The sequence below is a fragment of the Thermobia domestica genome, chromosome 9, assembly GCF_964235325.1.
Source record: "Thermobia domestica chromosome 9, izTheDome1.hap1.1, whole genome shotgun sequence".
NCBI classification, from domain to species: domain Eukaryota; kingdom Metazoa; phylum Arthropoda; class Insecta; order Zygentoma; family Lepismatidae; genus Thermobia; species Thermobia domestica.
This window is the reverse complement of record NC_137462.1, coordinates 166,553,592-166,625,680: the sequence shown is the minus strand read 5'-3', so window position 1 is coordinate 166,625,680 and position 72,089 is coordinate 166,553,592. Positions and strand designations below refer to the sequence as shown.

At 35.7% G+C, this 72,089-nt stretch overlaps 2 protein-coding genes across 2 annotated transcripts; both read left to right on the top strand.

Moving 5' to 3' along the window:
- Positions 1 to 18,289: 18,289 nt before the first annotated feature.
- On the top strand, positions 18,290 to 46,502 carry LOC145695176 (26S proteasome regulatory subunit 6B). Its single transcript, XM_081772139.1, has 8 exons — positions 18,290 to 18,447; positions 28,839 to 28,928; positions 32,424 to 32,610; positions 34,368 to 34,514; positions 37,173 to 37,376; positions 40,627 to 40,871; positions 42,160 to 42,384; positions 45,923 to 46,502. Exons 1-8 carry the CDS (start codon positions 18,415 to 18,417, stop codon positions 46,034 to 46,036), a joined length of 1,245 nt encoding a protein of 414 aa, XP_081628265.1. The 5' UTR covers positions 18,290 to 18,414; the 3' UTR covers positions 46,037 to 46,502.
- An 18,891-nt stretch (positions 46,503 to 65,393) lies between these two features.
- Positions 65,394 to 66,308, top strand: LOC145661076 (zinc finger MYM-type protein 1-like). The gene has a single exon (XM_081726518.1). The coding sequence runs from the start codon at positions 65,394 to 65,396 to the stop codon at positions 66,306 to 66,308; it is 915 nt and encodes a 304-aa protein (XP_081582644.1).
- Positions 66,309 to 72,089: the final 5,781 nt, after the last annotated feature.

Below are 72,089 nucleotides of genomic sequence, written 5' to 3'. Positions count from 1 at the left end.
ATAGAAAAGAAGTTAGTCGCCACGAATGGTGAACACGTGATTACCTTACGGGTATGAAAATACTTTAAATACGGACTATAGCAGGAAATATATAGACAAATCATGCATTCCTTTGAGAAAGAGGAACCCTGCGAAGTTAACACAAGCATTATCTGATGTTGAAACAGAAATATACGAATCATAGTCAGATGAAGAATATGATTTTGATGGAATAGAACCACCAGTGCTAACAGCTTCACCAACCCCGCCGTCATCTCCAGTTGAGTTATCAAGAACATCACGATTTTGAGGTTTAGATTGTTGTAATAGTCAAATAGTGGACCGTGAATGTATAAAGAAGGCTATTGAAAAATGGGATTTCAACGATACATTAATATGCGACGGTTGTAGAGAAGGATGTTATCAAGATTTTGCTCATAATTGTATGAATGTTGCCCCAAAGTCATTGGGAACCCGTCCCTGGAGTATTATAGCAAGTCCTAGTGTTGAGCAAAATGTGTTTTACCTGTAAACAAACACGCATATTATTGGAATATAAACAAGAGAAAAATTCTGTGAAACGTATGCGGAATTATTAAGTGATAACAGACTATCTTCCGGAATTACTGGACATTTTCATAAGAAAAGGGAGACGGAAATCGGACATTCCAGATTGAAAAAAATGTATTCGAATAGTGTTAGTGTTTCATGTGTGTTATGTAATGGTGAAAACACTAAAGTGAATTGTGTATTAAAAACTATAAAAGTATACTTACTTAATAATAATCCAATTGAATGCATGGAATGCAAGTTAAATCTTCCTTATGATTGTACCCATTTCGTAATACTGGAACATTTGCAGCGAAGTGCTTATCTCTTGATAAAAAATCTTAGTTAACTCTCTGGTGTGTTTGAACAAGAACATAGTGAAATCTCATTTATATGGTTTATACGTAAAACTTGTGATATTTTTAAAAATACAGAATTTGTTGGACAAATTATACCATTTTTCATTCATCACACAAATGAAATTTCACCATGCGTAAAGGTTTTACTCAAGGCTTTAAAATGTCTGATACAAATTTATCATTCGTGAGTTTTGTTTAACTGCATGCGCTGATACAGTAAATTTCCATTGCTTGCTAAAATCACTAATATAATATAATTTGTTATCAGTAGGTTGTCAAAAACAAATTGACTGGTTAACATTAAATTTACACGGTTTGAAATGGAATAGCAAAACTGGATATACTGTATCATGCATACTGAACCTTCTATATCAATTATGTCCAAAGAATTCAACCTTTTATTGTAAAGGTTTAGAGAAATCTCTTTGGATTTAAAGAATATTTGCAATAGATGTTATCGATTTAGAAACAAAACATTGTCTTTCATTAAATGGATTATGTGGAAACACATTTAATGAATATTGTTCTTTTCACACAAATATTGTAAAGAAATCAGGATGTGCATATTGTAATGCACAACAGTTCAATTATTGGTGGAAATATGAAAGATCAACAGCATTAACTAATGCATTATCAAGAGTGAATTGTTTTTTCTTAGGAATTGTAAATAAAATGCAGGAATGTAAGTTTTAAAAAATTATTGAAAAATTTAAAATATGTGTATATGAAAAAAAATTAAAAATTGTAAACATTTAATAATTTTTTCTTTTTAAATAAATGTTTACATGTTTATTAACGATATCGTCATTTTTCAAATTTTCCTTGTTAAACATTTTAAAACACTTTATAAATGAATGAGTGCGAATAATATGACGCAAAAAAATAAAACAAAATATCCGCACAACACAGGACTATCGTGTTGATATTGATGATTATTCGTAAAATATATTTTAGTATTTTTTGATAAAAAGTTTTCTATTTCCTTGGGAATGTCCATAGCAAGACTATCAAAGTAATATCCATGTTTTTCTCATCGATGTACACTGCAACCCAATGTGATCCACTTGAATCAGATGTATCGAGATTAATCACAAGTGCAGCAGGAGGGTCTACCGTTACAGGAAGTCTGTCAATATGGTAAATGCCAGAAACACCAGTCACTTTATCAGTTATTAACACTTTTAACTATTCGTCACTATACATGATGATTATTATATCTATGTAACTATCACTGTTATTCACATGTAACACGTAGTCATACACTATCACATATTCACTATACAGTAATGCTTCATGAACAATACACCTATATTGTCCGAAACGATGCTTATTATGTGCACACTTACGAACGTGAAAACTTAAAGCAGTATACTTTGGACAGTTTATTTCTTCTAAATTTGTAACATTTCTTTGGAGAATTTCTTGAAGAAAACACTTTCTAGTTATTCAGTATGTGTATATGGTTGTAGTATTTGAACAATATGTCTGAAGTATTTCTTTAAGATGTGAATATTCTACATCGCCTTCGTGCCAGGTCTCCCCTAGATACTTGTTTGTAGTTTGATCGGCTCAGCTAACTTATTTAAAGGAAATGGTGGTTTAAAAATCCAGTTTTGAACAAAGGGAACGTCAGAATTTACAATGGCTAACTCCTTTACAATAAACTCATCATCATTATCGTGATAGGCACAGAAGTGTACAGTAACCCTCATCGTACTCAACTAAATAAATTAGAATGTGTTACCAGTGTAAATATTTCTATCTTTGTCTACTTGTGCTAAGGAATCAAATCCTGCATACACAATGCATGTAACAGGTTCAGTTAAAGTTTCTAAAAATGATACTTTTAAATTTACAGGGGAATCGCGTACTACACCCCATGTGTTGTCATCTAAAGTTAATGTTGGAGATAGAATAAAAGCATACAGAGCATATACGTTTAGGAATTCATCAAGAGTAACAGTATGTGAATAATTTTGATAATATATACCAGTACTTGAAATCAAAATATAGTAACTTAGAAGGTATGAATAGTTATTAAAATCAGGGGCGAGGGGTTGGGAGGAAATGATTTTGAGCCGACTTGTAATTGCAGTTTGTTAACGTTAAAGTTTCGAAATTCATAGGAATTAAGATATGATTTCCCATTCAAGGCTGTGTTGGAGATGAAACCAATAACCAGGCCTTTAGGAACATTACCCAAGAAGAGATTATCAATGTTGTAAGACTACTTATGCAGGTATAGTACAAGATCTTGTCTCCACTGTTGTCAGAGGTAACTTGGCCGTTTCCGAAACCATTCGCGTATTTAATTGCATAGCTAGATCTTCAGCTACATTAATGAACGTACATGAAGAATAATTTCCTCAAGTGCAACTTTATAACTTGTATTTTCAGGAGACATTAAGCAAAAAATTATCTTTGGTACGGTGTAATTTTACACGTAAACTTACTTTTTTGGGAAACATACGATCTAAACTTACAATATCAGTATCAAGACGTCCATACATATCAAAAGATTTACTATTTTTCACCTTATTAGAACGTTTATGAAAACCAGCATTTGTATTATCTAATTGTTTAAAATGTTTTGCAGTATCTTTATGCCATATGGCACATGCTAAATGCGTTTCAGAAATATCATAAGAATAATTCAATAATGTGTCAATGTATGCACGATAAGGATAAAATCACGATGAAGAACTAATTAATCATTTAATGAAATATCAATTTAACTAAATAACGAATGTAAAAAAATATTTACTGGTGCAACGGTATCATCTTGAGTTAAAGTTGTACCATCAACTTTTGTAATTTTAGAACGTACAAAAAGATATAGATATGCAAGATGAATAAATTCCCCTGTCTCTCCAGGAATAACAAATTCAATAGGTCCTTCTGAGGTTAATGTAGAAATGGGACGATATTAAGCATTTGTAGTTGCTTCAATAGCTGTTTGTGTCACTGATATAGAAAGGAAATCAAATTCATTGGTACAACATTCAGAACTATTTGAATTTAGGAGAGCCATTATGAAAAGACATCGTTTGTATGTCTACATTTTGTTGGTGGTCCAAACTTTACAATTGCAGGAGCCTTCCTCTTGCGTGACCGTGTCTTGCCGCTACCAGTTAGCAACTGTCCGACTTTATTAACGGGTTTTGTCTTTAAAGTATTACCAGCTTCTACACGCGCACGCACAGATTCTTTAAATGGACGATTTTTTAATACATCAGCCGAAAATTGTATACCGGTTTGTAATGCCTGACGCCCTACAGTTTTTGCACCTTGTTAGGGAATGGTAAAGCAAAACAAAATAATCCTTTAAAGAAATTGCCTATCCCATGTCTCCTTTGAGATACAGATCCTGAAAAATGTGGTATATGCACGTCCACGATGATAAGTAACACGTCTTGTTCTCATCGTTATTATTATTATTTAGCAGATACAGGAGAGCGTTTACAATGTAGTGCTACGGTCAGTGTCCCAGAAGGAAATTGCAAATTTCGCCCTGCATGATCTTTTAATAGTTTTTCGATTGTGTTAAAACAAAATTTCGCGAATGGCATATCATGAATATCTTGAACTTTTGACTTTTCCGTATTTAATATCAGAGATTGTTGCTATACGTAATAATGGTGCTTTTGTATCACCGGAAATTGATATTGTATAATATCAGTGTAAATAAAAGTTTGATGTGGATATCTGATATCTATGTATGGTTGTTTGAATCCACGAGATTCTTTAAGAAGATTTGATTTTCAGCAAAACCTAATTGTAAAGCTAATGTAGGCGACAATGTAACTGATTCTACACGTTCATCACATTCAAAACGTACATTTGCAAAACTAAATCTTATAAAACTTGATATTGCGTTTAATTCTTCTAGTAAATGATGAATAGATAAATGATATCCAACAATAATTTTACTTTTCATAGGAACTGCATTTTTAAATTTGTACCATTTAATATTTTCACCTTCGGTAACATTATTACATGTTAATGGAATATGTACTTCACTTAATCCCACATTGCAATCGGATTCTGATAAACGAATATTATTTTTTAATTGATTAATAAAATGTTTTGGACTATTTGAGGATATACATCTGCACTAGCATTTGAAACTAATGTAATGTAAAAACTTCATCAATACTTTCAGAAATTATTTTCGTTTAAAGTGAAGTGTTAGGTTTAAAGTTCCAAAACTAAGTGGTAATTTTAACCCGTGACAATCTTTTAAGTTTACTTCTATCATATCAAAATCTTTCTTTTCAACTTTAACATAATGCGGTGTGTGAAACACAAAAGATTTTACATGAACGTATTGTACATTATATACACTAAGTTTTCGAACTAATGGTCCTATATTTTGTTGTTGTTTTACAATATCAACGCACACATTAATTGTATTGGGAATATTATAATCTAAATCACATGGAAATTTTCCACGTGTTAATATTAAATCAGCGTTTCTAACTTTTGTATATCACATTTTAATATCAAGTGTATTTTCATTAATAAATCCAAAAATATGTTATAACCCTGGTGCAATATCAATCATACATTAATCTAATTTTAAAGAATATTTAATAACAATTTGATTTTTATTTTGTAAATAGTGTAGCATACGAACATTTTCAGGAATCAACTGTAGAATACATTCAATCGATGAATAATATTCCCGGTGTTATTTGAACATGATGACGTTCCATAATTATAGAACTCCACGGAATATTAATTTGTGTTAATGCAACACCCTATTCCCCATCACTTAAATCAATAGGTTGTGCTAATTTAACTTGAAATGATGATGTAGTATTATTACCAAAATGTTTGCTACTTGCATCTGGAGGAATAGTAACGTAAAAGTCGAGTGTAAAGTTCGAATTCATTTTGCAGACTGAATAGAATCTGATCTAATCTACGAATTCATACTTGATGGATATCCCAGAACTTTTACATACATCCACCCGTTTTTACGTTTCAATACTTTTTCAATTCGATATGTTTTCTTTGAATTTATTATTACTCTTTTAATACTTCTGGATAAAATTTCCTTTAATTTCTTTACCATTCCAATCTTTAAATTTATAAGTGACAGGATTTGATTTAATACATTTATCTACAATAAGCATTTTTTGTGACCATTTAGGTAAATATTCTTTTTCTAATATATGTTTATAGTTAATAACACGAACATAATCACCAGAACTAAATTTACAACTTACATTCTTTTTATTCATTTTATTTCCGTATAATGTTTCCCACAGTTGATTCACATTGGAATCATTTACTTATGCAGGTGCCATTTTAATACTTGAATGATATGAATGATTATAATTATTTACAATTTAAAAATCTAATACATTAATATAAGGGTAAGTATTCTTCGCAGTAAAATAACGATACAATCTTTCGTTTAATGTACGTATAAACCGTCCTGATAAAGCACATTTAATTTCAGAATGAACACTATAATCATTTATTTCATACTTAAATAATTCTTTTGCATGACGATTATAAAAGTCACCGCCTAAATCTCTTAAACACGGACAACTTGAAATTTAGAAAAAGTTTTGTTATTGCTTTTACCATTTACTCTTTGTTTTTAACGGAACACAATATGCATAACGTGAAAAAATATCAATACAACATAATATATTTTTATAATTATTACTCTTATATTGTGCAATATTTTGCATATCTGCTAAATCTATTTGTAATGTTTCATTTGGTGCACTAACGTATGCACGATGATGATTATACGTATGATTATATTCATTTTTAATATTATAGCCCCATCTATTAGAATAACGAGTAAGTGCTTCAAGTAAAAGTTGCTTAGTTTTGATCGTAGAATCATAATCTGCAATAAAAATTGGGTTTTCCATTTGAAATTTCCGAGTTAGCCCCTGGAGCCGTATGACGGGACTTGTGGGGCACTTGTTTACAGAATTTTATAGGTCCCTAACGCAGTGGCGGCTAATGTTAGTGTTGCAGCGTTGCGCAACGACCAAAGTATTTCAAGAAAAAATATTATTAGCAATAGTAGTAAAGAACAGAAAAAAAGTACTTTTTAATAGTCGCATATATACACTTTAAATAGCATATCTTTTTTACTTCTGTAACTGTCCATTCCGTTAATCCGTTTTAAAAAGCGAAAAATAATCCGTCACAGAGTCTCTAATTTATATTGTGTTGCAGCGAGCATGCAACGACCAGATTCCTTCAGCGCGGCAATTGGAGCAAATGTTAAGTCCCCTATCCCCTATCTCAGAAGTTAAAGGGACTGGTCGTTGCAGTGCTTCTGCAACACAGCACGGTTTCCAGTGAACGAGAAGGTTTTTCGCGCTAAATAAGATTTCTGAATTTCATTTCACTAGCAATTAACAAATGGAATTTGTTTTTATGCAGTCATATTTTTTTAAATTACGGTACTTATACTGAAGCAAATCAATATAATAACAATTAAAAAAAGTGATAGGAGGATTACATACTAAGAAAGAAAATATGTAGTAGAGCAGAAATCAAATGAAAGTAGATCCGCATTTCCAAGTTGATTCTTAGCTTATATCGATAATGAAGGTTTCTTCTACAGTAATTTGTGAATCAAATATTAATAAGTCAATATGCAGAATCCCCCCCTCTGTGGATAGTATTTTAGTATATACATACATTTTTTTTATAAAATAATTATATTTTATACTCTTGATAAAACTGTATAGTGGGGAACGCTACATTGAATTTGGGACTAGTTAGCAATGCTCAGAGGCGTAGCCACGAGGGGGTTCCACCGGGTCCGGACTTCCCAAAAATTTCGAAACTTGACTAACATTTGTAGACTTTTCTAACGAACTCTACTTGTTTAACAGAGAAATGATTGATGTACGCTAAATATTTTATTTTACACCTCACCACTACTCTTTCTTTTCTTATAGAAATAATCGTTCTATCATTTTTTTTCTAAAAAAAAATATAGGTTACAGTAATTAAGAATTACTTATCTTTTCGAGTACAGTAAAAGACAGGTTCGTTATTACGTAGACGTATTGGACCTTCCTCAAATACTTTGGACCCCTCCCAGCTAACATGTTGTTCCAATATCTGGCGGGTTTCAATATCTGGCGGGTTTTGTTTCCAGAACGTTGATAAACATTGTTTCGCCTCATGTGGAAGTATATTGTGTTCACCGTGTATTGTGTAACAACCAAGACGGATGATTTGGAATGTAGTTTTTTCTTTTACGCACATGTGTGTGCGTGTGTGTTGATATATGAATAGGGTTGCCAACTCTGTAAAATAAAAAAAACCGGCACTTCCTCAAAGTTCTCTATGATATAAGTCTCAGCGTGAAGTATCTCTGTTCGGGCCTATCCATGGAAAGGAAATGTACTATCGTGAACAAAAGTGCATTAACACATATATTTTGTATGTCCTTAGAACATTCACTAATAAGCATAATAGATATATTGTGCTATAAATGAGAAACTGAAATTGATCAATTAGCATTGATCAATTTATTGTATTTACCAGTAACTACCATTTCTTTAAAATTATCGAAACAGATGAACAAAAGTATAATAATCTTTACGTGACAATTTTGGATTTGGAAAATGAAATTCACTCTTTAAACATATAGTCTCTATTTCAACTATAGGAAATTGCTTTAAGAAGTCCTTTTCCACTCTTAATAAATGTAATTCCTTGAAAGTAAATTTCAAATTTTCCCTCATACAGTCCCTGTCATCTCTATAAAATTTTCTAAACAGGTGAACAAAATATATTAATCGTTGATAGATGGTTACTTCGAACTAGATACAAATTTGAAGAAAGAAAAAAAAGGTTATAAAGGGGCTGGTGAGAAGTTTATACCCGTTACCGGCTTTAATCAAAATAACAGCAATTTTTCCGACCAGGCCAATTAAAAGCCTGCCATTTTACAGCCCTATGTATGAATATGTGACATTCGCAATTCATATACCAGTATCTCTTTTGTATCAGCTGTTTTGGTTATTAGTTATTAGATTTAATTTTATTGTGTGTGCTTTAATTCCGTACATAACCTACAAATTCTGAATGAATTACGTACCATGACTTCTGTAAATAACTTACAAAAAAATGGACCCGCTTTCAACCGAGGAAAAACTTACAATTAAGGCTTAGACAAAACAAGCAAATTCAATTCAGGAGAGTGTTGAAAAAAACGGTTTAAATTTACAGGACATCTTATGGCAGTAATGTTGTATGCACTAGATACATTTCCACAATTTATTTTCAATTTTCCTAGATAAACTGTGAATAAAGCGTGTTCAATGTACATTTTTGATAACATTATTCTCTGCTACGAACTCTCTTCAGTCTACACTGAAGAGGAATTCGAATCACTTTCAGGGACTGACTTTGCTAGGATGAATTGTTCACAATAACCTAAAAAAATATTTAGTGAATCTACAAAGCTTCTGAAATTAATATTAACTGTACCTATGGCGTCAGTAAAAGAAGAAAAGTTTTTTTTTCACATCAAAAAGAATTGACACTTTCAAGAAATTGAATGTCCCAAGAAAGGTTATCACCATTGGTTATGCTTTCCATCGAAAAAAACCTGACAATAAGAATACTAGAGTTCAACCAGCATATATTAGGCAGATTTGTTCCAATCAAAGAGAGAAGAATGAACTTACTAGTTAAATAAGGTGATTAATCGGATTAAATATTCTGCATTTTTTATTTTTTAAAAACAGAATTTTAATTAATTTAACATGTCACATAGCATTTGCATCTAAAGTTATGCTGATTAGTCAATGAGTCCGCTTTATATCTTCTGTCTCCGATCGTACTGCAACACCCGAAATCACAATCCACCGGCCGCCACTGCCCTGACGTATACATTCTTACCAAACTAGATTTGTTACAGTTTTTGTTATTTCGGAAATATTTCAGGTCGCAAAGTTAGGGGACATATGTAGGATATTCATTTTTTACGATTCCAGCGCCATGTACTAGAATAACGAAAAAGTGCTTCAAGTAAAAGTTGGTTAGTTTTGATCGTAGAATCAGAATCTCCAATAAAAATAGGGAGTTCCTATTTGAAATTTTCAAGTTTGCCCATGGGGCCCTATGATGGGACCCCTGGATGCACTTGTTTACATAATTTTATAGACCCCTGGCATGAGTGCACTCTTGTTTAATCAGATTTGCAAATTTTTTGTCATTTCGGAAATATTTGAGGTCGCAAAGTTAAGTGAAACCCTGTATATATGTATATGTATATATATATATATATATATATATATATATATATATATATATATATATATATATATATATATATATATGTATGTATGTATATGCATGTTTACAGTTAACTTCCAAAACAAATTTTCTCTTAGATATTATTGCCATTAAATGATATTTTAAAATATTTCATTCAGATCATATTCATCATATTTTTAAACATCACATAACATACAAAGTTACAATAACACAGGAAATATGTAAATAACTCTCCTTACAACTAAATGAAAATATTACAACACATGACATATTAAACATTTTATCATTAATGCAGTATTTAATAGTATCATTTGCCGAGATTTGATTTAGAAATTTTCGGCTCATTCAATTTCACAGCTAAACTTTTACAAAGTAATAATTCAGTTATGATACTCTCTGACCACTCCACGGGGTCTGTCCTGCTAAATTTGAAGATACTTACCCTCATTAAAATCATTTATTACCCAACCCTGAAATGACAGTGAAGGACAGAACGTAAGGTTAAAAATTAAAACAATAATGATAGAGATATGAAGAAAATTGCTTACTTCGAGCTTTACATAAATATTTTATCTAAAAAGTGTAGGAGAGAACCTCATCTAAATGCGTTAGCATACAGCTTTGCTGTTTTTTCCATTACTTAGGAAAAGATTATCAACGGCCATCTGGATCTCGCATAGCTGGTCACAGATGCCTGCTCAAATAATTTTAAACATTTTTTTAAACTTTTATACGGTTTAAAAGAATTTTTAACTTTCTAATAATTTTCAAAAATCTTAAACATAGCTGAGATCAAATTTCAAATATACATAGTCCGGCTTCTACTTCCTTTTTATCCTACTCCTACCTTTGGTTTCTCAAGTACCACAGGAATTTTGAATTTCGTTTCCAAATACTTAATTCCCAAATATGATTAACTGTATGGTTTCTGTTACAAATATTTATTTTGATAAATACTGACTTTGCACACGCATATGATTTTTCACCGTCAACAATGACAACACCGCATTGTATACTGGCAGATATTTTAGCTTTCGACTTACCACATTCTTTCGCTATGTTGCAATTTCGCCATATTTTGTAATTTTGTACACTATATATAAATTTCTTTGAAAATTTTTATTACAAAAATGTTTCTGCCTGATTTTGCATAAAACCCTAGATTCACTTTTCTGATTAACCTGGTTTTTCACTTTCCCTGCATAATTACGTGTTGGTAATGCAACATGATGTTTGGACCATCTAGCACAAGTTCGTTTGATTAATTTCTTTGGCTTTCCTGTTCCATTTATTTTGAATTTTTAACGCTTTACTACAACATGGTATTCTCACCTGATTGTTAAAAATTTTACAGGAACTTTCGTAATTTTTAACAACTAATTTGAGTCTGTGGTCTGCATCTGCATTCGCTTTTGATCTTTCGAACAACTTGCACCGCTTATTAAATTTTGACTTTTACTTTCTTTTTTGGTTACCTTTTCCGACTAGTTATATTTACCTTTTCGTTAATACTTGCAACCATGTGATCGCATTTGCGCTGGCATTGACTTTTCTTAAGATTCCTACAAATAAGTTCCGAAATTTTTCAAAGGATTGCAAAATTCTGTGCATTCTTCTTATTTTTCGTCTCAGTTTACGCAACTTTATTTTCCTACAGTGCCTGATTTTATTACGCCATGGCCAATAGTGATACTTCCTAACAAATTTATTCAGTGTGTGTTCTAGCATACCAAAACTATTTTGACAAATTTCAATTTGTTTGCGCCAGATGTTTCACCGACATTATTCTCATTAATGCTACATGTGCCTGAACTGATTTCATCATTCATTACACATACTTGAGTACATGTGAAACAATAAAAAGTTATGCGCTTGATTCTCGTAACACATACATTGATTACTACCAAATTACAACTGTTACCGCCGTTTTACCTATTGTCTATCTGAACTATAACTATGTGCACGAAATACAAACAAACGTCATTACTTGGAATACATGCTAACCTATCTGAATAGTTACATGCTCAGGACGCATTCTAGCTCCATCAAATTCAAAATGTAACTAATGAGTAAAGAGCACAAGTTCCAGCCTCTACTTAATAATATTACGACAATAAGTACAATTGCACGCTTAAAACCTATCAGTGCACCTTTTTCCATCACAACATTTTGACTGACTGAACTTATACTTTTGTCTGACACTAGCTGACTAACCTTTTTTCTAACAGTGCAAGCGCTAACAACGATTGAATCATGTACAACTGCTTGGCACACTTGTTCTACATTTGCACGACTAAAGTGTTCAACTGACTCTTCAATCTTTACTTGAACTATTTTATATTCATCGACGGGCATATTCTCAATCTGCTGATACTTAAAATCGACATGTTTAATTTCACCCTGTTTTACTTTGATGGCTGGCGAATGTACGACTATGGGTCCATTGACTTTACATTGCACTACAACTGTTTTGGCTCTATCTTTACTACCGCCTTTTCAAATACTGTAGCTCAAACCCTAAGTGGAAATAAATATTCGCATTTAACATATTCTGAGTCTGGGGGACATAATTTCTCTTTGGCTATATCTTTTTGTTTACCCTTGTCCCCAATCTGTCTACATTTTTACTATTTAAAATGTCTACAGAACTGTTTTTCTCGCCTAAAATTTTACTTTCATTCATATTGCGTGGGATACTAGTTACTGTCTGACTAGTATTAGCGTGAACTTACTACTATTAGCGTGAGCTTGTAAATGCATTTGATAAATTTACCGGTCTAATCGTTCCTTCGCTGCACGCCCAACTTCAGACTTTTTCAAATATACTTCTAATTTATCTTCAATGTAGTCTAACGAAACAGGTTTTTGCTTATAAATACATTTCCTTTCAATGTTTAGGAAATTTTCAGTCTTACTGATTTCAAACATCTTTGACCTGATTTCAGTTTCGATTTTATTTCTATATGCTACATTTTGATTAAAAATACTTTCCGTGTGCTCGTATAGATTTTCTCCGATAAGTTTCATTGTGAATACATAACGAATTCAGGACATCATCTAATGTAAAAGCATGTTTTTTCCATTTAAACAACTTTTCTACTATTAAGTATTTAATTTCTTTCCTAATTTCTTGCATTTCTCGCAACACCTTCCTGCGGTCACTTACTTTTTCCAAATTTAACATTTTGAACTATTATCAAATTTAAAAACATTTAACTAAAAATTTCAAATTTTTGTACCCAAAATACTATCATGGCAACGAGTCACTTTTATGTCTCATAATCACGTCTCGAAATCATTAATCATCAATTTTAAGATTTACGGTCCGTACATTCTGTCCCTGTTCGGGCGCCATTTCTGTAACGTGATCGGGTTCGATTCTTGTATATCCCTGTTCAGGAAGACATTTTATAACGCGAACGGGTTGGGTTTTTGTGATGGAACGCCATTTCTATAACGTGATAGGTTGGGTTTCACGTTATTTCCTAGTTTCAATAGTGTCTGTTCCTGTTCGGGTCGCTAATTTTATAACGTGATTGATGGTTAGTCAGATATTTAGTCGTTAATTTATAACGTGAATGTGGTTAGCATAAAGCATCAACCATAAAGTCTTATGATTACCTTCGTACCAATCAGCTTAAACTAACATTGTAGCTTGCACTTCAGTTACTTACCGCTCCTAGCCCACTCAAAGTAAATCTATTCCTATTGCATATTGACTTCTGGATTCGAACCACAATTCCAATGGATGATTAATGTTTTCGTTTAGTATAACGCTAGTCATACTTCACAACGACTGTGCATACGGCCCTATAATTGTAATTTAACTTTTCAATATTTTTGCGTAACATCTCATCAAAGAAAACATTAGATGGTCATTAGTAATTAATATTAAAATCGATACTTATAGCATCGTTCGGAACAGTATCCATCACGCACCAAAGCACACACTCACATCCTTTTGCGGGCTTGTTACTGGTGTTTTTCATATTCCTACGCCAGTACAAAACGGTGATTCACATTACATTGTAAGCGAAAATTATCACTACCACTCTATATAGGCATAATCCAGTTTTATGACAGTTTTCCATTTATTCAATAAATTTTCACCACATAAAACTTCTGAATGTCTTGATGACCATTGCCTTTCACGGACTATATCTCGTTATTAGTTACATCACCATTTTGTCTTTGTTCTGGGTTGCAAGACAACTACGCCTACCAGAATCTGGTTGGTGGGTGCTACGAAGAAGAGTGCTGTTGTGCTACAAAGAAGACTGCTGCTGACGAAAATTTTGCGCTGCAACTCAGGAACCTCATTCCACACGAGATGGGACTTTTGGGGATATAGAGAACAATAAGAAGGAAGGGGACCATCCACTTATATAACTAAGATGGATGCATGATCAGAAAAAGATGGGATGCACATGGCAACGTCTGTGATATTCTCCCGAGAAACTTGTGTATATATAATCGATGTAATTGTGAATGTTCTCTGCTGGAGTGGTAGGCCCCTTGGCGTTCTGCATGCCATAACAATCATAATGTTGCATATGTGAAGCTGTGAGATAAGATTTTATATAGCCTTACGAGGCATTGTCTGGAGGTGTATAATGCTGTTTGTAGACGATCAGAGAAAGCTTGAACAAGACCATTCAATAACTCAAATTTACACGTTCAATGGAGTATTGTTCAAGACACTTGAACAAGTGTCTCGAATGCACTTGAAACAACTTTTACACGATCATAGAGGTATTGAGTCATGTTCTATATACTTGTAGATATATGGCAGTCCAAAACAAGTGACTGTAATTATGAAAACAAATGAAAGCGAAACTGCGTATTGATTTAGTTCAGACCTGCCCATGAATAGCTATAACTTTAGCATATCTTTCCTAACTTTCTGCAGGCATTTGTAATTTAATAGATTCTATTAAATCATTTAGAAAACAGGTCAATTGATTGTGCAGGCCATCTAATCTTCAGTAAGTACTTTGTCCCTTTTACAATAAATGCGGGTTAGATTAACTGACGTTAAAAGAATAAAGTGCTGCTTAGGTATAAAATGTTCCCTATACTAAGCTTTTTTTAAAAAAATCTGGTTCTTTAAATGGCGTGTTGATGACAGAATCACACTCAAAAAGAAAAAAAACTATTTCATAAATTGTGTGTATCACGAGGCAATGACTGTCTTTTGATGTTATTTATGCTATGGCTGAAAACAGAAAACCAAATGAAGCAATGATAATATATTTCAGCTACTGGACTTTTCGCTCATACCTGCATCAGACTTTCTTCACAAACCAATCCCATATTTGATACTGGTTAAAAATAATCCGTCAAACGAATAGTAATTTTACTGTTAAAATGTGTGAGTGCTTATGAAGGAGGATTGTCTGAGATACCGTAATAATTTCCACTGTCGGAACATGCTTTTATAAGGTAGGAAAGCAGCATTTTATGTTTAGAAGTTTACCAGTATCAAATCATTACAAGGGCTATAGTTGAGTTCAAATGAGTGAATACGACATCAAGGGTTTGTTGCACTATTCTTATTTATGCATAATTCTTATTCTTATGTTTATTGCACTGTGACCTCCGCCGATGACGCGCCTGCTCCCTGCGGACGTACTCTCGCGTGGACCCCCTTCTATGCTTCTGCCCTGACACTGTTAAATAGCATTCTCGATTTTAGTGTTTTTTTTTTTTTTTCACTTTCTTAAGAGGCATATGTCAGGAAGCACATTTATACCTTACGGAAAAGCACTCCTAAAATTAATCTGCACGCATGAAAGCAACCTCTACTTTAAGAAATAATTTCTGAAATGCTATGTGTGGATTTGATGATAAAATAGTTAGATTACAATCGAATAACATGTAATAATTTTCAGGGTACTTCAGTCTTCTGGCATATTCTTAATCTGTACGCAATTATTTGATATTATCAAAGATTAATAGTACAAAACGTCTTAGTGCATCAAGAAAAGTCATATATATAATTTAATGGATTCTTCTTTCTTAATCTACACGTGGTATTCTTATATATAAAATTCTCAAATTACTACTTATACTTTTCATTGCCCCAAAATTTAACAATAGTTATGGGAATGCAAACACTTTTCTATATAAATCTTATATATTACCAACACAAAATACTAACATATCTTCCGGTGCAAATATTAGCTTTTGTTTGTTATTATATTGCACACTTGGAACATCAAATAATTATGGAAAAGAGTGATAAAAATATATTTATTCAGCAACTGCTGTTCTGTCTTACGACGAGGGAGCGCGGTGGCTCAGTGGTAGAATGTTCACATTCGGTGCTTGGGGTCCCTGGTTTGATCCCAGCTTGCGCCGTGTGGACTTTGTGGTGGACAAACACCGTGCTCGTGGGTTTTCTCGGGGTTCTCCCGTTTCCTCCCACTTTCTTCTTTCCACCATTTCACTCATCTCTCATCATCACTGTCTCCTTTAGCCTAAACGGCATAATCGTGGGACGTAAAACTTAAAGATTTCATTTCATTTTTTCTGTCTTACGACGCCATCATACCTGCACTCAACTCGAGAGCTGTTGGCTATTGAATGCTCTTGAATTGGATTGTTTAGAACAGGACCGAAACGAAATTTCTTGAACGAAACTATTGAATTCAAGACAAAAATGACGTTTTTTTTTTCATCAAATTGTCTTGAATGGTCTTGAACAAGATTCTTGTTCAAGCTTTCTTGGATCGTCTACGAAAAGTATAAATGTGATTTCACCGCATTCCAGTCTTCTGCCATGATAAGTATGTCAGAGAAAGTGGGTAACTACGACATTTAAAAAAATGTTTCCTGAGTAATAGGTTTCGAGTCATTATGATGAATAAAAGTTGATAATTGAGAAATCTGAGTAGCAGAGAATATTCCTACCGGAAGGTAAAGAGACTATATAGTCGATTTGTATATCTTTCTTTTTAAATTAGCAGTCCCTCGTTGATGTTCATTTCGAATAATAATAGCATTATATGCTGCTAAAAAGGAAAACCCGTTAAAGGCAAATTCTTGAAATAGAAAATCAAAATTGGTTAGATAGTATTCCCGCTTCTAGTAACAATCTACCGCAAGTTGGTTTGTGAGTTTCTGCACAGTCGTTTTCATGATATACGTCCGAACGCGTATAGGAGATTGTCGTAAAGGGGACCTGTACTTACAAATGCAACCCTTTAGCCTACAAATTTCTAAGGCACTGTGAAAGAATCTTGTGATGAAACAATTGGATATAATAAGATAGGAGATACAAGGATAATACGTAGTTATTTCCAGGACATACTATGTTGCACGCATTACCAATCTGTACTCTATTATTTAAGCAGGGTAGTAGAAGTTCAGGACTTATAAGGAAACTATTTAAGGCAAGAAAAACTTCTTTTAGTTTGCAGATTTCTCAATCTGCAGGGAACACATATTTTTAAGATAAATTTTATATTAATGTTTTCCATTGATTTTAAAATTTAATATTAAACCCGTATTTTAGTGAAAATCCCCGGGGCGTTTACACTTAGTCGATTTGCGTTCGATTCAGTTGAATTGACGTCATTTTCAACTTAATCGACCGTATAAACGGGACTTCAACTTAATCGCTTTTTGATCGAAGGCGACTAATCGACTGGCAACTGAACTGAAAGACGTTCTATTTTCTGTGGTTCAAATAATTGAACACATCCATCGATCTGATTCGGCCTAGTTGCTTCGATTTAGTGGCAAATGCAGCGAGTCGATTTAGTCGTGCGACTAAATCGACGAAGTGTAAACGCCCAATGAGAGCCACATATTTCGAGAAGTTTCCGGGCCTCATTCCGCGTCGTTCATCACGAAATTTTGCCAATTGCAAATTTTTCCAAGAGACTGAAAGCCTGCAGAATCGTTCTGACGCATGACTTGTGCCATAAAAGACTTTGACTAGTAATAGTTTCCTGCAGTAGTCAGGCTTTTAGTATGACGCTAATGATACATCAAAACGACTCTGAATAAGGCCCTAAATAACCAATTATAAACGCTAAGTGAATTATCAACAATAATTGAAAATTTTATCGTGCGTTGACGCATATTGATACTAAAAGAGGCCCCACCAAGATGCAAGTGATGTTGTGGATTCGAGAGAGAAGCTGCTGAAAAACTAAGAGTGAATCAAGAGTCAAATAGTCAAGCGAAGTGGAACGAAAGTCACTCACATCGGTTACATCGGAAGAAAATAGACAAATTTTGTAACATGGAAGAAATAGGATTACCATGTCAGGAAAAGGTTTGTTTGTTATTTTATCTGTAAACGCATTTTCATTTTCTATAACTAGATAAAGTAGAATTTCTAACAATTATGAAAATTATTTGTACCCTCTGTCAAAAATAGCAGGGTGACAATTGCGAGTATGTCTTCTTTTTATGTACATTTTATCATTTTCCGGCATTTATTCCGAATTTGGACGTCCGATAGTTTTCTACCAAAATCTTAATAAAAGCTATTAAAATTTATAATTTTGAATTTCTACGTTCTTTACACTTTAGGCCTCCTTTCGTTACATCGCGAGGTGAGGGAAAGGTTAGGTTAGGATAAGATCTAGAACAGAGGTACCCTTGAACTTATTACCCGCCAGGTTGATAATATAAATGCTCATTTCTTTACCACAATGCCACTATTTCGTTACTTTGCTCGAAGTAGTTCCCTCCGCTCGCCGAATAGTCCCATGTTTGTAACCGCTTACATATAACAAATAAACAGATTTCTCGTGATCCTTATATATTATCAGGCACACAAAAGATCATAATATCCATATTTTCTTTGTAAATTTTATAAATTTTCCTGGAAACGGGCGTCCAACTTTGGAACATAGCCCAGCACCGCGCTTACGTCGGATGCGTGAGGTTCCCTAGTTCGATCCCTTGCCAAGTATGACCTAAGTTTTTGGTGGACATGATCTCCATAGGGTTTCTTGTGGTAGTCCCGTTGGCAAATCTTTAGTTTAGGCAAGGCAGTGACAGGAACTGATTGCATTAAGTACAAGGGCAATATTGTAGTAACTTAAAGAACCCTTATTACTGCCTTTTTAAGGTCGTACATAGTCTATGAATAATCCCTAGCAACAGAAAGGAACCAATGAGACCTGTGATTAATACTAACAGTGACGGGATATCACTGCCTTGCCCAAAGTAAAGAGTTACCGTCCCGTTTCCTCCAACATTCTCATTCAACCAATTCTTCCATAATCATTTACGTGCCTTAATCATCATCTTCCTTAGCCTAAAGGGCATAAACGTAGGACGTTAGGTTGGAAGATTTTATATTACCGGTATGTTAGAAAGTGTTTCTTACGGGAGGAATTACAGTATTGAGTGCATATTCACCTTACGAAAGCTTAGTTGTTATGAGTATAAATGCACATGAAAAATGTGCCATTAAAATGACTCCGTATTGGTACATTGGTAGGTGGTCATTAAAAAACACGAATGCTATCCGAGTCAGAGTAGAAACTCGGACGGAATAAATGCCGTAATGAAACAAAGGAGCCAGTTCCTCCTATTGAGAGGTGGCACTTGGATGTGTTGTAGTATTGGGTGCAAATTGATTTTAGGAGAGCTGAGTACAAAACATCAACCAAGTTGTGCTAAGTTGCCACTAAAATGCAAGAATGCTATTTAATCAAGTTGAGGCAGTAGTACAGCAGGTAAGGGGCCGAGTAGTTGCTAAGGGGTGCGTCCGTAGCGAGCAGGCGCATCAGCGGCGGTGAGTAAAATACCCATAATATGAGCGCTAGGTTTTGGTAAATGGTCATCACACATAGTGCCAAGATTTATGTAAAGAGCCTAATCAATAAGGTCATTAATTATGCCAATAGACACTAGATTTAATGTAATGGACACTACTTTACTATAGGAAATTCATTTAATTGACTCGTTCAATGAATCTATTCCTTACAAACTGATTCCACGGAACCGTTTCCGGGAAGGTTCTAGAACGCAGGTCTCCCCATATAGGTTAATAGCTAGATTGGTTCTTTTCTGTACCAAAGTTTAATATTTAATTCAAATAATATTGCCGAGCGAGCGTTAGCGAGTGAAGGCGGTTTAAAGCCCCGCAAGGCACGTTGTTTTCTGTCTTTATTACAGTTAAGTGGGAAGGGGAACCTGTGTTATAGAACCTTGCTACAGTTTTCCAACTGTTCCGAAGAACCAGTTCCTAAAGAATAATCTCGAGAACGGTTCTAGAACGCTGTTCTACCGCTCTGATTACGAACCAGATTGGTTACTTTCTACATGCAATTTCATAGGGAAAGGAAACAACCTGCTTCATAATCAATATTGTAGAGCAGCATTCTATATAGCGTTTCACCCTTCGATTACAGTACAGGAGTAAATGGCAATTTTTTTCCTTATGCCCATTGTTGCCAAACATAGCCTGAATTTTAGAAATAGTTCTTTTTACTAGATATGGATAGATTATTGTATTCTCTATCAAATAATCTGTTTTTCCCATATCAAGAAGAATTTTCAAGTATTGAAATAATTTGAAACTGAAGTCTTACTAATGGCAAATTCTAACGTCGCGTTAAATATATCACGTCATAAGTTCGGAACTATAAGAGATACCAAGTTGAAACTTAAATAGGTGTTAACACAATATTTGGTGATAATGTTGGAAAAATTTGCATTCAAAAAAACTTTTCGAATTTTAAAATAATAAGTAAAATGTAAGAGAAAGTGCGTACACTATTGCAATGCAATATGTAAATAGTTGACTAGTGAGAAACTTTTTTATTTTTCAGGTTAAATGGGGGTGCAAAGCGATAAAAGTGTTGAGAAATGATTGAAGTATTTTTTTTAAATGCAGCTCGATATCTTTCTTTATTTAGGTTTTATGACTTTCAGTGTTAAGTGTCAACTTCCCAAAGCGCGCGCATCTGACCAGAAGAAAGGCAGTGACAAATCTTGCCAATGTTATTTTCTTTATGATGTTTGTTTTAAAGTCTGATATAGAGTTTCTTGCTATACCGATGGGTATTCACGGTTGATGTTATGCGAGCACGTATCTACTGCTTAACAGAAACATGATTGCAAAATTGAATCCTGGACCACATCTACGAGAAACATTGCGTCAACTCCACTCAATCTTATGTTTCACGTACTTCCCTCGTTTCCCTTGATATATGTCTAACATTCAGACATATAGTTTTTATTTTCTTTCTTCCAAGAAAGACATTTCAGTCGCGGGTGAATAATAAGTAGTGAACACGAATCAGGGTTTGCCCAAGTGGGCCCAGCCCGAAAAAACCCACCGGGTTTTTTCGGGTTGGACCCATCTGAAAAAACCCACCTGGGTTTTTGAACTTTTTGTTAATATATTATTGATACAACCAAGGTGATCACATTGAAAGTGATTTTTATCAGATTTTGGACTTTCCTTGGGCGGATTGAATGCTTTCACGTTAAGGTATACAACAACATTCAATATAAGACCTTTATAAAGTTCTGAATGCATTGAATGAATAAAAAAACCTTATCTTAGCTTGAGATAATTAAGTAACAATTTAATGTATGGATTATGATTATAGCCTATTTGAAGGAAAAAAAAATACAATTTTATATTTTAGAAAATACTTTCAGTGAATAGGGTGCTCGCCAACTCGGCGACGCCGAGGGACGTTATCCCTCATACGTTTGACGCGTTATGCCGGTACTACCAGTAAACATGTAGTGCATTAGTAAAACTATTAGTATTATTTCTTACCTTTGATGGTAACACAAGTATTCTTCAGTAAAATTTAGTTTTCGAACAACTACAGTTTAGTGCAGTTATTTTTAGGTACTCTTCAAATAAGCATTCTGTAGAATCAACACCAACAAAAGCGTACAAATTCGTCAAATTTAAGAAACTCGATGCTCAAGAGTTCCGAACTACGTACCGCTTACTATTTCAAGTGCTGAATTCGAACTTTCGTACTAGTGGAAGTTTCGATGTACAGTAAAGGGAGCGGCATTTTCGAGGGAGGAGGGAGAAAAACATGTCCCGAAAGAAGTTCTCGGGAAATTCCCCCAATTGAACGGACAAAGCATCGGAACTGAATACTTCAACAATAAAACTATTTATTTTATGCTGGAAGATATTTAATTTCATTTAAGACATTCTGAAACATCCTAACTATATATAAAACTACATGAGCTGACATAAATTATTGAGCACTACAATGATTAAATTTGGCATGATGGTAGCTTTCCGGGACTAACAGACAGAAAAATTGCCAAAAGTGAATATTTTTAATTTTAGGGGGTCTAAAGAGGGGATGAAAAATTTCCCCATGTTATTTAAACGGGCCTTTTTTTGACCTATAATCTCATGTTTTAGATACTTGGAATTGGAATAAAAACTTCAAATTCGGTATGCTTCTACGTTTTCTTAGCAGTACCTAAATAAACCAGTAAAAATTTAAAAATCCAACTTTGGAGTGGTTTTACAGGGAACTGAAAAATCTTTCCCATGTTATTTATATGGAACACCTTTTACACTCCCAAATTATTGAGCACTTCCTGTAGGGCTACAATACAATTTGACATCATTGTAGCTTTTCGGGACAAACCTACAGGAAAATTGCAAAAGTGAATATTTTTAATTTTGAGGGGGTCTAAAGATTGGATGAAGAATTTTCCCATGTTATTTAAATGGGTCTTTTTTTTTTTTAACTTATAATCTCATGTTTTAGGTACTTAGAATTGGAATAAAATCTTGAAATTCAGTATGCTTGTACGTTTTCGTAAGCGTAACCTAAGTGAAACATCAGAAATAAAAATTTCCAACCGTAGAGTGGTTTTCTGGGGAACTGAAAAATCTTTCCCACGTTATTTATATGGGACGTCTACCCCCAAAATGTTTAGGCCCTTCCGGCATGATTAGAATGATGGAATTTGGCATGATTATAGCATTCCAGGACTAACCGAAAGGAAAATAGCCAAAAGTGAATATTTTAAATATTTTAGGGGTCTAAAGGGTGATGATGAAATTCACTTGTTATTTAAATGGGCGTTTTCTTCGGATACAAAATCTCATCTTTTAAATAGTTGAAATAGGAAAAGAAATGATAGAATTGTGGGTTCAAGAGATGCGAGGCCGTAGGCCGAGCAAAGACAGTGTGTAGGGGGCGATGCCCCCGGGTGAGCAGATTCAGGAAATCAGAAGAGCAAGTTCACGAAATTCACTGTGCATGCAAAGGGCGATAGATAAGAAATCCGAGGCTGTATGCCGAGCAAACTCGGGGGTCTGGGGCCAAAAGCTAGTTTATTTTATAAAATATGAATTATTATATCGTTCTTAATGGTCTTAAATTAATTTTCTGGAAAGATCCCTCTTGCAACAAGTCCTCGGGAAATTCCCGTAATTGAACGCACAAGGTATCGAAAGTAAACTTCAATAATAAAAACCATTTATTTTACGCTGTTAAATTAATATATTTGGTCTTCATATTTGGCAAACGTCACTGACGCTTCTGGGATGATTCAATCTGCATTTGTTCGTTCGTCTGCTTGTATCACACATACTACAGGGAATCACTTCCGGTCTTTTAAGTGTAAATTTTCAGAGTTCAAGCACGAGATGCACTAAATTTCCTGTATAGATTTTGGCGGCATACGAACGTAAAATTTCAAAATGGTGACAATTTATTTTTTTCAAAATAGCTGGTATGCACGCTACAAAGCGCAATTTTCGGTCTTTTAAGTCGAAATTTTTAGAGTAGATATATACTCTAAATTAGCTGTATATATTTTGGAGATGATTCAACGTAAAATTTCAAAATGGCGTCCATTTTTTCAAAACAGCAGTGAACAGAAAAACGTTGCAAGTTGTGACAACGATAATCTTGAAATATAAATCACATTTTAACACTTTTACCCCAGAGACATTGAAATATTTTGATAAAACCCAATTAAACCCGAAAATACCCGAAAAAACCCATATGGGCCCAGGTGGGTTGGGCTTTTTCAGAAAAACCCGGTTTTTTTCAAACCCTGACACGAATCAGGATAGTAATTCAGTTAGCAATAACATAAGTCACAAAAATGCAGTTGGCACTCAAAGAAAACCAACTGTTTTTTCAGAAGATCAATTTCCATGCAAGAGGAAAAAGCAGGCCAATATCTGTTAATAATAAAACTCCTCACTCATTGGTGATGAAAAGTTATTAGCTTTTGTAATTGATTCGTTTACAGTTCGCACGTGGTCTCTAATGTCCTTTCGAATGCTGATGATTTTGACAGTAAAAGTTGGTTTCGTTTGTAATTCCATTTTTTTTTTTTTTTTTTTTTTTTACTGTGGATACGCAGCTGAAAATGAAAAAAAAAGAAAACAAATAACTTCATAAGCTCACAAAACAGAATGAAAAGGCTCTTTGTTCTTTTCCCCCTATGTTTCTTTAGGAAGCATGGAAGAAACAAAATATATTTTCGGAGAGTTTGATTATTCTGTGTGGTTTCGTTTCTTCGCCCAACTATCTGTACCTTGTTGGCTGTCACTAAACGTGATTTAAAGTCACAGCTTGTGCTTTTGTTTAGAACAGATATGATAGGGTATCTTTTCATTCTTCTTCTGTTTCCAGTTTGATAATTTGTGTCTGAGGTGTCAGAAGTGAGTATAGAAACCAGGGCGATTCAGTTCCTATTCACCATTACATTTGAGTGATTCCATTTCAAATCGTCCAGGGTGGTCCACACGACTGTCTCAAATTTAGTTTATTTTTTAAAATAAGAAACTACATACAAAATTATCAGACCCATATTTTTTCTTTTTGCTGAAATTTTTTTTTCTTCGATATACAGCCTTCCAAAATGGCTGCCCTCCTCTCGGATTGCTCGAAATACTGAAAAACATATCAAATTAAAAAAAAAAATATTGTAGAGAAACGAGTGTACTTAGTAACATAATCGCAATAGCAGGAAGAGTATAAAGTTGTATGTTTCGGTGGAGGGCCAAAATTCGTCGATTCGTCCAGTAGGAATTGCGCAATTCACTCGCAATGTTGCCAACTTTGGTGATGTTTTTGCTAACTTCAAACTATTTTTTCCTCACGAGCAATATCAACCATCTGCTTCTAGGGTCGAAATATACTCCATAAGGTCTCTTGAAAATGTAGGACTTACGTTTCTGATTATTACATTCCACGTTATAGCGTGATGAAAAGCTGATAATGTCATTAAGACGCCATGTTCTCAAAAACACTACCTTTTAAAAATCTGAATTTTTTACATGTATTGGAGAAGTACCTAGGTATTTAATATCCGCTAACCGTTCATGCGGCTGTAGCCCCAAACATTCGCAATTGATTATTGAAATTTCGATTTTTGTACTTGAAATGTACATTTTTCCTATGGGCATTTAGGTCCTATACACAAGGCGAATTGAAAGGGAGTATGAAAATTTTGAGAGATGAATCCTGACATCAAATCCAGTAGAAAAGTCCCTATAAACATGAGTCGAATTCCGCTTCATTTTCGAGTTACAGGGTTTCCAACTCGGGACAATATAAAATAACATATATATTTCGCGTTAAATCAGAAACTGTGTTAAAGCTTTGATAAAGTTCAGAAAGTTGATTTGTATCAATGTGATGATTTTTACGTGCGTTGCAATTGGGTTGGCAGTGTTGCCAACTTGGTAGAACTTTTATTTGTTCCCAAATGACACTACGTGGATTTTATTTGATATTTGGTATTCATTAACACTTTCAGCCCCAACCCTGTTTGAGTAAATTTCATCCCGGGACCAGACTACAATTTGCTGTGAACACTGTCAGCCAGTGTGTATCTATTTGATACGCGTGGTCCATCAGTAAACCCTCACTGTGTATCAAAAAGATACACATGGGGCTGAAAGTGTTAATAATTGTAATTTATAAGGTCGGCATTTCTTTCTAAATCTATATTAACTAAGAATACATAAGATATACAAGAATAATAAACAAAATAGTAATTACAAATATTAATAGCAACTCCCTAAGAGGGGACTGCAAATGGTACTATGCGCATATGTGCGTGATGTACAAGGAATGGGGAATTTAAGGTAAAATTGAAAAATTTTTCTCCAAAAAATATCTTTTGTTACATTTTGCGCCCTCTAAAGGGGACCCGGCTACAAAAATGAAATGAAATTTTTGAGTTTTACGTTCCACAGTTATGCCGGCTAGGCTAAAGGAGACAGTGAAGATTAGAAATGAATGAAATAGTGGAATGAAGAAAGTGGGAGGAAACGGGAGAATCCCGGGGAAACACGCACACGGTGTTTTCCACCATAAAGCAGGGTTTGAACCCGTGACCGCATGGACCAGAGATGAATGCTCTACCACTGAGCTACAGCGGCCCGGCCCGGCTACAAGTGCCCGAATATAATTTACCTTGAAAAATAACTATGGTCTATACATAATGCATATGCAAAGTTTCGTTCCAGTGTCTAGAATAATTAACGTGGGTTTAAAAAAATCACAATCGTATTAGACAAATGAGATAGGGGAGGCCGGGGTAATAAGAGACAAAAAAAATTCTAGCACTTGTATTGATTTCTTGAGGAACTAGATAAAAATATGTGATTGTACTAAAAAATGAAACCTACTGATGTATTTTTCCAGTTGCTTTTTCATGCCAAAAAAAAAATACGAAACATTCTGCTGAAGTCAGTGTCTCTTATTACCCCTAAGAGGTAATAAGAGACTGGGCTCTCACTGCTCATGCAAATAGAATAGAAAATGAGTAATAGTTTTAAGAAGCATCTTCAGACAATTCTGAACAATTTACTTTTTGCAGATCAGAAATATGTAGATATGTTCCCGAAATATCAAGATTTAAAAAATTAAATTCAATAGTTCGTTCGGAAAATTTAGTTGAGTATTAAATATCAAAAACCATTAAAACAAAGTATAGTTGAGTTTTATGTAATCTAGATACATCATGGACAAAACTCATACTACTAAATAAAAAGGAATGCTGACAAGAAAGATGAATATTAAACCTTTTACGATGTACAGTCGATCGAACCAATGAAAAATGTACCAAAGAGTTTGGAAATGTTATGCTAGCCTATGTAAACTCCAAGGTAACATTTAAAAAACTCATAAATGTAATTTAAACTTTAGTGTAACATAATTATAGCAGGTAGGCTTTATTAATTATCTTAGGCTGGACCATTTAAACATAGGAAAAATGTATAGGCCAAAAGAAAAACTGTTGGCTTATAGGCATGAGTTTAACAAATGTTTAGAATAGTCCTACAAACACCTAGGCGTACCAAAGAAGAGGATATTTAATCTTTCTGTTTTGGTTTCAAAAGTCCTTTTTCACTTTGCTATAAACACAACGAATTTTTGGAGCTATCCTCTGGAAAGGCCCATTTCCATACAGCTTGACAGGTCCATAAAACACAAATTTCGATGTCACTCTTTGAATGTCATAGACAGGCCATTTGAAACCATTTAGTTCTTTTTTCAAATATTTAACCTTACACGGTTCTTCATCTGGGAAAGCAGTATCCCTTCCAGCATACCAGTCAAAATTGTTGTATACAGCGTAATACATTTCTAAGCAAGATTCTGCTCTGGTTGGACTAATTTCTTCTGGCAAACTTCCACCAGTTGATGATGAAATTAGTTTATTCAAAGCATATTCTCCACTGTCACTATCTATGCACAGGCTCTGACTGGATTGCCAGAGTAGGAATTTTCCTATTTACTTTCTATATTCAAAAAAACGAGCAGGTTATACTTGTCACATGCGCTAAATAAGCATAAAGTTGAACTGGGGTAATAAGAAACAGCTGTCTCTTATTACCCCTTCAAAATTTCTAAAAGAGGTGATAAGAGACATGCCCTCATTTGACCTGAAATACAGTGTTTCAGCATTTTTCAAAATTTCACATCAATCTTCATAATCTTAATCACAAAGGCACATAGCAGTCATTTTCACATTTGTAACTCACTTTTCACAATAAAATTTTATTTTAAAACGGTCACGAACTTTCGTGGTAAGTTCAAATTGAAGCTATTTTTGCAAAGCGTGACAACAATATAAAAACTCATATTAGTTCATAAGTACAAGTGGAGTAAGAAAGTAAAGGTATTGACGTTTTCATTACTTATTTTTGTTATAATTTTGATTTGATATTTAGGATAGTTTTTGGCCGTGTCTTATTGCCCCGGTCTTCCCTACTATCGGAGAATCGTATCCAACACTTCGTATATACCACGCATTACACTCAAATTATACCACCCAGTACCATTCGCTTATAAAAATGCATATAACTAGCAGCTAAAACAATACTCACTTCCCTTGTTTGCTCGAAAACTAAATTAAGTTTTCGGGATGTAAGGAGGGGAATGGGGAGAGAAGAGGAGGGAATGTAATGTTCATTTCTTAGTATATACTCATGAACTGTTGACCTACAGTACGTTGTGGGTAATATGCTAAGAAAATTGATGATTTGTACAAAAATTCGAATATGTCAGTATTTTACCAGTAAAGTATTTGGGATTTCAACTTACATTTATTTGTACATTGCGGTTTCAAACATATATAATTTTAGAGATATAAAAACCATTACGTAAATTCAAAATCATTAGTTATACACCATATATATATATATATAAAATTTATGGTATGTTTTCTTTCCAGCAAGAGGAAAATAGTCAAGATGGACGTCATCCTCCAAGTTTTACCTACACAGATGACTTAGATGTTGAAGATTTGTATACAAGATATAAGGTAAATTACTGATTTGTAAAAGGTAATTACTGACACCTCTATCCTGTAATTTTTCTTCTTAACCTTTTTTTTTTTCTCTCTCTTTTTCATTCTCATCTCATTTAGCAAAAGAATTTCCAGTTTACCTTCTGTAGTGTTGTGTAATCATTTATTTACTATTTTCTGATAAGTAATTTAAGTATGAAAGGTCTTGTTTTCACACTATGGTATTCGGGTTAGTTGGTTTTTAATAGCGATTGCAGGGCGCATGTGAAATGCTTTGTCAGTTTTAGGTAATGAGATGAAATATATGAGAACAAAGTTAGATTCATGAGCTGCGAAGAATATCGTTGGATATAATATTGCGTGAAAGATTCGAAGTGAATGATTTTTGAGAAGTGGGAGTTTTGTCCTGTTAGATTTCTTTTTGCATGATTCAGCTGTTTGTAGATAAAGTTAAGGGGATATGTAATGTGATTAACGCCCATGGAACCATTTTATTGTCTGGACGTTTTTAATTAACCTCGCTGCTATTCTTGTTTTAATTCATTGAAACCTTTCAGTACAGGTATGTTTTTCTTCAGTTTAGTCTTAAGGTTAGTGACAATGGTTTACTCTGATATTTTTAGGGAAAATGCTTGGATTTATTTAATAGTCTGAACACAAAAGAAGCACGGTCTCTTTGTTCTTTGTTTTCATTTTCCCGTCAAGTGAACCATGTTGCCAGGATGCAGGATGTTTTTTAATCTTGTAATCAACAAGTACTGACAGAGAGGCTCTCAAAAAGTCACTTGTCTTTCCAATTAATAAGAAGTAAAATATTTTTTAAAGAGTTATAGACATTTGTTCCTATATACGTACGACGAAACAAAAATTTTAGTTATTTTAATATGGAGTCTTGCAACCCTGGTTGTCTGTACTCTGTTCTGGCTTAGTTCTTTCTCACAGAACAGCCCTGTAGGTCCTTGCCTTTATGTAGAATGTAATCACACTTTTAGCACGACTGAATAAAATGTGTTTTCTATCTATCTAGTAGCCGGGGGCGGGAATAAAGGAAATAGACTGGAGCTTCTGAGCTCTGCGCTCTACGATGACGGTGAGAATAAAGACCTGATCGTCATAGAAAAAGACTGACACTGATATTGTTTCAAGCGAGAGAGAACTCCGTAGTAGATTTTCGAAGCATTGCTTGTAACGCTTATATACAAATTATTGTAAAGAAAAAAATACTTTTTAATGCACTTCACAATTTCGGAATTACAACATCTGATATGTATATTTTCATAACCTTTTGCGAGTATTTAGAAAACGAATTAATATTCTTGAACTAGATTTTAAATTAATTTACCTTTGAAATGCTACTGTGAAAACTAACATGCGAAGCCACTGAGAATATGTAAATGTTGCACTTGTAATTCAAATAATTATAAAATACCAGTAAGTGAAAAATAGTCAATTGTCAAGTCAATGTTGAAGTCGGGGAGTTCAGTAAATTCGGTCTCAGCTCGACTTGCGGAATTCCACATATATTTGGGAGCTCCGTTGTGGATATGTGATAACCAAATGTGTCTTCTCGGCATGGGTTACCAGGGTTCGATTCGTGGTAGGACCACATGTGTTTAAAGTTCTACCTTAAACTTAAGTTTACATCTTTGTACTGAAATGAATGCTCGAATGAATTACTCATTTCTTTTAGAAACGATCAAAATCGAATATATACTTGAATTTCAATACATCATGAAAATATTATTTTAGAAGTTAATGAATATTATGAATATAAGAGAAATAAAAGCTAAGTCATTTCATATCATTACTTACTGTTTTATATACGTTTTGAATTATACTGTTAATAAATATGTGTATTAATAGTTATGCTAGAGTCTTGAGGTAGTTTTTAGGAATGGTTTATAGTGGCGTAGAATTGAGTTTCACAAATGGCAAGTGCGTAAATTAAGTGCTTTTTTACTTGGCATGGGAGAGAACTTTTAACGTGAAGGTATTGGACAATGCTAATGGGTTTGATGTGTTCGTTCGTCTCGAAAGCCCTCTTGTGACTAACGCTTGGCTTGGTTGGAATGCTTACCTCAGATATTAATCGAAGTAGTTATTCGAATCCAATAGGTTCCATCTTCTCCGGTCTTAACGCTGAAAAATATATTAAATTTCAATCAATTCAATCGAAACGTCCATTTACGGTTCTTGACATTCACTTTTATGGAGGTTATGGTGTGGCTAGAATTGGTCCACATAAATCTAACAAAAAATTGTTCAATTGTGGGCTGTTCGTATGTCTCAATTACGAAACTCTCATATATTAAGTTTAGTAATAGTAAAGGTTTTAGTGGTTGTAATTCGAGATCGCACACGAGTGTAGTTGAATGCAAGCGAAAGCGGAAACTGGATGTGGAGAAGTTACCAAATAGCTAGTGATAACGATGGAACAATCTCGTATCAAAAGTAAAAATAGAATTACAGCATTCATACTAATCCGATTTCAACTGAAAACTGCTACACATTATTTATCACCAATAACAGAATTTCGTATGAGGAAAGAATTGATTAAGTGTTACCTCAGATGCCATCCTGGTATTTATATGATGTGATTAATTATCGCTAAGTCATGGAAACTGTAAGACAGGACAGCTTGTCAGGATTTATTTCGGAGTTGAAGGTTTATTTTGCGAAAACTCAGTAACTGAAACATATTCCAAGGGAAGGCCAGAATAGTTGTTGCCTTTATCGTGATAGAGATGAATTAGGGATCCGAAATTAGGTCCATCCTCTTCTATATACATCTCGTATTACCTTACACTTATGGATCAGTCCGTTAATATCATATCATTTGTATGAAAGTTTGCGAACTTGGAGGCAAACTTAACTGCGTTAATGACCTCCTCATTATCCGCAAAATTCCCACCCCGCAAATGTTTTTTTCTTATTTGGAGACAGGAAGTAACCGACTGAGCTAGGCTTAATGAATAGGCTGAGTGGAACAAAGATTCGTACCCACATTGGCGCACAAAAGTGAGTATTTCTTCTGTTCAGTATGCCGGTGCATTGTCTTAGCAATACACTTTTCGAGAGCAAAGCCCGTTCGTTTGCTTTGATAGCGTCCCGTAACTTTTGCAGGAAGTTCCTGTGGTAGTAATCTCTTTTTGTAAGTAACAGTCGAGAAGATGACGTCTTTATAATCCCAAAACATGGACAAAATAACTTACTAAATGAATGTTGCAATTTAGTCTTTTTGGGGTTGTGGACGAGGTATGTTTCCATCTTTTTTCAGGGTCAAATAGATACACCCAACATTCATCCATAGTTATTTATCTGTTTACAAAAACATCCTTGTCTTTGTGGTATAAATCCAAAATACTTTGTGCACATTACACACGTTGCCGTTTTTGAAATGTTATAAACAATTTGGGAGTTCATCTTGCTTCCATTTATGTACAGAACGTCGTGTATAAACATTCGTCTCTTCTTTGAAATTTTTCAAAGATGCCTTTCTTATTCTAACAGAAGTTGCAGCGGCAGCTGGAATTCCTGGCTGTTCAAGAAGAATATATTAAAGATGAGCAACGAAATCTTAAGAAGGAGTACCTTCATGCTCAAGAGGAAGTAAAAAGAATTCAAAGTGTTCCTTTGGTAATCGGCCAGTTCTTGGAAGCTGTTGATCAGAATACAGGAATTGTAGGTAGTACAACAGGTGAGTATAAATATAATTAACCTTTTTTCCCATTATACAGAACGCAGTGTATCTTGAATACAATGAGCGTTTGTATTCTTCGGTTTTACTAAATTTAATTTCTTGTACTTGAGATTGATACGTAATTTTTCAAGAGGAGAGAAAGTTGTTAGAGAAATAAGAATAATATAACAATGAAAAGTAAACAAGGATAAAACCGAACAGATGCTACATAATTTTGCTAAGACAAATACAGGGTAGACCATTTATCTCGAAACACCCTTGTAAATTTTAAATTAGTAATAATAATGATAATAATAATAATAATAACTGAATGTTTGCACTATGCAAGCAGAAGGACACTGTTTGACTGCAACACCACCGATACATAATGTTGCCAACCAAACATAAACTTTTTTTCAGGTGACACTACGTTAGGTTATTACAAATTTCAGATTAACATATTAAACGAAAATATGGAATACCACACTTGTTCAATGTTGCAAAGTAATGACGTTACAGTGTGACAAACGTAGTAATCTTTGGAGGCCTCTACAATAGAATAAAGCGAGTGAGATGGACGGAGCAATACATATTCAAAGTATCATAGTGGCGAATACTGTGACCATGATATAAGGTATTTCGAATAAATAGGAGTGAAGTTACAAGGGATTGAAATTTGATTTTTTTTTTTTTTTTTTTTTTTTTATCGAAAGGTTTTATTTTGAAAATAGTCCGTTGCCTTCACTAACATTATTACTGTTTAAAGGCTTCCAAACTTTGGAGGTTTGTGAATGTTTGCGATACTGTAGTATCCTTAGATTGCAAGCCTAAATAATAATTCATGTTTTCGTGTAATATGTAGATTTAAAATTTGTAGTAAGTTATGCCATTTGATAAAATATAAGTTTTTGCTGGGAAGTCAGCATTGTTAAATCTGGTGGTATTGCCGAGTATGTTAAACAAGTTCTTCCTGCCGATATTTACAAGATAAAAACTCTCATTGTTTTTCGTTAACTAGTTTAGAAATTACAAGGACGTTTCAAGATAAATGGTCCACCCTCTATACACGTACTCTTTCTTCATGTGGCATCATTTGATACAAGTTGCTTTCTGCAGTAAGCTTAAACAGTCAATACTGTTATCAGTATTACTATTAATACAGTATTACCAAATATATTTATATAATAATACATTTAAAAATAATAAACAAAACAGTGACATGAAGAGAATGTCGCAGATAGAGCTGTAAGTTAGAAATGTTTTTCAGATGTAGCTTTCGTCTCCTATCTTAGAAAATAACGGAATGTAAATTTTGTTTCAAAAGTATTGTTTATTTTGCAGTTTTTTTTTTTTTTTCTAGCTTCACATGTTTGCACGTAGATGGAAATATCAAAATATTGACGTTAGGTCTTCCAAACTAGCAGTGAAGTAGTCAGTAATTCATAGAAAATATTTTGTTAAATAAACCTGTTTAAGATGCTTCCTACTGATGTGATATCTATAGTTAACTTATTTAGGCCTGATACGTTGTACTTTGAATATTTTTCTATTCTTACTGTTAATTTTTTCGTATGGGTGTGTCCGATAGAAATCAAAAGTGATTGATAACAAGTCTCCAGAAACTAAGCTACTTGCATTACTTTAAGTGAGTACGAATCAAACATAATTGTTCTCAGTATGCTAGTTCTATACTTAGAAAGTAAGAAAAAAGAAGTGTTTGTGTGCTATAATGTTCAGTGAAGAAGTAATTATCGTACTATTTATATTTACTATAGGTTCAAATTACTATGTGCGAATTCTGTCTACCATCGACAGAGAACTACTGAAGCCTTCTGCAAGTGTGGCGTTACATAAACATAGTAATGCACTTGTTGATGTGTTGCCCCCAGAAGCAGATTCGTCTATATCGATGTTGCAAGCTGGTGCGTATTTCATAATTGTCTATAGAACGTAAGAAACATTTATTTATATTGACTAATAGAACTATGGAATGCATTTTACAAAATTAGAAAAGAACTCACCTAATTGTATTCCTAAAAGTAGCAGAAGACTGTCTATATTTCGAATATATGCCTACAGTAAGTGTATCCTTCTACTCAAAATATTAGACAGTCTTCCGCTGCTTCTAGGAATACAATAGGTGGGTTCTTTTCTAGCATTTATTTAAGTTAACTCACGTGGCCATGTTCTTTGGGTAGCCAAACAAGTATTAGTTTCTAAATTTTGGAAAACAACGTTGTTCTCCTTCCCTGGCTTGTATGCATTGATTTGATGGAATTAGCTGACATTTTTCACAGTGGAAACTTTTTGTAAGATTACGTATCCACATGCAAGGTTCTGACGCTTTTTTTTTTTTTCTTTCTTCAGAAATCCACTATTAAAACGAAGCAGCTAGTAATCTAAATATACAATACTTTTATAGCTGCATTTATTGTATTCTATATTCACGAACTAATTAATTAATTACTTACTTTTTCTTTCTTTCTTTTACTCCGTGTAAGCTAAAGGAGATAATAATAAGAATAAAGGAAACAAGTGAGAAGAAACGGAAAACCTCGAGAAAACACCACATGGTTTGTCCATCATAAAACCCATTTGGCGCAAGTCGGAATCAAACCAGGAACCCCACACAACTCCATTCTAGCACTGAGCCACTGCGGCTCCCGATTATCCTCAAGAAATTTCAGTTTCGTAATTTTCTCCCAGGATTTATATAATTTCAAGAGGAGCTAGAACAAAAAATTCTACTCATTACTAGTTCGTATTTTTCAGTTTTATTTTTCGAATATAAAAGTATTTTTATCCCTTCGCTCATATGCGATATTAACACCCTATCCATACGATTAATTTCATCTTCTGACACTAAACTCCTTTTCCTCAGTCGGACTATAGCATCACGTGATCTGGAATTCCAAGAAGGCTTCGGTCTCCTGGACGCTTCAAGCAAAATTTTCTGCCTTTTTTTTCCCCCTTCGTACTACTACTTCTTCCTTTGATGAAGTGTTTAGAAAGACTCCCTTTCTTTACTGTATGTAGTTATGTTTTTAACTATTTTCTGAGCAGATTCATTTTAAGTCCTGGTTCGAAATTCTTTATTTTCCTTATATGTAATGAGCTACTGACAAGAAAGTAAATATAACATGAACACACAACCTTAAAAAAGGCAAAAGTAACATTCACGTCGCCTGTTTGGGACAGGCCAGTCTGATCTACAGGCGGAGATTGATGTGCTCTACACTCCTGCCCTCTTTGGACCACAGGTACCCATTTGACAAGGGGCTAGATGAACCACTAAGCCGAATTTGGACTAGAGTACAAAGAGATAATAAATTCCGTTCTCACTTGGGATTTGTAGTAGACACCTTACCGACTGCACTACTCTTCTAAAGACGGTACAATTGTATAATTTTCCACCATTGATGTCGTATATCGTGATCTCGTTCCTATTCTACATTTCAACCTTACATTTATCCGAGAGGGAATTGCAGCATTCTTAATATATCCTAATGTATCGGTTGTCTTAGAGTTATTCTGATTGTGGCAACATTTGTGGTGGTATACTCTGTAGGAATTTAAGTTTATTAATGTGACGAACTGGCATTTCCCGTCATAGGAAGATTTGCAGTAATAATAGCATAATCATGGATGCCATTTGAGTAACCATAGATGCTATTACCGTAAAATGTAACAGTAGGATAATAAGTTCGATTCTAGTTGGATTTAATGCCTCATAAACATTGGTAAGTTTCTCATGCGGCCTCTGGTTTTCTTTTTTCTGTGATAGTACCAATTGATTCATCACAGTCTCTTTAAACTGTTTTCCTATTTCATGCATTTTTGCAGAAAGGCTTCCTTTTGATTACATTGTTAAGCGTTTCTGGCCCTGGTACGAAAAACCTAACTTTTGAGTCTCGGTGGAACTATATGTCAGGTTCCACGTTGAATTGCAGGTCAGTAAAACAGCCTCGGTGCTAAAAAAGAACCTATCCACGTTATTTCCAGTAAGCGCAAAAGTTCTCTGATTATTTTATTTAAACTAGATTTATGAATCAGATGAATTATTTAGAATTGTCGAAATAATTACGTGTCTAGTTTCTGTATAAGTATATGATTTTCAGATTTCCAAGCAAGATCTGTTTTATCCCTTTTTGAAATTGAATAAGGTTAAAAAATTAAGGAAAACGGCTATCGTTTCAGCTTCATATGTTTTAAAAAGTAAAAGATCTCAAAAACGAGTATGTACAGGAAACTCTCGAATATCTTTGTTAAGTAAACTTTAAAAAAGTACTGTTTGTTAAGCGGTAATTATATGCGTAAGCCCGTACTGTAAGTAAAAATTATTCCAAAGAATTTTCATGTTGATTTGTATCTTTCTTTGGACATTTTGGAAATTGTCTGCAAAATTCGCTTATCCGCGGTTGCCGCGCCACCAAATTCCGTGGATAGTCGGGAGTTTACAAATTCCGTGGATAGTCGGGAGTTTACAAATTCCGTGGATAGTCGGGAGTTTACTGTATTCTTCTGAGTGAGTTTATATTGGAACGAAATTCATTTTTGTAATGTTGTGATTTGCTCTGCAGATGAAAAGCCTGATGTTCAGTATTCAGATATTGGAGGAATGGACATGCAGAAACAAGAAATTCGTGAAGCTGTAGAACTGCCATTAACCCATTTTGAATTGTATAAGCAAATAGGAATAGATCCACCTAGAGGTGTATTAATGTATGGACCACCAGGCTGTGGCAAAACTATGTTGGCAAAGGCCGTAGCACACCACACTACAGGTAAAATTTGTTTTAAGTTTAGAATATGTTTTTAACTGCGAGGTAATATGAGATGTGATCCTACAGTTTAAGGTGAAATCCAAACCACCATAATGCATTCAAATTTTAGGACTTGCATCGAGAATCAAACTTGGGAGCATGTACACCAAAGGCGCACGCACTAGTCACTGGACCAGTGGGAGGTCAAGGTGTATAAATGAAATGCATAATATTAAAGGTGTCGTGCACAGTCGACATGTGCGTAATGCACCTTCTTTTCCTGACTGAGTGTAGCTGTAAGCAACAGGAGTAATTCTTAAACTTCAAAAGAAATATGCGCTATGTTCTATAAAAATAGAACAATTTTTATGGAAGTTAACCTGAAACATTTTCATATGGTAGAACATTGTCCTTAGTCTATTTTATCCCCAAGCAATAGGTCGTATTGGGAAACTCCGAAGAAAGTACTAGTCGGATTTCATGAAAATGGACAACTTTCAAGAAAGCTATTGTTAAATATGTAAATTTACCATTACCATACACTTTCTCTTGTCTGATTTCAACCCCAAGCAGTAGCGGCAGTTAACTAGTATATATATATATTATACAGATCGGATAATTTAAACGAGATTTATTGTGGAATTCTCGATAGTGTCAAAGAATGGTGTGTGAGAATCATAAACTTAACATCTTGGGATGAAACAAGAGACCTTTCGCGCTAGGGAGTTCGCGTATTACTCAACAACTAATCCGTGCGTGCCCTCTGAATAGAAGCACATATAGGGGTCTGTATTGATTTTTCTTAGCGTGATTGAAATAGTGTATAATTTGTTGCATGAGATTTATTTTTATTTTTTTTAAATCTAACCTGAAGGAAATAGTAAAAATGACTTATTGCTATCATTCTTATTCGCGATATTAACCATACGTAACATATACAGATGGTGATCAGAAAAATGGAAACACCTGAACGAAATTGCAACTTACCAGATTAATATGGTGTCGGGCCCCCTTTCGCCTTCAGAACAGCCTTGATGCGACGTGGGATGGAGGCATAGAGGTCGTGAATGGTAGCAAGTGGAATTTTACACCATTCCTCGTGCAGGGCATCTGTCAGTTCTATGAGAGAGGATGGAGGGGAAATCGTCGCCGGAGTCGTGTTTCCAAGACGGACCACAGCTGTTCAATTAGGTTGAGATCTGGGGATTGGGCGGGCCAGGGGAGGTGTTGAACTTCATCCCGATGTTCCTCAAACCACGCTGCAACAACGCCAGCTGTGTGAATGGGTGCATTATCATCCTGGAAGATGGCGTCATTGTCCGGGAACAACATCCGGACCATAGGATGCAAGTGGTCTCCTTAAATTGCGACATAATCGTTGGCAGTTATTCGTCCGCTAAGTGTGACCACAGGACCCAATGAAAACAATGATATGGCGGCCCACAGCATCACCGAGCCGCCGCCATGTTTCACAGTTGGCCGGAGACACTGCAGATCATAAGGTTCTTTGGGCGTTCTCCACACATAAACATAGCCCGTGGTTGGGAATAGGGTGAAGGATGACTCATCCGACCATATCACACGTTTCCAGTCCTCAACGGTCCAAGTTGCATGGTCGCGGCGCCATTTGCGGCGTGCGAAAGCGTTATGGTCCTTGATGAGCGGTTTGGCCCGTGCATCACGACCCCGTAAGTTCATGTCATGTAATTCGCGGCTGACTGTGATTGTCGAAACAGGGTGGGGGAGGTGCTGATTGAGTTCCTCCGTCACTTGCTCCGCAGTGGCACGACGGTTCTGCGTGACAATGCGCTTTAATACCAGGCGTGACCTGTCACTCATGATTTTCTTCCGCCCACTGTTCCGCTTCCCCGATGTGGTTTTCCCGTGTGTTGTGTAGGCCGTCATCACCTTCGACACTGACACACGTAACACAGTAGCCACTGCCGTCACACTCACTCCACATAACCGCGCACCAACAATTTGCTCTCTTTGAAAATCTGAAAGGTCTCACATTTTACACTACCTCCGTCTGCTGCAGCCACTGGACACTGCTGTTCCACTGCGCCTGACGTAGTATAGAGACCGGCCTAATACACCACCACCAGTGGTCCGGCGCTGCGGGCACCACGACACCACTGCCTACCCATACATCTGACGTGTTGCCAACTACAGGTGTTTCCATTTTTCTGATCACCATCTGTATGTGCTTACTTCTAAAAGCGGAATTTTTCGTTAAAATTTATGTGACATCTAAAAGTTGGTAAATAAAAACATATGTTAAGGTTTCTCCCTTCCTATGTAACCCTTCTGAAAGAAGCATAGATAACCTTACTTCTCAAAACTATTACAGATTTGCTTCTTGAAAGTATGTGTGGCACAATTTATAAGATTATTACTAATTATAGTTCTTTATACTTCCTATGTAATGTAATGTAATGTAATTGTTGACCACTTCCCACGACTGCAACGAAATCGCATTCTTGCTTATGATGTTTAATACATAGTGTTTTGTTGAGACGTGTGAATTGATTTAATTTCTTAGAAATTAGGTTCCATAAAAGCCTTCATTTGAGCCATTCAATAATACCGATCAGAGTAAGGAGATCTAGCTGTGCTTTTTTGCTTCTTTCAGAACGCCGATTTCGTTTTAGTTGTATGAAATGATCAACAATTATCTGGAGTTGCACTCTATATTTACTCCCCGGAACGAAAGAAAAACAGCTTAGTGATAATGATAATCCTATAAGCTGTGTCTGTATATTTTTCAAGAAGGAAATTTGTAGTAGTTTATAGAATTGAGGTCATCTACTTTTCTCTCAAAAAAGTTCCATAGGAAGGGAAGAACCTTAACATATGTGTCTTTTGATCACCTTCTATATGCCATTGATAAACGTGTTAGGGAACACTGACACCGGCTAATAGGTGACAAAAATTCGTAATACAAGGTAAAACTTTTCTAATACAGTAATTTCATTGACAAAGTCAGACGAATATTTCTTTCCACGGTAGACATACCATTTAGTACATTAATGTAACATTTATTTCTTTAATTGGTTTCTCGACTCTAAGATCTTACCTTACATAAATCAGCAGAGTATAACTTTTGGATAGCGCACATTTCGAAGTGTTGTTGAAGGCGCAGTATTGTTAATTAACTTATAGGATAGGAAAAACAATAAAGGTAGATGGTCGGAAACAGTCTCATTGCTTTGTTAATTTTGTACTAATATTGAAACTACTTTGTATTGACACAGTACTTTTGCTTTTGTAGCGGCTTTTATTCGAGTTGTGGGATCCGAATTTGTTCAGAAGTATTTGGGAGAAGGTCCTCGAATGGTAAGAGATGTCTTCCGATTAGCGAAGGAAAATGCACCTGCTATTATTTTTATAGATGAAATAGATGCAATAGCGACCAAAAGATTTGATGCGCAAACAGGTGCTGATAGAGAAGTTCAAAGAATTTTATTGGAACTTCTAAACCAAATGGATGGATTTGATCAAACGACGAATGTGAAGGTATGTTTTATATATATATAACACTATAGTAATCAATACTATTAATAAGGTAATGAAATAACCTTATTACTAGTATTAATTACCATACTGTTATTTATTTATTTATTGTTCTTTAATTCTCGTTATCTTGACGTTGTTTTGTAACAACATTTCTTCATATTCTTTTGTTTCTTTATGCATAGTTTTATTCTTTTTAACGAGGGTGAACCCTGTGTACATTTTTCACTGAGCAGCTCCGACAAAGAAGATTAACCTGTTATTGTATAAAACTAGAATCCTCTTTTTACTGTGTGTATAATCCGACTGAATACTCATTTTATCTTCTAGTATCGCGTATTATCACATTTGTATGTGTTCGTGTTTTTCTGCGTTTTAATTTTCTCGGATTTTTTGTTTGATTTTAATTGTGGTTTTGAACAGGTGCAAATGAACCTTTTGTTGGTGCATCCTTAAAGTTGCTTACTGTTATTTTCATTCAAAATAACTTAGTAACCCCACTCCTATTTCGAAAGCAGTGTGTGTCTAATTTTGTCAGTGTTTGCGTCATTAACAACTTTGATTTTGATTTTCATAAGTCCATGTTGAGATTTCATTGTTGTAACTACATCTCTTCAGGGCATAGTTGAAAAGAAAAGTATCATGTTCCAAATTACTGAAATGTTACTTGATCTCCACCTTAAAGAATTCTTAAAATTATTCATGGAAATTTTACAGATTTTTACGTTTGTAATTCAAGCATGACATTTCTCAACTTCGAGTAGCTGTATCTCCAAAATACACTCTTGAATGTAATATCTCAATTAAACTAAACTTACCATTTTCGATAAATGAAAGCTCGAAAAGACAGTTTGCAGCAGGGTCAAGATGTATTAGTAGGCTTTTGGGGTGCTTGCACTCAGGACATGGGGATCCTCTCTTATTATTGTGTTCCTGTCCAGATTTGCTGATTTCTTTCATGTAGGTAGCCCTTCGATCGTTCTTACAACGCTGGGCAAAGGTCATAACGTCATCCCTATTTGGAGAATCTCCGCGGTGTCCTCGTGTAAGCATCGATCAAACTCAGTGCGGTTGAGTCGTTTGCCTATTACTTCACTTACTAAGTGTATGATGCGTGAGAAAAGTAGTTGGACAATGAATTAATTTGAATAAAACAGGTGCCGGTAATTAAATGTTTAAGATAGTGAAAACTTCTCAAGTGAATACATCTATTTAAATATGATATTGTATTATAGAATTTAGAATAATAAGTAAATAGTTTCATGTAAAGAATGATGCCTTTTGTTTATAGGTTATAATGGCAACTAATAGAGCTGATACGTTAGATCCAGCACTTCTACGACCAGGTCGACTTGACAGAAAGATTGAATTTCCTTTACCTGATCGACGTCAGAAGAGACTTATTTTTTCAACTATCACATCCAAGATGAATCTCAGTGAAGAAGTTGACCTGGAAGACTATGTTGCAAGGCCCGATCGCATATCTGGAGCAGATATTAATGCCATTTGTCAAGAGGTGAGCACGATTTGGGCTTTAATACTTCATTTTATATTTGTATGACTTAAAGAAAGAGGCCCGAAAGCTGAACTAAAATCTCTGTGTTAAAAAAAAAAAAAAAAAAAAAAAAAAGTTTAACATTCCAAGATGATCTAAGGCTAGAGGAGGCGGATACGATGATAATGAACGAAGTGGTGGAATGAAAACATTAGGAGGGAACAGCATAATCACGAGAATACCCATGCATACGATGTTTATCCACCGCAAATCCCACTTGTCGAGACCTGGGATTGAATGAAGGACTCCACAAAAGAATCAGAAGTATAACTACTAATAAAAAGTACTTGTTCTGTTGTAAACGTCGTGGAATAATTGGATATATTTGAAGTACAGTCTGAATGTTTTGTTACTTTGTGAGCCATACTGTGCTTTTTGAATTAATTTGTCGGAAAGTAATAGTGGGCAAATAATATAATAATTCGGAATTATTGCTTTCAAATACCCTTTATATGCGCTCTTTGATCATTGGCCGTGCAATATTCGTGGTTCTCTCTAGGGTAATATATGGCATAGTTATCTGTTTTACATACATAATAAATTACTAATTAGAAATAGATGGTATCTCGTGATAGTAGTATTGATTTTTGGTTAGTTGATTTCGAATTTAATGTTCCTTCAGCACCGAAGATAAATGAGAAATGAACCTACAGCTTAACAGACCACATGAGTTCTAACCAAGAATCGAGCCTGGGTCTTCCAACCCGAAGGCACGTACGCTAACCGTATAGCCACGAAGCTCGTGCCTTCAAATAAGTATGGTGAACGAAAAAAATCAGTTCTAGGTAAAACGGAATTAAATAGTGTGAATAAATTGGGAAAGAACATTGAGTACTTGAAAAGGGAAAAGCACATTGTTAGAATATGTTTTAAGAAAAGATTGTATTTTGCGTAAATACAATTCAACTTGCAGAAGAAAAACGAAGGCAAATATGCTTCAGTTAATAACTCTAGCGCCAAACGAGCAGCTTGATGGTCGACCTTAATATGTCGAAAATGATGATTATATATATATATATTTATTCATTTATTTTAGAGGCTATTATAAAGAATATTATTTTATTTTGATCATAAAATATTCTACAGCTCTTTTCAGATGAGAAACAAGAACAGTAGCCAATAGTACGCATTATTAAACACACTGTTGCCGGATCGCGGACTCCATTTTCTTTTTTCTTTTTTTTTTTTTTTTTTCGCTTTTTTCACCTAACGTTAAAGTAATTGAATTAATAGCATTATTTATAATGGCAGAAATCTTATTCCAATAAAATTTGAAATATTCACTATCCATACTTGAAATATAAATATAACCCATATTAATTGTCTTTTAATTCCATTAGAACTGTTAAAAATTCGTTGTCTATTTCATCCTGCTATCACCATCGTCTATGATAATTTCTGTTTTGTCGCTGTGTTAGCCTGAATCCTAATCTATTATAACATGTTACAAATTTTGTTAATCAGGGTGTCTATCAGTCACGAAAGTCATGAAAAAGTTACGAAATCAGAAAACGGTCATGTAAGTCAAGAAAAAGTCACGAAATTTAGCTTTTGGGTCATGTTTTTTATTTGTACAAATATAAGTATAGACTGGAAATATTTCTTCTATAAAACGTCAAAATTTACCACCAAAAATGGTATGGTCTGCTTTAGACGGTACCAAATCACAAGCAAAGCGCACTTCTATCGCACGCATGAAAATTTGGCCCAATTCGCACCCAAATCTCTCTTGAGAATGTTACTAAATTTTGTGGTTTGGGAAAGAAAAAGTCACGAAATTTCATTTTGGAATTTTAGTAGTCACCCTGTTAATCAGTATTTCATGAAATCTTCTCTTGTAATTTTTCTATGTTGTGCAAAGGATCATTTCCAGTCTTCCTCTCACGTGGTTAGTTTCCTGATAAGGGCTTCTTCGATTCAACACGAATTAACCACGTAAACGAAATGAATTCTAAAGCTTCTGTTTTATAGTTTTGAAAATGTAAGTTTTTGCTTTTCTTTCTCTAATGCAAATTTGTTTCTTAGCTTTAAAAAATATAAAATCTGAAAATATTTCTTGGAACCACTTAGAAACGTGATAATCAGTTTTTAAATGTATTTTCTATAGCTTACGAAAACGTAATGCGAATTTTGTCTACTAAGGAAGAATTAGAGCAAGAGTTATACGAGTAAATTTAAGAGACCTTATTGTATCAGCTCTGCTGTCTGGAAGCAGTCAAGTTTGCTTTGGGTGCAATAATTCATGATACCATTTGGATGCCTGCGCGTTTGTTCAAAACCATGATGAGTTCATAATGTTGAGTAGAAGGAAAGAGAGAGGGGAAAATAGATGATGAAATAGTCAAACGTGAAACACGAAGAAAGAAATCACATTGCCTATATACCAAATAAAGTAGTGTTTGTTTTAAACTTGTTTTTCGAAAGAAATAAAATCTTCTACTTTCTTTATTTACATTACTTGTATATTATACATATGAAAATGTTTGCTTAAAAATATGCAGTTACATATGCATCTCCAAGCAGAGAGAGTCCAAGTAATGTTAGTAAGTTATTTTCTTTACTATCTCGTAGTAGGTTAGAATGTTTGATTTCATATAAGAGGGAAATATGAACAAAAGCTTCAATCGAAATCTACTACCAGTTATACGAGACAACGTATTCTAAAGATTTTCACAGTTGTTCTATATGGGAACATTTTAGTCTGTATCATGACAACATGCAGTTTGCACGTGTTCATAATTCATTTTCCTACTTGCTAGAAACAGCAATTAATGTAATAATACAATATTTGTAGGTACCGCGTCTTGTGTTGACAACATTCGCAGTGGTGCGAGAAGTCAGTATATACTATCGCGTGCCATAAATTGACAACACCGTGTAACTGTGATTTGTGAAAGCAGACAGCCCGCTCAAAATCATGTAACTTATCATTTGAAAAGTGCTATAGAGTATGAGTCATGTACACTCATGTCCAAAATTATTGTCGCATGTCTATAAATATGTTGTTGTAGGGACATAATTTGATAACGAATTCGCCCGGTACTTATTATAATGTTGGTATGTGTTTAGTCCGCAAAGACATGTATGTGGCAAATTTCTTGTCAAAAGAGCAGTAAATAAGAACAATAAAACGAAAATAAAACTTTCTTGTTCATTTAGCAACATTTTATTTTACTCATTCTAATTTTCGTATATATAATTCTTTTCCTATGAAATTTACCACAAATATACATTTCTCGATTATACACATAGTATCAGTATTAAAAGTACCCTGTAAAATCATTATCAAATTATATTCTTACAAGAAGACAGTTATAGATATGCGACAATCATTTTGGACATGAGTGTACGTAATAAAACGCAATGAGTCATGTAGGTTGCATTTACGTTATTCTAGTTTTTTGCATGTCAAGTATGGACATATTCAGTATATTACTTGAGTGAGTAATGAATCGTCGTTTTCTCGTACGTTTATAATTTATTTTACTCTTTTCAATAGGCTGGAATGCATGCTGTCCGAGAAAATAGGTATATTGTTCTTGCCAAGGACTTCGAAAAGGGTTACAAGAACAACATCAAGAAGGATGAATCAGAACATGAATTTTACAAATAAAATTTAATATCAGCGAACACAAGAGTTGTTCATATGAATTATGGTATTGATTTTTTTTTGAGTGCAAATAATATGTAAGGAATAACTGGTTGCATTAAAGTTAACTTTGTTTACAAAATTAAACAAAATTATCTTTTTGAATGTAAATATGAAAGATATGTCGTGTGAATATATATTTAAAAATAAATAATATACCTTAACAAACTGATCAAAGTTCGATTGACATAAAAATAAGCATTTTCAGAGTAAGAATGTGTCCATGCATATAATTCAGCGAAGCATTAGAATCAAATACCACGTATTTTTTACGATAATATATAACGTATAACGATATTGTTTATTGGCACACATTTCAATTACTGGAAATGCGATGTTGGTATTGGTATGCTTAGAGAACTTTCAGTGGATAAATGACTCTTCGAAGTTTTATAATTTATAGGAGGAATAAACAAATAGTAATATTTTATTTTAATCGTTTTATTCTTTTTCTTTCTTCCTCGATATTTGTTTCAGTAGCATTAATTTGGAAATTTAGGATGCATGTCAAATTACAATTACACTATAAGAATCGCCAGAGGTAACGAACGCCCATCCTATTTCTGTTCTGCTGGCTGGCTTAACCCTTAACAGTTCACTACCTTTAAAAATTATCAAAAAATTGTGATATTTGCAGTATGTTGTCTATTTGGTTTGTATATCATTTGAAAGTAGTTTTCTAAATTTTCCCCCCAATAGTTTTCGAGAACTGAGTTGTGTCCAAATGGTTACATTGCAGTTTTCTGCAAAGTGATTTTTGAGTACTTGTAGCCATATAGTAATAAAGAAAAGTAGTCTCATAAGAAAGGAGAAATAAATGAAACATGGTAAGAGTTGTTTACTTTATAGGATTTAATATCTAAATCTCGAATATTAATTTATAAGAAAATGTAAGGTACTATCTATGAGTCCACATAGAAAAAATAATATTTACATTTCGCTGAAAATACAGATTGAATAAATATAATATTCAAATATATGCGTAGTTTTATAGAATATTCTTCTTTTTTACGTGTATATCATTTTTTATATTTTTAAATTGGAATATATCAACGTAGTGTAACAGTGACTTAGGGGTCTAGAAAGGATATCAATTACCAAGTGACAAAAACATTCCTTATCGTGATACATATACTTACAGATGGAACTGCATAAAGGAATTCTTTAGTGAGATTGTTACTCCCGACTTACAAAAACGACATCTTCCCTTAGATGTGTAGGCTGGCCAATGAGCAACAAAATCTTTCCTTGTATCATCATATGGTCACGTAGCAACAGGTCGACATATTTTCACTTGAGGTTCGCCCAAGCTTTCTAAAGATAGTCTCCCTCGTTTAGGCTTTCTGCATGATACTAGAGCAGATGCAGTATCAGCCTGAAATACTTTAAGATGATTTCTGGATGATTTCCCAAGTACGTTACACTCTCGTTTGTAAGGTAACCAGCTGTTTACAACAACTTAATCTAGCATGTACCCAAAAATTCTAAAACACCATCATTTTGATTTCATTGGTGTACGGCAGAGTTCTATGAACATGTTTGACTTGTCTACACTAGTCATGTGTTTGCCTCAGAAGATAAGAAAAAAATATTATCTTCTGCCTCCTGAACGATTTTGTCTCATTGTTGGTAGAGTTGAGATTTTCATTACATCCTTCAAATATTGCATTAATTCACACTTGTAAAAAGTTATCAATGTACACGACTAAAAACTCAGACTCCTCTCTCTTGAATGAGGACGGTGATTTCCCATAATTTTTCAGCAAGACTGAGCTCCACCTCACTATGCCTTATGTTCACGCCAATGGCTTGACAGACCATTTCTGGGACATTGGAATGGGCGACGAGACGGATAGAGAGGCCCAGATTTTACGCCACTAGAGCTCTTCCTCTGCTATCATCTGAGGAACCTTATTTATCAAGAACCCATCCATGATATTCACCATCTGATGCAGAGAATTTTGCAATGTTGTGAAACCGTTGACATGCTGTTGCGAATCCATACGGATTGGCAGAGGCGCTTTGCAGCTTGCCTTACTCAAGGATAGCACATAGAGCAAATAATGTTATAATGCCAAATTTTCACACTTTGTGGCAAAATAACTTTTGAACCAATAACGGTAGGTGAAATAGTCTGTATCACTGTTTCCCTGAAATTGAGGTCGTGTCAAATGATACCCCACATATCCCCTTCCATTTAAAAATCCACTACTGTTGGATCCAAGATTACGGCTTCCAAGATGGCCGCCAGGGCAGCCATGTCAAAAAATATGGTCTATTACCCACCCGAAAAACATACAGCATGAACCAAATGTGAATGCCAAGATGTTCCTGTGCTACGGGAGTCTTAACTGACTGATGCCTCACTCTGCACAATATCTCAGGTATATAATCTGGATCTGAATCACTGAAAGTAAGATCAGGTTCTGAATCCGAGGTTCCGAAATCCGATAGATTAGAAGAGAAAGAGATCACTACAGTTGGCCTTATGCTTAGTTTCTTTCCATAGGATATATCAACGGTGGTATGTTCTTCACCCATTTTTGACGAAACACAGTCACCTGCAAAAATATAAATATTTCTCCTTTGCATCTGAAATGAGATTTCACAGTAAAACTTATTTATACACACACATACATTTACATATATATATATATATATATATATATATATATATATATATCCCATAATGAGCCTCTGTATGAAATTTAAAATTTGACTAATAAACAGAGTACTATGTTTATTTTTCACGTTAGATTTTCTATAAAAATATCAAAAGATACATCAATATAAGCTAGTCCAATATTTTGTATTTTTTCCTGTACAAAGTATCCGTTTGATCCGTTACTGAACAATGTAACCGAATGGTTACATAGTATATTTTTATCGTAAATAGTAATCAATTTTTGACATTATGCCGTTTTCATACCTGCACATTGTTGGGCAATGACTTAAAAACAAGAATATATCGAGAAAAATAAAAACATAAGCTGCTTACCTTCAGTATTTAATATTTTCTGTCTGCTTCCATCACTGCTTGCAAAACAACAACATATCCACACACTACTTCCCGCATAAAATTCACCAGAGTTGTCACAAGGGAGAAATAGCTGCTCTCCCATCGCAGAAAGCATGTACACAAATAACTGCAACGAACAATACCGAAATATAACGCTCTTCAACCCAATAGGAAAAATCAAAAAATGTGTAACCAAATGGTTACGAAAACTCGTTAAGGGTTAAGGTTTCCATCGATGATGATAATTCAGTGAGCTAGAATGTGCCCCTTGAAAAGAACATTCAGACAAGTCAAACGTAACGGTTAATATTCATTGAGATTTCTAGAGTAGACAATTAACAGGTATCCGTTCCGAAACAACTATCATATGTTAATTAAATTAGAGATTTGAAGAGGTTTTGAGAAGAATCTCGCATATGAAACCTTTGAAACCATGTTAATTAAGAACTATCATTTACCAATGTAGATGTTTTAGTATTTCGGGCAGTAAGAAATTAATATTTATTGTTTATATTTTCCTACTCTAAATATTCTCCAGTTACGCTGCATGCCGAATTTTTTTTTTAGATATTCGTGAAAAATCAATGTATTTACATAAAATATTTTACAATTTCTCAAAATAGTCCCCACAAGCATCAATACACTTTTGCATTCTTAAAAACAAGGAATCAAATATTTTTGAAAATTCGTGTTTTGGAATATCAGAAATTTCATTATTATACTCTGCGATAGCTTCTTCACTTCTTTGAAAGAGGTGAAGCTTTTTCTTGTTTTGGAAAGAAGACAGTCACACGGAATTAACTCTGGAGAATAAGTCAAGTGCGATAGAATACGGACTTCACTTTCCTGTAGAAACTCCGAAGTTTTCTTCAATGTTGTGTGTAGCCGCCTATTGCCGTGATGAAGAAGAAAGTAAAGCAGTGGAAACTTGATGGGTACGTCTTCAAGCTTCAAGATTGGTACAGAGCAATAGGGGCACATAGGTCCACACCAATCCAACCCACATGCATGTGTACTAATGTGTCCCAACCGAACTTCAGGATCATTAATCCCTATAACTGAAAAATTACTCCTCACAGGGCAACTAAACATAAATAAAATTATTTGTAAAGATTTACACTTTCATGCAACATACGTAAGTTTTCAACGAACCAGTACATAATACAAACATAAGCTTACAAGGACTTAAGCGAACACTTTCTTTTGCTCTAAGAAATAAAGTTTTTTTCTGCATAGAGAAAAGAACGTTTTGTCCATCCATCAACTGTGCCTCACGATGTTCGTTTATCACCAATATTGCCAACACCAACCTGTTGTCCATTCACCTCTTCACAGTGGAAAAATATCTACCTCGTACATATGTATCCCGTGTACCAATGTCCCCCTTTTCCGTATATATATATATATATATATATAAATGAAGTCATACTTTAACTGGCTATTACACGTATATTTAACTACGAAAATGTTTATTGACATATGCACCTAGTTTTTCCGCAGCTCAGAGCAACAAATTTGGACGCCGCCTCCGTCAAATATATTATTTTCATATTTTCAAAATATGAGTGTGATGGGTTGATAACGGCTGAGTATATTTTTATGGGACATCCTATATTATTTAAAGTAATAGAGGAAATATTCAGCTGTTCTGTGTAATGTGATAATGATGCTTAAAAAATTACAAATTTAAATGTTTAAACATATTATGACGTATTTCATTATTTTGCAGTTTTGTTGACACTGGAAATAAAGAATTGCTTAGGCTATTCATTCGGATTGTGGATAAATACGTGAACACAAATTTCCCTTTCAATCGACGATTCAAAAATTAAATCTTTCAGTTTAATGTCCCACGATTATGCCCGTTAAGCTAAGAAAGACGATGATTAAAGCAAATTAATATTATAGAACAATTAGTGGAATGATAATGTGGGGAAAAACAGAAACACCCCGAGAATACCCACGGACACGATGATGCCCACTATAAACTTACTGTCCGGGGACCGAACCAGAAACACCACACACCAAAGATAAACAATTGACGATTCAATCTACGTATATTGTTTACTAGCTGCAATACCCATTCTTCGCATTGGTCAGATAAAATATCTATGTAAACAAACTGAACAACGAAAGAAAAAATATCGGTTACTTCTACTACTATTACATAACCCGATGAACGCCCCCTGGTTCGAATTTTGATAAAACGTCTCTGGCTCCTAGCCGATAGGGGCTGTATTTGGAAGTCAACGCCTGTGGAAGCATCACCATTCATCTCAGCAACTGCGGAAACTATGGATTTGACACTAATATCGGTCATTTTGGATTGTTTTTATCTGTCCCGGTAACCCCCTCGCAAATGACCCCAGGCCCGCACACAATGGTAGCTGAATTTATTTATTTATAACAGGTTTCAGATACAACACTAGGCCATTTTACATTGAAACATTTTAACAATTTGATAACATAACAATTTAATAACAATTTGAGGTCAAGATGGTACAACACAACAGCGGCATTACAAAAAGAGCTTATTTATAAATGATCTGAAAGTATACTCACTTGAAAAAACGTCTACAGTTTCTGGTAACTGATTATAGGTACTGACAATTCGGTATAGAAGGGACCTTTGGACAATATTAACTCTCGCCGCTCGAGTGTAAAAGAGATCACTAGACCGTGTTCTAGCGGGTACGTGAAAATTGATCTGACTTAATAACTGTTTACATGATATGTGGCCATTTACAATTTTTTTGCAAAAATATTAGGTGAGAAATTTTGTTTCTCGCTAGGGGAGGTTTGATATTGAGGGATTTTAAAACGTCATTTTTTGGAAGTGTTCGGAGGTGAGGTACTCGGTATGATACAATGGCTAAAAAGAAATTGATTACGGAATTTATTTTTTTAAAATGAGTAGGGCAGGCCATAGACCAGATAGGAGAACAGTACTCAATAGTGGGAGCAACATATGACTTACAGAACAAGCTTAAGGAATTAGGATTTTTTATGTCAGTGAAGCGATAAAGGAACCTCTGTTTCCTCATAGCAGTACAAGATATTGTGCTTATATGATCCGCAAAAGTAAGCTTACTGTCAATGATAACACCAAGATCTCTGAAAGAGGAGACAGGATTTATGTTCTTATGACCAATTTTGTAAATGTGTTTTATAGGTTCCTTTTTTCAGAGAAATCGTAAGAAAAGCACATTTTTCGATGTTTAAGCTAAGTTTCCAAGAGTTACACCAGTTGAGAAGCATTGAAGCATCATGTTGAAGAGCAAGCGTATCGTACTCGGATTGAACTTGTCTGTAGAGTTTGCAGTCATAAGCGAATAGAAAAATATTGGTAGAGCTGTTTGTGAACAAAGAAGGCAGATCGTCCATTTATAATAGGAATAGAAGTGGACCCAGAACACTGCCTTGAGGAACTGCACAAGTTATGGGAGTAAAATCAGAAAAGTAACCTGAAACTGAAACTCGTTGTGTCCTATTACTGAGATAGGTTTCCAGAAGACTAAGCAATTTGCCATGTAAATTGAATCTAGAATTGAGTTTGTATATAAGAAGATGGTGTGGAAGGGAATCGAAAGCCTTAGCCAGGTCCAAATACAAAATGTCGAGTTGAGAATTTTCTGAGATGCTCTCCACAGCATCGGACAGAACAACAGATAAATTAGTAACTCAAGATTTTCTTGGCAAAAAGCCGTGTTGTGAGTTTATAAATGGAGCAACAAATTGAAAGATTCTGTTTTTGATTATCTTTTCACAAACGAGTGAGAGAGGTGATGATAAAGAAATAGGTCGATAGGAAGACACATCATTTTTATTCTTACCAGACTTATGAATAGGAATGATATTAGCTCTCTTCCAACAGGTGGGAAAGACACCTTCTGCCGAACAGCGATTTAGTAAATTCGAAAGGGGTTGAGAAAGCGAACTGGCAACACTGCGTAGGAAGCAAGTGTAAATATTATCTGGCCCTAAGGCGAGCTGCTGGGGCAATGTCAAGAGAAGAGAAAGTACTTCGGTCGGAGTGGTACAGATAGAAGACAAAGATTCAGAGGTGGGAGGGGATGAATCAAAGCTACTAGCAAAATATTCATTAAACACCTTTGCCCTGTCTTTTTCATTTACACATGCATTTTTGTAGGTCAGTTCTGTCGGTATACGAGAACTATTTCTTCGGTTGTTTATTAGGGTCCAGAAACGCTTAGGGTTATTACTTGTATTGATTGTAATGTGTTCAATGTACTCCTCATACTTTCTTTTCATAAGATATTTACTATGTCTTCTAATATATGTAAAGTTCTTGTAGGTATATTCACTGGGAAAATCCTTCCATAGCTTCCATTTTTTTTTTTTTTTTTTTTTTTTTTTTTGTGAAGTATGCACTTTAGTTCCTCATCAAACCACGGGGGCAACTTTGAAGGAGGTCTTTTACGGAAAGGCACAAAATCTTTAACCACAGCCTGTATGACGTCAGTAAATAAGTCAGCTGCATCGTCAACTGAGCCTGAGGCAAGTAAGCACCATGGAAAAGTATGAAGAACTTGGCGTATTTCACTCCAAGGGGCCTTTTCCCACTGGGGTAAAGAAGACACTGATTTTTGTCGTTTGTATATTTTGTGTTTGACGTGAGGAAAGAACACACTGAGGGAATCGTGATCAGATGGGAAAAAGTTTAACTTAGGGACCACAACCATCGATTTGTGGGTTGATATAATATAGTCCAGGTTACTATCGCCTCTAGTCAGGGTAGAAAAAAACTTTTTTTTAAAAAAAAAAAGGAACATTTTTTTGTTTAAAACGTTTTTAACGTTTAAAACAAAGTACTTTGTTTTAAAAAAACACGTTTAAAATGTTTATTTTGTTTAAAACAATAATCTAAATAGGCATATATATTCCATTTTTACACGCTCACAGGTATTGCTTGCCATCTATATTCAACCGTTAGATCAAATTTCGGGAATTTCCCTAATCTCGATCCGTCCAAATGTTCAATTCCGGAGAAAGAAATCGGAATTTTCCCGATTATTCACTGAATATGTAGTTTCTTTGTGTTACGTTCTACTGGTCGTCTGCATTCTTAATCTTTAAACCCCCATTGACGCAACTGTTGTATCAGGGCTTTAAACCTCAATGGCTCAGTCCCTAATTAAGGCTGGAAGATTGTTTTGGAACCAAATTATTCCTGAAGGATGCATCTTTCCGCCAGTGTGCATTTTATCTATGTGGGGGTACCACGTTGCGGTGGGAGGAGGGTAAATATCGTGTTCTTTTGTTTCTTTTTAAACGGTTTTTTGGGAGCCATTTCCCCTTTTGGGGATAGATTCATAAAAATTGGTACGTGAAGCAATGAAGTAGGCCACTACATGGTAATATCGTGTATTTGTGCTTCTTGCTTATATGGGGGAGCAGGGAGGGGGCAAAGTTAGCCAATTTTTGGAGTTTCAGTTTTTTCACGTAAATTACAGAGGTTGTTCAGTCTACATTTGGCCAATTTCGACTTACCTAAAAATTTAGAAGAATCCATGGCGCCAGGTCCGTAAGTGCTCGATGTGTTTCCCTTGGTTCCTAACAATAGCCCGACAGCGTAATTTCCACTGTAATAGGCTTCTCTGAAGAACTGGGAGTTGAATCTTGTCCCATTCCCTTTGCACTGCTTTCCAAAGTCCTTCCACAGTTGTCACACGCCGTTTTCCCAAAGCCCGCTTCAGCAATCCAAATCCACAATAGTCCATAGGAATTGCACCTGGAGATTTAACAGGTACCTCATTGAAAGGTATAACCTGTATACCACTTGCCTCCTCCATCTCCCTGTAGAATGCGAGAGACGATCGTGAGGTATGTGATGAGGCCTTGTCCATGTGAATGCGCACCAGATTGGCGTCATTTCCGTACATTGTTGGAATCTCATGCTCGTAGATCGGCCGCATGATCTGCTCCTGAAAATAATGCGAATTTATTTTGCAGTTCTTCGCTACCCTACGAATCTTCAGTTTACCTCGGTAACAGTAGCCAGTAACGACCATGAACCCTTTTGGGAAGGATTCAATTCAGACACGGACCCACCTTCTGAAGTTCTTGGCGCCTTTCTCTCGGTACATGATGGCTCTCGGTTTGCCGCTGTCGGAAAGGTAAATCCATGCTTCATCAAACGTTACGACGTACATCCACCTTTTTTTTTTTGCCAGATGCCGTTCGTACAGCTTCCGGGCATTACACTTTCGTTCCTTTTGGTGGGCATCCGTGAGAAGATGGCCGCGAGCTTTCATGACTTTTTCCAGCTTGAGTTGATGGTGTAACGTCCGGCTCACAGTCCCCAAAGACACGTCAAGACGATTAGCCACACATTTTTGTGTTGGCGGATTTTCTTGCATTGCCATTTTGTTAAGTTTCCTCTTCATGGTGGAGGTGGCCTTGGTGTTTCCCGCTTCCTAGGCAACTTCGTTGGTGATCCAAATGGTGGAGCTTCGTTGCCCTTGCACTTTTTAATAACATTTTTTATTCCACTTTAACTGATGTTGTAGCCATTCTTCTTGCACCGTTTTCTAATGACAAAAACACTAAAGTGGGCGTCATAAAGAGCCGCTACATAGCCTCCCCAAAACCGGTTTAGTTTGGGCGGTATTTTGGTTATAGAGCGGAAACTCACACACTTGGAAACATATTTTTAACACAACACTCACAACAATGGTCCTGTTTTGTGCGTTATTGTCGTCCGCGCGGAAAAACAACTCCGTTCTCAGGAAGCCACTGCACAGCACTGCAGGACGCCACGAGCCAGGTCGGGTGAGTCCATTCTGGCCGGGAGGGGGAAGGAACGAAATCGGCCAAACGTAGGCTGAACAACCTCTGTACATTTATTTTTATAAAAAACATCAATAGCTCGGCCCCTAATTAAGCTAGAAAGATGATTTGGTACCAAAGTATTCCTGAGGAATAAAGCCTTCCGCTAGTATGCATTTTATTAGGGATGGGCACGAGTCGAGCTAAGACTCGACTCGACTCGAAACTCGAAGCAAATTCGAGTCGAGTCAAGGATAATTTTCTCGAGTCGAGTTTCGAGCCAAGTTACTGTTTTGGGTCGAGTTTCGAGTCGAGTCGAGTTTAAACTTGTTTTGAAATCATGGCTTGATTAGACTGGAAAGCGAAAGTCATAAGAAATGTAAGCAGTAATATGGAACATTTTATTGTTGCTCAAAAGATGGGACACTGCTCGCATCTCGTCTCGTCTCGATTACCAAGACGACTATGGATTTTTATAACGAGACAGCCTCAAATGTGATCACCAATGTAAACACCGGTGTATATACGGTAGTCCTTACCACCAAGGCTGAGACCTGCACGACCTAACTTTTGAGCCGAAACAGAAGCCCAACCCAGGTAGAGATGATAACTGGCTCAGTTCGGTTCAACTGAGGAGCAGCTCGAGCCGGCTCGGTTAAGATGAGGCACCGACTCGGCTCAGGTGAGCCATCGGCTCAGTTGGATGGGCTGTTGGCTCGGTTCGATAGTGAATAAGCTGTGAGCCGAGCCGTTGAGAACCCGAGTCGAGCAGGTTTGAACATGTTTGACCGACGCAGACTAACTTTTAATGATTAGCCTGGATACTTGCCCGAGCCTAGTTCGAGCGTGGATACTTGCTCCTCCGGAACTGAAACCCAGAACCTCGTAAAGGATATCCTTGCCTCCTTGACTTAACCTTTTTCGAGGTCAGCACTCAACTAGTTTTTAGTATTCAGATACAAACCGCCTATCATTCATGTTTATACACGCTGGTGTTGTTATAATAATAATAATAATAATAATAATAATAATAATAATAATAATAATAAATTGTAGTAATAGTAAGTATCATTGATAATAATTATATAGTCTATGTAGGATACTTGAAGAAGGTACTTGAAACTACACACAGCATTTGGGTCGATTTGGCTCGACTCGAGTCGAGTTGGAGGAAATTTTTCGAGTCGAGTCGAGTTTCAATGAAAACTCGCTCGAACTCGCTCGTGCCCATCCCTACATTTTATGTATGTAGGGGATATTTATGTACGGCCGAGAGAGGGAGGATGAAGTTCGTCTTTTAAATTTTTCGTCAATTTTTTCATAAGATTTTGGAGGCCATTCCTCCTCCTTTGTGTACATCCACAAAAATTAGTATGTGGAGCAATGAAGTAGTCCTCTACATAATAGTAACCTGTATATGTACTTGTGTTTATAGAGGAAAAGGGGATCAAATTTGGCTAATTTACATTTAGTTTCAGAACGGTTCCATATAAGGCAAGATATATTTTACTGAAGTGGTCCAGAAGCATAATTCTTGTTCGTATACATGGTGTGTGGAGCAGAAATGATTTGCATATGGACGTGGTACTGTCGTGGGGGAGGGGAGAGATGTCTAATTCAATCAATGTTTTTCTGCGCATTTTTAAAAATACTTTCTAGATAAAACGAATTCATTACGCAATGACTACCATTTCTTATATTATTGTCACAATGTGGCCTACACATTAGCATCATTTTGTCAGCGCAGGCGACTGCAAGAGTTGCCAGGGACCCGCAAAGTCAATATTTACATATTTTGTAATGATTTTTATGTCTGTTCGTTTCTACAAATACGGCGAGAATTTCACGAATGTTACCTCGTTGGAATCTGTGGTCTATAAGCTTTCCAACTGTGTATAAATCATGACTTTGTGATAATTAGGAGGGTCACCAGAGCCCCAAACGTGAGAGTCTACCATTTTGTTAAAATCCCTGGCGGACGTCTAAAGGTTAATTGTGTTGTTATGCCGTAGACATTAATCATTGTTAGCTATCCATGTTGCAGATAGAGATGTATCTTGAAACCTGTTTAGTTAAAAAAAAATGTCATTTGCTCCTTGTAGGCTAGTCACTGCTCTTTTCTATGAGTTGTATTGTATTTGTCAGAGTATTTCTTCTAGATTATGATGTGAGCACTGTTCATTATTATGGAAATGATAGTGACCAAAAAATGCTCAAGTTTTGAATTTGTGAATTTGGATCTTAGAATAGTGTATATTGTGTTTAACCTAAGTTATTCTTGGAAATTAAAGAAATGTTCAAATACTTTACTTGAATTTCTGTTGGTTTAGTTATACCAGTGTTGGGTAAGTTTCTTGTAAAAATATAACGCGTTACAAGCTACTTTACTTTCTCTTAAAATGTAACGCGTTACTTGTCCCAAAATGTACTTGTTACTTTACCGCGTTAGTAACGCGTTACTTTTAGGTCTGAAACTTTGAATATGTGAAAAAATCTTATTACTTCAACTCTCCGTACTACTATTACTTCCGCTATTATTATTACTAGGAATGCAATGGATATACCCGATTGCAATGAAATGAGCTGAGCGAGCTTAAACTACGTAATCAGGAAGCATTTTTCGGTGATTATTCCTCGATGGTACATCGGATTTTTGATTTCGACCTAGGTTGTCACTCAGCACGACATACTCTATCAGCGTGTTAAGTTTGGTTGAGATCGGCCAAACGGTCTAGGAGTAAGCGTTTTTCGGTGATTATTCCTCGATGGTACATCGGATTTTTGATTTCGACCTATGTTGTCACTCAGCACGACATACTCTATCAGCGTGCTAAGTTTGGTTGAGATCGGCCAAACGGTCTAGGAGGAGTTCGCGGACAACCAAACGGCTAACCCGAGTATAAGAGCTTCGCTTCGCTCAGCTCAATTATTATTATTATTATTATTATTATTATTATTATTATTATTATTATTATTATTATTATTATTATTATTTTATTATTATTATTATTATTAATAATAATAATAATAATAATAATAGTAAACACTGTATAAATATGAAAGATAGGCAGTTTGTATTTGAATATTAAAAAAGTAGTTGATTGCCAACCTCGGTAGTCTTAAAGTCTAGGAGTCAAGGACATTGTTCACGAGCTTCTGAATTTGGGTTGAGGGTCTAGATTGAGTATTCGGGCTCGAGCTAAACATTGTTAAAAGTTATAGGGCATTGGCCAAATATCTTTAAAACTGCTCTACCCGGTTTAGAATTGTCAACGACTCGAACAACTCGGCTCACAGATCATTCACTTTCGAGCCGAGCCAACAGCTCACCCAACCGAGTCGGCTAGATCCCTCGGCTCAGTTTACCAGAACCGACGGCTCACAGATCATTCACTTTCGAGCCGAGCCAACAGCTCACCCAACCGAGTCGGCTAGATCCCTCGGCTCAGTTTACCAGAACCGAGCAGATGGTTCATCCCAACCAAGCCAGCTTGAGTCGATGGTTCACCTCAAGGGAGCCGGCTCGAGCCATCGGCTCAGTTGAGCCGAGCTGAGCTTGTTATAAAAAAATCTCTTGTGGTCTCGTTATCGAGACCAGACGAGATGCGAGCAGTGTCTCCTCTTGTGAGCAACACTACTGTAGATCTCCTTCGTGGCTAAGCGGTTAGCGTACGCGCCTTTGGCGTGGGTGACCCGGGTTCGATTCCCGGTGGAAGCTCACGTGGTTCGGATTCCACGTTAATCAGTAGGTCCACGTCTCATATTCGCTGCTGAACTGGACGTTAAACTCAAATTCAACCCAACTCGTGAGCAACACTAAAAATATTCTATATTACTGCTTAGCTTACATTTCTCATGGCTTTCGCTTTCCAATGTAATCAGGCCATGATTTCAAAACGAGTTAAAACGAGCGAGCCATTTATCAAATTCGACTCGACTCGAAACTCGACGCCAAAAACTGTGAATCGGCTCGAAACTCGACTCGAGAATATTACCTTTGACTCGATTTGTAACTCGACTTGAATTGAGTCGAGTTTTAGCTTGACTCGCGCCCATGAATATGCGTTAGAAAAAATGGTTATTTATTAGCATTCGGCTAAACTAATTATTTAATAATAACAATGTTGTTAGGTAAAATTAAAAATACAGAATATAGAGAACCATTACACTACAACTAATAAAATGAGAACACATGAACAGGAGGTGAATCAAAACTTGCCAGTAACTCTGAAATCGATACATGCTTTTTAAAGCTAGTTGTTCCAAACTCTATAATCAACGGAACTTTATGATACGCAAACTGATCTAAAAGAATTCTAATATTACATATCATCAACATTACATCAATAAAGTAGGCCTGCTCATCAGAACACAGTTTATTCATATTAACCACTTACCATATATCGTTATTTATGACAGCTAGTTGTTGATAAATATTTCCCGCCGGGCACCACTTATAATTCTGTCCACCATCACCTTCAGATTTTAAGAAAAAGTATTCTTTCAAATATTCGAACGATAAAGTATTTCCGTTCTCCATCTTCATAAAAACAACAATCAAAATAAAATAGACTACCGGTAAAATTGCACTCGTAGTTCACTCACTGAATGTATTGATTTCGAGTTGTCAAAATCTACAACGAAATCTTCCAGGTGCTTTCAATCAGTACACGTGATTTCCCTGAGGCTGTCCTCATCTTCCAAAAACAGCAAGTGGCACTATAATCTTATCTGTTTCTTTGTGTGTCGCTGACATACGTAGTTCATGCTCCATTGTTCCATTCTGAGAAATTCACTTACAGGAAAGAAACATTTAATCCGAAAAAAATTTACATATATTGTAGTTACTCATCCTAAATGTAAGACGAAAAAAAGTAAGGCAAACTAGGTACGTTACTTAAAAATTTGTAACGCGTTACCGTTACAGTTACTTTGAAAAGAATGTAACGCGTTACTAGCGTTACGTTACTTCCCAAGACTAACGAAGACATAGTATTAATTTCGAGAAACGAAATTTTAGATGAACTTTTCTGGTATTGCGGAAAGTTAGCACGGGAGTGGAAAAATAACTACTATGTAAATTATAATATGAAGTGTGACTGAAGTTTATAAGGAAATCTTACGCGCATACCCACCATCTCTGTACCGACTGTCCCCTACGGACGCAGCCTCCCCAACTTAGAACTGTCCTAAACTGGCTTAGATAGAAGTCCTACTTTTGGAATCATTCAATACATGTTTGTAGCTATGTTTTTCTCAATAAGAATAGTTTTTTGTCATATCAGTTTGTACGTATATGATCAATCTGTACACCATTATTTCAACATGTGCCCTGAAATTAACACATTAAAATGTTTTGGAGTATTATTTAAAGCAAGAAAAGTGATTAAAAACAATTTATGAACTGGTTTCCATATTCTTAATCTACACGATCTCTCAAACATTGTGTCCTCTTATTGAGTTCTTTATTGCAATGCATCAGTTTTAGATTGTTTCTTACACAATCCAAACACATATCACAAAGCAACTTTTATTCAGCGTTTATACCTTTATACTTTTATTTAGTAAATTTGTCCTAAATATCGGATTGTGAAACCTTCAATATGATTGTTAACTTTCTAAGTTCGCAAAATGTCAACGACTGACGTCATAACGCAAATATCGAAAAACAATAATTAACGCTATTTTTGCCACGAATTCATCACAAATATTGCGTTGCAATCACGCAAGTCGATATTTTAATCGGGCCGTCTATCTCACTAACCAATCCATGTCTGTCATCGTGCTAATACGAGGAGTCAAAACGTTCTCCGAATTTTGTTGTAGCTTTCTAGTGGTTTAGTTAATTGCCTTCTAATAGCAAACTTCTGAAAACACATATTTGCTCCATCGCTTCTGCGATTGCTGGAAACACCGACAAAAGACCTCTTCTGGTATCTTCTGAATAGTGCTCTCAACGGGTCGGGTCGGGTCGAAACGAATTGACTGACCCGACCCGACCCGAACCGTGATCCGATCTGATTGACCTGACCCGAGATGACCAGGTTGACCCGACCCGATCCGAGTCGGGTCGGGTCGGGTCAACCCGACTCGTTTGAGAGCACTATAGTCACGACACTGGGTGCGCCAACATGCACTCACATTGGGAATTAAACCGGGACCACGTGTACCGGTCTTACACGTTAGCCACGAGCTAGATCAAGACATTAGATATGCATCTTAATGAATATTTGGCACTTTTGAGGTTTAGTTATTTCTTTTTATAACTGATACCAATGTCGGACGTGGGAGAATTTTTTTCTTGTTTTAATTCTATGTGACGAAATTTTTCTTCAAGGTCAGTGTTCTCACCTGCTCGGACGGCAGGGGTCTTCTCGGAAGGCAGTAGCAAGAGTATCTTGGCGGAGACAAAAGGAAATCGTTTAACAATGATAAGGGTTGAGAGAACAGGAGAACAACTGTGATTTTTTCCAACCCTTCAACTTTCATTCCAAAATAGGTTCCTATGATTCCGGGACCCGTGCCACTTTGATTTTTCTTTCTCGGTAATTAAAACGTATTTTACAGTATATATAGTTGCACGTAAGAAGATACATAATATGAATTTTGTAATTTAAAATTTAAAAATACAGTATGATAATTAATTATAAAGTACTAATTTTATTTCATCACTTTCAGCCCAACAAATGAAATTCAAACAATTCGCTCCCTGGGTCTTGGTCATCAATACTGCGTCTTATCGTTTGTCTTGCAGTCAAGTCTTGGTCCTGCATTTCGTATTCTTGGTTATCTTTCATGCTATACAAGAGCCAAGAATGCTCGCCTCATCGGTACAAATGAAGACCAAGTGTGATTTTGATTATGGTCTTCCATACTATACGAAAAGCAAGAAAATACGCTCCTCGCTACTTGGTGATCACCAAAACAAGGCCAAGAGGAAGATTACTATGCACTTCGTCTTGCATACCCAATCTTTATCTTGTTCTTGTATCGGTGTCCTTGGGCTTGGTGAAATAAAATGAAATATTCAGTTTAAGGTCCCTCGATTCTGCACCGAGGCTAAGGAATATGGTGACCATGAGAAATGAATGAAATGGTGGAATGAAGAAAGTGGGAGGAAACAGGAGAACCGCGAGAAAACCTACTACACGGCGTTTTTCCACCACAAAGCCCACTTAGCACAAGCTGGGATCGAACCATAGACACCATCAGTGGCGGAGCCAAGGGAAGGCCAAGGGGGGCCAGGCCCCCTTGCTCAAATTCTTGGCTCCCCTAGTGCCCCCCTCACACAGATGATGCTATTATAGGTCGACAAACGGTGAGTTGCCAGTGGCTACAAGTGAAACTACTTCCAAACATCTCTCGACAACAAAGTTACGAACTGCAGAATACCGTTGCGTTCCGAATAAAATAGCTCCACTCGTTTTAGTTTGTAGTACGGGAAGATCTAATTCACGGAAATCTGTGGGATGCTTGCATTGACCTTGCCATCTGGACATTCATTTTAATCTCTGTCCATTATCTGGTTATCTCCTTTGTTTTTGACAAGCAACCAGAAAAATAGAAAATCAGTCGGCATTCTCATTCGCTTCAATGTTGAAAGTCATACTAAAATATGATATGCATACTTACAAATAACATACACTGCAGTAAAACATTACACTTGTGTTGGACGAAAAAAGTCTTCGTACACTAAGTAATTGATTTCCATTGATTATGGCGACATAGAACAAATGCAAAGCATCCATTAAATAATTTGGTATTATTATTATTATTATTATTATTATTATTATTATTATTATTATTATTATTATTATTATTATTATTATGAGTTTATCTACCAAACAACCAGAAGCGGCCTTTGGGGGTGGCGACTGGGGCATCCGCCCCAGGCCCCGCGATAAGATATTCTCTTGTCACAGTCAGCTCAAATATGCGGGGCCTCTGCAACATTCTAATGTACAGTAGCTTAGAGTTAAGTGAATACTTTGGCCAATAATACGGTGTGGTGGATTTCTTCGGAAACCAGTTTTCATAAACCAGAACTTCTTACTCAATATTTTACTTTTAGAAGCCTTAAATTCCCGAAATCTACACCATTACTATGAAAGCGTTTAGCATGATATTTTTGGTTTTAAAGTACCGTAATAATTACCCCTTGAGTTTCGGATTAACAATGGGTCAGCAAACAAGGCGACGATAATACCATGCACGTGACTCTAAATGGCCTTATCTCAACTTTTCTTTGTTGTCGAAATAGAGTGAGAAGTCATGTTGTTTCTTGCTTTTGGGTCAGAAGAGTGGTCCTGTTGCTATTGACACCTCTGAGTCATCGCTTCCAAGAAATAGCTCCTATTGCACGCCTTGTGTAGCACCTCAGTTTGGCTTCGGAATTCGGACCGCGCAGTCGTAGTGAGATGTGGATACGTAATATTATGATTAGTGCGTGAGTGTCTTCCGATTATTCGTTTATTGGGCAAAGAATAAGTGACCATCATGAGTGGCAGAGACAGAGACAAATTCCGTAAATACGAAAGTAGGGCTGCGAAAGCCAAGAAACGGAAATATAAAGATTTCATTCAGAAGCAAAAGGAATCTTTGGACAAGTTTGTTGTAGCGGTAAAATCAGCGGATCAACACCAAAAACTTGAGATCACGGGTGATGATTTGTCTGTGACTGTGAGCGACCGGTGTGATGCGACAGACCAGGTTGTGATACCAAGTTTTGCGTCCGACGAAGAAAACAAACTAGCCGGCAACAAAACTGTTTCTACGCCCTGTTGTCCCACAAGCAACAATGAAAACTTGGTGCAATTTTCTGGGAACAACGTTGTTGCAACAGACCCAGAAAGTGACCTCTCCTGTGAAAGCGCGACCATTCCTCTGCATACTTCTGACACTCTTCAAACGATGAGCACACTGTTCGAGGACATATACGATCCAGGTAATTGGAAGCATATTAACAGTGAAGTGCGTGACATGTTAGTGGAGAGGGGTCCAATCAGGCTAAGTGACTGTGAATACCCAAAGGACGAAGGTAACAGACATTTTTCGAACAATTTCTTTACACGGAGGATGCCGAACGGAGAAACAGTGGATAGGCGATGGCTAAGTTATTCGAAGATCAGAGACAGAGTATTTAGCTTTCCCTGTAAGTTGTTTGGCACGACAGCTACTAGAGGCCAGTTAGCAAACGAAGGCTGCTGCGACTAGAAGCATCTTGGCGATAAACTTCAGCACCACGAAGTTTCTGTAAATCACGTTAAGTGCATGACAGCGTGGTTGAAATCAGCGCGGAGAATGTCCAATGGTAGCGCAATAGATGGCATGATGCTAGAACGAATTAGAAAAGAAAAGCTGCATTGGCGCGTAGTGTTAACAAGAATTCTAGCGATTGTATAGTACCTTGCCGAAAACAACAGCGCATTTCGTGGGAGAACGGAGAAACTTTATGCGCCGAACAATGGTCAGTTTTTAGGCTTAGTTGAGATATTGGCCAAATTCGATCCAACCATGCAAGAACATCTCCGCCGAACTAAGAACGACGAGGCTCACGACCATTACCTCGGGCATAGGATCCAAAACGAGTTTATCGACCTGATGGCGTCAGAAGTAAAGGGGAAAATTATTGATAAAGTGAAACTTGCTAAATATTTTGCCGTCATCCTTGGCTGCACGCCTGATGTTGGCCACAAAGAGCAGATGTCCCTAATATTGCGTTTTGTGGACGTATCAGATCCGGAAGTGAAGGTGGTGGAGCACTTCATCGAATTTCTGGATGTGAAGAACGCAACAGGAAAGGGGTTGTCTGAAGCTCTTCTTGCCGCACTGGCGAACCTCGGTCTGGACATCGCCGATTGTAGTGGCCAGGGGAACGACAATGGTGCGAACATGAAGGGAAAACACCAAGGAGTTCAAGCGCACATTCTTCGCATGAACAGTCGAGCATTTTACACTCCGTGTGGCTGCGATAATTTGAACCTTGTCTTAGGAGACATGGTTAAATGCAACTCCCAAGCAGTGACGTTTTTTGGTGTCATACAGAGAATATATAAATGCTTTGCTGCCTCGGATGAAAGGTGGAAAATTTTGGAAGAAACCGTGCCTTTCATGACTACAAAATCACTTTCAGAAACGCGGTGGAAGTGCCGCCTGGAAAGTGTGAAAGCGCTGCGTTATCAGACAAAAGAAGTCAGGGAGGGACTGTTGACTGTCGCAGATACCGCCAATGATCCGCTAGTAAAAAGTGAAGCCGAATGTCTTGCAAATTATGAGCTCGAAATCTTCGAGTTTATTCTGAGCTTAATCATATGGTATGGCATTTCATTTGCTGTGAATGCTGTCAGCAAAACTTTGCAATCAGCTGACATGCAGCTCGATGTGGCAATACAGCAAATCAAAGGCCTTGTTACTTTCTTGAGAAAGTAACGGGAAACCGGGTTCTCCGATGCTATGATCGCAACAAAGGAAATTGCGTCCGAAATGAACGTAGCTCAGAAATTCAAGAAACGAAGAGTCAGATGCAAGAAAACACAATTCGATTATGAGGGTAACGACAAAGAAACATCTTCGCCGGAGGAGTCCTTCAGAACAGGATATTTCTTATGGATAGTGGATCAAGCACTTACCTCAATAGAAAAAAGATGCGAACACCTGGAAGAGATGCTTCAATCTTTGGATTTCTATACAACTTGAAGGGTTTGCGGTCATTGAACGACGATTATTTGTTAAAGTGCTGCATGGATTTGGACAACATGTTACGCGATGTGGACAGAAGATTCACGCGATTTGGACGGAATTGATTTGTGCGCAGAATTGAAGATTTTTCGAGAAATGCTTCCTGATAACATCAATGCCGCCCAAGAGTGTCTTCAGTACGTTTGGCCTATTCGAGATTCATTTCTCAACATCGTTATTGCATACAGAATTATGTTGACAGTTCCTGTGACAGTTTCCAGCGCGGAAAGAAGCTTTTCGAAGTTGAAACTTATCAAAAACTATCTACGATCAACAATGTCGCAAAGCAGATTGTACGGTTTAGCTATTTTGTCCATCGAAAAGGAAGTTGCCTCAACAATGGACTACGAGGACCTTATCAACGATTTTGCACAGCGAAAAGCCAGAAAAGTGGACTTCCGTCTCTGACCGTCAAAGCAGCTGCTTCGTAAGTCAGTGATAGTTTTATTATGTGTTCTAGTTTGTTGATCTTGCATGCATGTATAATGTTTCCGAATCATTAATGTCGTAAGTTATATCGACCCCCATGCCATAATAACCCCTTACCCCCTCAAAAATTTCACCTATGTTTCCTGGCTTCGGGGGGGCTTCGCCTACCGAACCCCTCGCCCCGGGCCCCGCATACTACTAAGGCCGCCTCTGCAAACAACTATTTATTATTAATAAAAATGATTAATCAATTATATTTAGTTACGTATGGTAGATGACTTCAGATTATATTATTTACTGACCGACAGTATCCCACGCTGTCGTATCTGTGCATAAGAGGTAAGTTCTAATCTTTTCTTTGTAGAAGTTAAGTAAAAGAACCTGTTTTACCTCGAAATGCTTAATTACAATTTTATTTACACAAAGACAATTCTAACATACAAGATGATATTAACGATGCTATTTGCATATACGAGTTACTTGTCACAAAAACTAATTACGCTAGGAAACTAAAATTATGCTCAAACTGTCTTTCTTAGCTAACTTTTACAAGTGGTAGCAATTGAAACTCACATGAGTATATGGTAACCTCTCACCCGAAGTCCAAGGTTAATCTCTTTGCACATGGCTAAAAAAAAAAAGAAAAAGAAAAAAGAAAGAAAGAAAGAACGTCTCTGTTGCCTCCGTTTTCACTCTCCCCCTCTGTCAGCCTGAATCCCCATTATATTACCAAATGTTATCAATCTTTAATTTCAAATTAAGTTCTTTATGATTTTTTTGCAATTAGAAAGTCTCATTAGTGTCTATTACCGTTGCCCCTTAGGACAAGTTATTATAACAAAGGAAAACATATTAATGATTCCTCTTGATTATTTTTCAAGGCTTTTTCTTATAATTCACTTAAGCACTATCACTTTTTTTTTTTTTTTTTTTTTTAACAAATTATCATATCCATTTATTCCTTTTTTTCATAAAATCTGTTTTCAACACATTATATTATCATGCGGTATTAAAACAAATCTGGAACTTCTGATATTTATTTACCTTCATCATTCCATCCGGAAAATTAGTGTGATCTGTACACGAGGGAATGTTTTCGGGCTGCTAAAATTAAGATTACTGGTGCCATGCTATAACTTTGAGTTTCGCCTTATCTCAAGTAGATGCAGACATGTCAGAAGGTTTGATCCTTGTAGATACACTAGTTCAAACGCTGTCCAAGATGAGGTCTGGTAAATATGACTTTCAACGAACAATATTCGAACAAATTTATCAAGAATGTTTGGAGATGTGCAAAGAAAATGGTCTCGAATTCCAGAGCCGGAAACAAATAGAATATAGGGGTTCCTCGTGGAAACGAACTAGACATCCGCCATCGAAATATCACAAATTCATTTTGGATGAATCTTTTCCTTCATTGGATGCAGAAAACGAATTTTCTAAAGATAATATATCTATCAAGAGACATTTTTCTCCCTACTATTGATAGACAATCTCTGATATGGAAAACCGCTTTGTATAATGTTGCAAAATCATCAGATCAATCACCACTCTACATGCAAAAAGTAAAAACTTTTTTTTAAATTACAACATTGTCGAGCCTATAACCCAGCATTATGGAGTGATCTGCAAACATTAAAGTGAGAACTCAAAATCCTCCCAAACACAATTAATAGAGCAACCCAAAAGCATATAAAGCATAACAGCAATTTACACATATGGCTGGTACCTTGAACATGATTGTGATTGCCTAAGGGTCCAGAAGAAAATAGTTTTAAAAACATAATTTTAGAAAATAAAGCATAAAGCATAATTTAAAATATATAGCAGAATTCTTGGAAAATTCTCTTTAACTGAAAGTTTAACATACTGTGTTAATATTTTTAAAACCATTATTTACAATGCAAAATCATTGAGAACATAACAATGCAACAATGAAAAGCTTATTTTCATTTCTGTAAACTTTTCGGTCTTGTCTTGTCTTCTTCACTATTAATAGTGCTGTTTTTTTGCATCAGGTTTTTTTCACCCCAGTATGCTTCTAATGTTATTTAATGATTATTTCGTTTGTAGATGTATTTCGATGTCTATATTGTTGATTCGATTTTTGGAGCTATATGAAGTACCTTTTTTTTAAAAACTAAATAGGCCAATGATATTTATATTTATTTATTTATTTTTTTTAAATATTTATTTTGTAATCCTTTGATGTGGAGAAAAGAAAAAAAGTAAAAGAAGAAATTTTTCCGCCACCAATGAATAGTATACAAGAACTCCATACTATATTGCTATGTTTACTTTTTGAATTTAAGCACTTTCTGTACTTTTTGGTGGCATCTTTTAATTTCCCTTTCTGTATATATGTACCTGTAAGGCGCACACAGATGATAGGAAAAAATTATTCGAACAAAGCACATCTCTTTACAATGAATTAAGTAGAAAGTTCATTAAATATGAGAGAAACTAGTTGCAAAAAATATAATAATAATAATAATAATAATAATAATAATAATAATAATAATAATAATAATAACAAAGAAGATGAACAGAATTTAAAAAGTCGCATTGTTAAAAGTTTGGTGTGCGAAGTTAGTCCTAATATAAGATTTTATTAATTATATATAATAAATGTAAGCGTGTTTATTCGTGCGTGCTACTCAAACTGCGCAACTCACTACCGTAGTCTCATAAGGGTTGTATGGTACAGTATCCTTGCGTCTCCAACCGTGAAGAAAGATTCGGTTTGAACCTTTGCGTGTCCTAAGAGGGAGGAGGAGATTCAAATAAAGAAAAGTGGTTTAGAAATTATGCAAAAATAGAATATTTCACGAGGTGAGGTGATATAGAGTTCAGCGTTTCTTTCAGCTGTGACTCTATACAAGATGTGCATCTACGACGTAACGTGGAACCCGAACCACACGACTCCTGCCGGGAATCGAAATCCGTATCACCTCTAGCTCTATCAGGGGCATGTAAAAATAATCGAAAATGAACCACATTAATGTTAAATCCATAGCTTTCGAGGGCCTAAAAATTCCTAATTGAAATATATGAGTGTCTATTCAATAGTTTTCGGGGTCGCTGAAGTGAATAATGACACTCCCGATACCATAAAAGCCCAAGTTTTTATTCTTCGTTAGCGACAAGTTGATTCATTTCTCCTGCTGAAAATGGATTCGTACTATTTCATTCTGATTCAAATATGTATTCTACTGAGAAAACTAATCTCAAATATATCTTTGAAATATAAACCTATTCTTCCCGTGCAACACCGGGTATTTCAATTAGTAAATAAATAATTTAAGAAACAATGAGTATATTTAATGGAAACAGACATATGTATTTTTGAATGTTGTATATGAATTGCTAATTCACACTTTATCTAGTAGAAAATGGTGCATCCATTATATATTCTGAAGCAATAGGGAGAACTATTGGAGGTATATTTTATTTATCAACTGTCGAATTTAGTGTGGAATAATTTCAAATAATTTATTTCAAAACTATCGAGACGAGACTGAGACCGCTATTTGTCGGTTGAAAGGAGACTAATACTGTAAATAGTCTCGTATTGTCTCGTTTTGATACCAGTCCTACTTCGGGGTTTGTTCTCTAGTAACTCGTTGCGTAGTGCACCTACAGTATATAAGATGTCGTATATTTAAATGTTTGGGAATTTACCCCACCTCCACTTGACGGATCTTTCTAACTAAAAGTACCAGACCGTTTATGTAATTTTGCGTTTAAGTACAGGTCCTATCCTTTTGTCAATTATTTTCTTGCAACAGAGAATAAAAAATGTAACAAGTTATAATGCTGATCGCGCATAATCCTGTATAGATAAAAGGCACTTTATAGAGTGTCGGACTTAGTGGCGTAAATACAGTAGTTACTGGCTTGGTAAGTTCATCACTGAACGCGTTTCCGTCATATCGTGCAATGACGTCACCTTTGACACATGCTTGGGACAGGACCACAGGAGGAGTAACGCTGTTGTTTGCTTACTCGCTTGCTGCTGTGCAGTGGTGCCCACCCCCCTTATGTCCATGACTTACCCCCCAATTGTCTACCCGTAGGTGTTCTTCCATGAAAAAAATCTTTTCGATTAATTTTTACACTCCCTCAAACATATTTATACAGATTTTTACCCCCCCGAATATTTCAATGACTCACTTTGCGTCATAGCCCCTTTTGTGGGCACTCCTGCTGGTGTGTATTCTCTTTGGAACCTGATGTGAAATTACTGCTTTCTCCTTACTTTCAGCTGTTTTTGCTATTTCTAATTTAGATGTCTATTATATTAGTGGAATTTTATTCCATCATGGAAATATATCTCCACAACTCTAGAGGTATTGTCTTGGGTGCGCTTTTCTTTTCTTTTCCTTTAGGGCCGCGGTGGCTCAGTGGCAGAGCTTTCACCTCTAGTGCTTGGGGCCTCGGGTACGATCCCAGCCCCCGCCAATCGAACTTTGTGGCGGACGAACACCGTGTGCGTGGGTTACCTCGGGGTTCTCCCATTTCCTCTCACTCTCTTCATTTCATTCATTACTCATCATCACCGTCTCCTTTAGCCTAACCGGCACAACCGTGGGACGTAAAACTTAAAGATTTCATTTCATTTCTTCAGCACAAATGCAATTAAAACCTGACTCTGAGAGCGCAACAATGTTATCTTGTTCGAAGGGTCAGTGATTTTTTGTCGAAGGTAATGTCACGCGAAGAGACAGGCTGCGCGTGGGCTTACCTTGTCTTACGTTTGGCAACATTGCTTTTGGTCAAGTGGCCTATTGCTTATGCCTTTAGGTATTTGCCCTAAAGCTATACAGCAAGCTGTGTGCGTTCTGTTACTCCGTCCCTGCCCCTGGCTGTGTTTGCAAAAATATTATTTGCTTTTCATGCATTGGGATAAGTAGTAAGACACCTTGCATAGCTTGGGACAATGAAAGGGAGTAACATATAAAGTGATCGAAAACGATAACCAATGTTAATGTAGAGTTCATAGATTCAAGGTCCCTGAGATGATTAGGCGTAAAGCTATCAGCT

What these genes read in the sequence shown, in the direction of transcription:
- LOC145695176 (XM_081772139.1), top strand. Translation starts at nt 18,415, where the DNA reads ATGGAAGAAATAGGATTACCATGTCAGGAAAAG. An exon ending in CGTAGCACACCACACTACAG is followed by an intron (nt 37,377 to 40,626) that starts GTAAAATTTGTT and finishes TTGCTTTTGTAG; the next exon opens with CGGCTTTTATTCGAGTTGTG. An exon ending in TTAATGCCATTTGTCAAGAG is followed by an intron (nt 42,385 to 45,922) that starts GTGAGCACGATT and finishes TCTTTTCAATAG; the next exon opens with GCTGGAATGCATGCTGTCCG.
- LOC145661076 (XM_081726518.1), top strand. Translation starts at nt 65,394, where the DNA reads ATGCAAGAACATCTCCGCCGAACTAAGAACGACGAGGCTCACGACCAT.